This window comes from Antennarius striatus, chromosome 9, assembly GCF_040054535.1.
Source record: "Antennarius striatus isolate MH-2024 chromosome 9, ASM4005453v1, whole genome shotgun sequence".
Taxonomy (NCBI): Eukaryota; Metazoa; Chordata; class Actinopteri; order Lophiiformes; family Antennariidae; genus Antennarius; species Antennarius striatus.
Window position 1 is genome coordinate 6798387 of NC_090784.1, and position 72089 is coordinate 6870475.

Sequence of the window (72089 nt, forward strand, 5' to 3'; positions counted from 1 at the left end):
ACCAAGTAAAATCAGAAATTATAAGCTCTCTCTACAAGATTGAAGTCATATAACCTGTGCCACGTGCAGAAGAGGACCTATGTCTCACTTCTGCAGGCCCTGTTACTTCTTTCATTTGCAGGTTCCAATTTGGGGGGGAAGTACAATGAAGGTCGATTGCCTACTCACTTTCAGTATAGATCTTTCACAACTGATGTGTTGGAAAAACAAGCGGTCTTGCCAATGCTAAAATGCTGTGGTGAGTGCATTGGTAGAACATGACTATGACAATTTATATACCAGTGTAGATCTCTGGTGGTAGCCATTGTTCTGTGTAGTGTAATGCTGTCTCAGTTTACATGATTACATTAAACTGAAAAAGACCGTATCAACTTCTCACAAGCCTTTCCCTGTAATTTCTTAAAAATATAGTGGTACCTCTACTTACGTATGTCTCTACATACAAAATTTTCTACTTACGAAACGCATCAACAGGAAAATATTGCCTCCAGTTACGAAAGAAATTTCTAGTTACGAAAGGTAAAAATACAGTATGGGCTGCTACTCGCAGCTCCTAAAGGTTTCTGAACGCAACATTCATATAGCTGCTCTGCCATTGGCTATTACCTAGCATCCTGGCATCCCATTGGCTAAGAGGGACCTCTGTGTGTAGCTAGATAGGTGTCTATGCAACGTCCTCGTCATTCGGCCCTCGACTCATGACGTGTTCTGATAGTGTTGCGTAAATATATTAACTTTTAGAGTATTTACTATGGACATCAAGAAAGTGACGGAGCAAAGAGGAAAAGAAAAGACGAAGAAAAGAGGTTTTTTTGTCCGTACAAACAAAGCAAGAGATCATAGGAAAGCATGAAAAAGGGATGCCTTTTGTTGATCTCATCAAAGAATATGGCCGTAATGCATCTACAATCGCCACGTTATTAAAACAAAAGGAAGTTTAAAGAATTTAAGGCAATGTGTGGGTGGTTGGAGAAGTTCAAAAGGAGGACTGGAGTTCACTGTGTTGCTCGGCATGGGGAGGCAAGAGCGCATGAACCAAAGAGGGCAAAAAACAATGAGCACAGCAGTCAAAAGGTAAATGACCATCATTTTTATTATTTACTCTATTCTTTGTTTTTTACATTTTGCACAACTCTCATTTATTGTGTGATAATCTAATTGTAACATGTAATTGTTACGTGTTGATGCATTTTTATGCTTTATAAAACATTTATGTCTGAATTTTGGGGGGCTTGGAATGGATTAGGGCATTTGCATGGAAAACGCATCTCTTCTTATGTAATTTTCTACTTACGAAATTTCTTCCAGAACCAATTAATTTTGTAAGTAGAGGTACCACTGTATTTGCACACAGTTAATGTATACCTCCCAAGCCTACCAACTCTCCTGAGAATGCAGATCATTTACTGCCACAAAGGGAAAGAAGATCATCAAAGCCTATGAGCTAGTTCAACCGGAGCTGCACTGTAACAAACACTGCATGTACATGTGATGCCTCATTCAAGCATCACTTCAGGATCCACTTGTGGGCACTGGATACAAGGGTTGAAAGGGTTTCTTCCCCAATATCTAAATACAAACACGTTTTTGGGGACTAATGAAGTTAGGTTGAAGTTAGCGTAGACACTAAACTCAACATGACATTCTAACGTGTGTTGCTTGACTCAACCGTCATTGATTTTCCAGGGGGATGAATACCTTTTATACATTTGATTTAGTCACCTGATAACTGGAAGGTCAGAGTATAAGGATCTCCAGTTGTTGCAGTGGGCTTTTATGGTGGATTCACCTAAACAGCCTTCCCAAAGGACCACAATAGGTCAAGCATCTTGTCCCTAGTTAGTATCATCAGACACCCCATTAGCAGACTGGGGAATGGTGCATGAGCCCAGAAAATCTGGAGCTACTGGAGGGCCAACTTGTCTTCCCAGCATGAAAAAATCCAGTGATGACAGTTCATATTGCCCTACCAAGAATTTTGAGGTACCTTTGGGGCCACCGTTTCTTGCTGAGAAAAGACAGGATGGTGACAATGGTAGTAGCAGGTAAGGACACCTGACATCTACACTATGATTAAGATATGCTGACCACCTTGGCAGTGCTCAGGGGGTGAGCTGATGTCTTCGACTGCCAGCTCACACACCAAGAGTTTTGGCCCACGCGGAACTCGAGTTGGTGACTTCCGGTCCCCAGTCCAAGACTTGGGGGACTGAGCTACTGCCACCCCAATATCATTTGTGGCCTGTACTGGGATTGGACCTTGGTGTTATTAGCACCATGCTCTAACCAACTGAGCTAACTGGCCAGTCTACCTGCATGAGGATCCTGAGATCCACAGTGTGTACCTGGTGTTAGGGTTCATTACAACAGCAGTGATATTTTCATTAAGATCCCGCATCAGTCCTGTAATATTACTGGACAGGTGATCTACGGGTTCATAGAGCCTCGTCAATGTCTTTCATGGATAAAGCATGTCCAGAAAAGGTACTGACGGTCCATACTGTACATCACAAACATGTCTAATTGTGGTTACTGTGGAAACGGCAGGGATTAGGGTTGTGATGAGGGAGGGTCTTCTCCAACAGGACTGGTCATATACATAATTCATGAAATGACACAGGCAAAGGAGGGGGAGACGTAGTTGATGGTTGATGAGCACTTTCCAAAGCAGACACAAATAGCATTAAAGATAATTTACATTATGATGTTTTTATTTAATTTTTTGAATACATGTGAAAAAGCCTTAAGAAAATTTAGTATGAATACTTTGTACTTTATGGAATTTAATGATTTTGGTAAAAGGAAAGTTAACAAATCAAAATGCTAGCCCAATTAATACTTTTGATTTCTTGACAATAGCGGGGGTTAAATGGGCTTTAACAGCACTGAGGTTGAAATCACATCAAACACAAAGAGTCATTTCAACAAGTCAGTCTTGTTTCACTCAAAGAATGCTTATAACTGAGATTTAACATGCATATCTGTGAAGCGTGAATGGTCTTATGCATGTGTGAATGTGACTCAGACTCTAGGAGTCCACATTACTGAATTTGAATGCACTTGTATATGTATATGTTGCATCTCAGTGGACACGACAAATGTGTTGTCACCGTCTGTGTGTTACACCAAGATGCTGCCTTCCGCCTCTCGTGGAAAACACACACACACCCTGCCACCTCTTCACCCTCGCTCTCCTCTTCCTGCCCCACACCTGCATAATAACCCCCGCTCTGTCTTCCCTGCCAGAGCGCCCATGTCCAAACCAAACACAACAGATCAACAACTCGGCATGCAGATCGTGTCACAGGATAAATTATGCGCAGCATGTCAGCTTCATACGTGGGCTCTTGGCTGGCTGTCCGTGACATGTGTCACGGTGCCCCTGCATCTCCGCAGTGCAACGATAATGACGCCATGCCGGGTTGGCCTCCGACGCACCCCACCCCACGTCTTCGCCTGCCCTCAACCACACCAACTCTTCCACCCCTTCACCCACTCATCATGTTCCGATGAGACAGCGTGTCACCTCCGAGTGGGGGATGGGAAAGTATTAGGTTTTAGGGGATGAAGATGGACACGTGGTCTGGTCTAATACCAGGTTGTGATGGAATGACTGAGGCTTGACCCGTATGGAACTGAAGTTCTTCAGTCATCATATGAACAAACGTGCCAATATTTCTGCTGAAAAACGATGAATAATTGCAAATAACGCTCTTCCAAAATCTTTCAAAATGGAAAAATTGTATATTGATGATGATAATAATAATAATAATAATAATAATAATAATAATAATAATAATAATAATAATAATAATAATAATAATAATAATAATAATAATAATAATAATAATATTGTCCATTCAGTCATGCATGACATCAAACCACATGCCAAAGGCCAGCATCAGCTCTGTTTATAATTCCAACCCTTTTACGTACTCAACATGACATTTGAGACCTTTTTCAAAACCATTTACTGGTCTCTCCTTCAGCTCCCCTCCATCCCCACCCTGCCCATAACCCCCAAATATATACCTTCTATTCCTGCTCAAGATGGTGCATTTTTTATTTATGCTCTCCCTTATTCTTTTTTTTTTTTTTTTTTTGTAGTCTTTGTATGCAAATCCTGTCTGACTTGTCTGAATTATGTGTGTCTGTCCGGGAGCCTCTGTGATTCGGAGTGACTGAGGATTGCACACACGGTGATTGCATCCACTGGGCCTACTCTGAGCCTTGCATAAGTAATTGAGATGTCAGTATGTGTTCTCATATTCCCACAACAAAACTGTAGGAAAACATGCACTGTTGAAGGTCATTTGAATAATTCCTTAATGGAAGGGAGGCCTTGTTTTTCGGGATGCATGAAAAAGCAAATGTCAATGATCAAAATCAAGCAGCATCATATCTCATGGAGGCAGCACTGATTCCTGGAGCACTTCACCCTCTATTTCCTTCTTGTTCTCTCCAAAAAGACAGATAAGGGATAAGTGTCTTTGTGCATATCAAACACAACACCAGCCACTATTTCTCAAGGGTCTGTTTGAAACACAAATTGGTTTTGAGGCATTTTCTGTGTTGACCTCTTTGATTTGAAATATGGAATGACAGGAACATGGTAGTTCTGACATTCCAAAAAAAGCCCCTGAGAGGTCAATCATACATATACAAACAGGATCATGGGAAATGTGTCATTAATCTTTCATGTCTGAATTATTATTGGAGCAATAGACATGTCCCCAGGTGATCAGGAAAATGGATTTGCTGTTCCACAGAGAAGGTGTGCTGGGGAAAAACATGAAATACAGCACAAATGTCTTTACTGGTCATCGTGTGAGATTAATAACTTAAAGAAAGGAATAGAGAAATATTGTAGTGTATTGTAACAATAGAATGGACAGGGATCACAGCTTGTTTTATAAAACTGCATCCCTCATCCACCAAGATGGAGGAAACATTTCATCCCTTGTATGCTTTGTGTTTTTGTCCAGACTTGTGATGGATGAAGGGCCTGGTGACACACACCTGCAGTTCTGATCCGCAACCATATCATAACGAAAGGCTTGGCAGACTGAGATGATCTCCTACATCCGTTAGTCGGCTGCAGTCAAACACCATCATTTTCCAAAGACAACTCTGTCACATCAAACCACCCACTGCAAAATAAACCCACCTTGATGAAAGATGACCGCATGTCCATAGAAAACATACCAATACAGGGCTGCTGACACCAACCCGAGCACTGCATTCTCAGTTGCGGTGGCTGTGACTGTTTGTCACACACAATGATGTAGTGTGACAGTAAGTGTCTAAAGTATTCAATCTTCTAAACCTTTTTCGCCTTCTTTTTCAAGTCTATATGAATAAATAAGAGAAAAATAAGATGCCTCACCAGTTTACCTGCCCGACTAACACATCATTTATAAATCTGTCTACTTTATTAATCTTTAAAACAGTGGGTTAGATCTTTTATCTGCTGCACCTGATCCCTAAAGGTGCTATAAATTCTTGTTTTTGATCAAATAACCACAAATAGAAATAAGGCACTAAAGACTGGGTTTTATAAATATCCTCAAATTGTTTTTAGTTGCAAGAGAAGTAGTTTATTGTGTGCATTCCACCCACCCCACAGTAAACATGACCTGTTTCTTTAATGTACAGAAGGCTTTTTGGTTTTTGTGTGTATGGATAGTAGAACTCTCACAGTTATTGCACATTTTGCTGTATGAGACTGAACAACGTAATTGAATGGAGTCCACAAACTGACTTAAACCAACATAAAAATAGACTGAAGCAGGTATCTTGTGCAAAACGTGTGTACTGACAACTACTTTCTCACTGCAATTTCCACAATGAGGCATTTTATCAGGATCCAAACAGATTTCTCCCACTTCAGTTTTTTGAACCAGCATAAAGGCTCTCAGTCGTCATTCCTTTGTTTGTTGATTCTCTGTCAGACATTGTTTGTTTGGTTTGAGGTATTTTGGAAGGGAATTAAACCATACATCTGAGTCCTGTACAAAGTTAGAGTTTATAGGCAGCAGACACATGCCAGAATCCACAGTAGCAGCTTTCTCATTGTTTCATGAGTGACAATGATCTTCATGTTACTATGATCTATAAAGATGTAGAAAGACAGACTGGTACGGCAAACATTTCAGGTGAAACACATTGATGTATTAGAGGTGAATTTTTGGTTACGATCAGAAACATTAGAATCTCCCTGAACTTAATTTCTCTGACTCTAAATCTTGAAATCATTGTTAATAACAGATGATAAAAATATTTATAGTAAACTTAGTGTACCGAACAGAATTGGCACACAGTGCCATGCAGATGAAGTATATCCCTATTCTATCTGGGCGCAGGCAGGTGTGAGTTATGCAAGTTAATACTCCTTCCTTGTGTTGCCACCAGCCCTGTTAATTTTGCTATTCCATTTTTGCTCTCTGTCTACACCTATCCCTGTCTGCTGTACATAATGGTCCCGGCCCTGAGAGGAAGCAGGCATTTACTAACACAAAACCTTGAGGAAATCCCTACCAATCCTCAGGGCTCACGTTTAGCAGCGCCCAAAACACAAAGGCTATGCAAATCGACCCAGCCTGCGTTTATCTATCCTCGGTTTCCGTTTGCACCACGGGAACCAGCATTGTGTCGTGCGCTGCGATTATCGCATGTAATTTACATAGAATACGCACAGGAAACAGTGCACTGATCTCTAACAAAGCAGGAAAGAGTCTCTATCGGCTCAGCAGCTATCTGACGGAACAGCAAAATTACAGGTTTAGCTGTGGGGTATTAAACCTACAAGGTGTTTTTTATTTCTAGTGCAGAGGGAACACTATCTCCTCCAAATGTTGCTTGTTTATCTGTCTTGTTTGTTTTATAACCTAACTCTGGCAGCCCCTTTCCAAGGAAGCTGCATCTTCAGTCGGGCTAATCTGCCCTCTGCCTGTGTTTCCATTGTCACTGAATCCGTGTATCAGCACAGCAAGGTGCAGGGAGATCGAGGAGGTGTGTAATTGCACAAAGGCACTCATGCTAATATAGCTAGGAAGGTGTGTGTGAGACTGACTCAGCCAACATAAGACATGCTGTAAGTGTGAGTCAATGGAATTCATAACATTGCAGCATGGCATCAACCATACAATGGATGGCACTGTAAGTACTCTGTCAGAAACCTGAGGGACATGAGGGCAAGAAGAGAGATCGGATTCCAGATGCAGACACTTTACCTGCAAGCTAACTTTCACCGTACGTTTGGTTAGGCTGGGCTAGTGTGGGAGGTAGAGGTCAAGAAGAGGTCATTATGTCCCATTAAACACTTCATGCTCTCACTTAAGCTAAATGTTGTTAAAGCTGTGTATGGTACAATTTGAAAGACAAATAGCTAACCCTAACAAAAAAGACTGAAGGACACAGATGATGCAGAATCTGCTGAACCAGTCCCCAAGTCATCTGTTGAACTCTTTAACACAACCATGCAAACATTCATGTAAGAGTCAAAGTCAAAGAATTGGAAAGTGCATTGGAGAGGGAAATATTTCTATTTTTTTGACAATGGTGAGTTTAAAGCATGGTATGTTGGCCACATGGTGGATAGAATCCAGCTCCAATGAATGTCAACCTAAGTTCACCTATTGACGAGTCTGAAATTTCAAATTGGGCTATAATGGAGCCTCACTCAAGGAACACAGTCATGGCCCTTAATCATCTCATACACATCACAAGCATTGTGATCATTTTAAATTAAAAGAGAGAAAGAAAATATGCAGCATATTTTCTTATTAGAATTTATTTGACTTTAAAGCGGAAGCGTGGTTCTCATTTATCATTTGGATGGTTGTCATAGCTATTGGTTTGTTCAGTGTGGAGCGAGCAGAACAGACAGCCATCTGATTTTGTTCCAAGAAGACAGGAAAAAGTACACTGCTGTCATTAATATAACACTGATTCTTTGAGAACGGATCCTCCGAAGGCCAGTCACAAGTCTAGCATGAGTTTCTTACGATACAATAAGAACCCTTACAGGGTTATCGTCCACGTCATCTTTATCATTTTAATAATCTTCAGCAGTATGATGTGGCTCAGTCATCAGTTACAAGTATGACACTAGTTTCTTCTTAACAGTTTGAAAACATAAAGGAAGGCCTGTGGAACAACACAAAATACATGCAACACAGACATTTTCACTCACCTTGGCAATACAAAAAAAATATATAACCAAAGAAAAGAAATCCTCTTACACTGGTTCAGGATTTGATTTTGATTTGATTGCTTTAATTGGCCGCAAAGCAAATGCTACAGAGTTAAGTTTTATACATACTGAGTTTAGTGCACCACCACGACAAATGAACACACAACCACAAATGTATGACTGTTAACAACTGCTTTGGGGTTTATTTTACAATTGAGAAATAAATGAAACAAACTAATAGGTGCTAAAAAAATTTCTTTTACAATATTGTTGATAAAACATTGAAATGTATAGTCATTGTGCATCGCTTAATTATTTTCCACACCATTTCATGCATCAAATTGGATGCAAGTATAATTAAAATCATTTCTGTAAACCAAGCCAAAGAAGCTAAATTTGTATTTTCTTTAAAAAAGGACATTTTGTAGCTCTACAGCATATATCTATGTACACCATCTGTTTTTATTTTTTTATCATGTTTGTATATAAAAATGACAATATAAAAGTTAGAGAATGCACACACCTTAAGATACAAAGAATGTTGAGCCTTTTCAAATGCTAAGATATGTCTTATGGAGTACTGACATGTCACTGGTAATCATTTACATGTAGTGGACTGCTCTCTTTACAGTTGAATAAAGCGACACAGTTAAGAAAGAGAAAGTTGTAACAAACCATACAACTGGAAAATTGCTATAAGGTGATACTTCACAACAAGGAACAGTTGAGCAAACTTGCATACTGACGGCCATTCATTTTCACTGATTGACTCGTAACCAGAAGCAGCATTTCAGTTTCCAAATGTTCACATGATCTTTTTTTACACTGACAGATTTATGAGCAGGCCATTCATCATCAAAAACATTGCAGTGACTGGAACCCAAAAAGGAGGGGGAGGAAAGATAAACCTTGATCATGGAAAATCATCATCTGATTTTGACAAATGCAAGATATTTCAAAACATGTTCTCTTTACAAATTCAAAATTCACTGTCTAAGGTGCTTCTTCAGTCTTTCATTCTTTTGGTGTATACATTAAATTTCCACCTTCTTCATATCAAGTATTATACAGTTTTCTCTTCCACCAATGCTTTAACCTCTCAACACTTTTACCTTTGAAGCAGTAGTTGTATTTTTGCCATGAAAAGATTAAAATCTTGTGTTTAACCTTGATTCACTAAAATACATGCACAGATCAGACAAATAGCATATAAATATTTTACAAAATAAGTGTAAAAAAGCTTGGCAAAACAAAAACAAATCAACATGAAAAGATATGGTCCAGTCAGGCAGTTATCACAACAAAAAAAAAATTATAAGACCGATTTTTTCTGGTGGCTCAGTTAGGCCCAGTGCAGTAACTGTGAACAATGTCATTTTAGTGCAATGAAATTCTAATCAGTTCCACAACTGTCAGTCTCTACCCCCAGCTTCAGACCCCACTTAAACTTTCTCCATCTTGTCTAGCTTCTCAAGTTTCTCCAAAGCAGTGACAAACACCAGGTGGTCCTCTGGAGACTTACCATGGGTCTTGCTGAGGTGCAGTTTGACTGCGTGTTTGCTGACGAATGTCCGATTGCAAAGTCTGCACTGGTACACAGAGCCTGTGTCGTCCTCTGGTGTGGTCAAGGCTGACAGGGGGCTGCCGTATGCCATTTTGTCTGTGATCACCTTTGAGGCAGCCTGCTGCTCCCGTAGGTGCTCAGCTGACAGTTTAGACAGGTCCTTCAAGCTGAAGCCCAGGTGAGACTCCAGGTGGCTGATGTAGGAGGAGGGAGTCCTGAACTGGGAGGCACAGTCACCACAGAGGAACACGGGCTGGCATGAGTCCATGTTCTTGAGAAACTTGGTGCCCCCAGTCCGTCTCAACTGGTACTTGACATTGGCCAGCCAGTGGGATATGGTAGTCATGGAGAGGCCTGTGAATTTACAAATGTGGACCCGTTCCTGGGGGCCCAAGTCAGTCATAGCATAGCGACCTTCTGAGGTCTCCCTCAGGCTGGAGACAAACTGTGCCTGGAGGATGAGAAGGTGCTGGGGATTCCAGTTGGATTGCCTCCCTTTCCTCTTTTGGACTGGTGAGAGGTCCTCTAGGGGATCCTCATATGCGCTACCATCAGCGTCTGACTTCTCTGAGATAGAGGAGGGAGTTGAAGATTTGGGCGTAAGTCTTCCAGTGAGGTTCTTTACCATATCAGAAATGTCCATCAGGGCATTCTCTCTCAGAGGAGAAGAGACTGAGTCAGGGAGGGATATGAGTGGTTTGTTACCATTTACACTACTGTTGGTCAAGAGCACTCTACTGCTGTTGTTATTGTTGCTGTTAGTGTTGGATTTGTGTTTGCTCAGGTCTATAGGCTGATCATTGTTTTCATACAATTGATAGTGGTTAATAGACTCAGCTGACTTGACCTGAGGAGCTGGGTTGAAAGTTGGCTTATCCATCATACTGTTGCTGATTTTGTACAACATGGATAGTGGGTCTGCAGCTGGGCTCACTGGTTTGGAGGCCTTGCCCAAGTGAGTATTCATGATTGACTGGAGTGCGCTGAGAGGATTGATGAAAGGACTTTCTGGTGAGTGATCGGTTATGATGCCAAGACTGTTACCATTAGTTACCGGGGATTGGCATGTCTCAGAGGCATTCTTTGAATGGTTGTTGTGGCCATCTACTAGGCTCTCTTTTGGCTCCTTCTTACAGATGAACTCTGAATCTACACTGCCCGGGCTGCTACTTCTTTTTCCGGAAGGTTTATCAACAGAAAGGTCATTGGGAGAAGCCAATTGTTCTTTGTGCTCTCTCAGTGCAGGGGAGGGGGATTTTACTAATGATGAGGCCCGGCACCGTTCTACACTCACCATCTTTTCCTCTTTTTCTTTCTTCACAGTGGCAGCTTTCCCTGTCACTTTTTCCACAAGCTCTTCCATGGCAGTGACATTGCTCCTGAGAGGGGTTGGGGAGGAAGGGCTCTGAGGTGAGTGGATGACTGAGTTGGGGTCATTCATTAGGCCACGTAGTCCACTATTAAATATTGGCTGCATCTGGACACTCTGGACCATTGGGGGTAGAACAGTACTGGAGCTCTTCATGGCACCATGCAACTGGTAGGCTGCATGAATGCTAGGGTAGCCACCCCATGTGGGTGTTCCTGTCTGGGCCTTGCTGATGGCACTGGATACTGTATTCTCAAGGGATTTAAGAATATCCAAACCCCCCTTTGGAGTCTCCTCCAAGTCTTCTTCTCTAAGGTACTTATATGATGTGATGTCAGTCTCAGATTTTTCACCTGAGTCATCTTTTTCCTCTTTTATTTTTTTCTCTGGTTGATCACCACTTTCCACCTTTTCATCCTCACATCCCTCCCTCTTTTCTTCTGAGCCAGAGGACAGAGCAGGGGACACAGGCTGGGACTTAATACTAGTGGGAACCGGGAGTCTGGTGGTGGTTGGTGGCAGTGGAATAGACTGAATCTTCTCTTCCACCACTGGATCAAAAACCAACTGTTTGCCCTTCTTAGATGCTGAATTTGTAACCTTCAAAAAATGACCTGTAACCATCATGTGGGCAGTCAACTGTTGCAGTGTGTCATGAGAGCTTCCACACTCCATGCATTTCAGAATCTGAGCTTTACGGGCCTCAAATTGCCATGTGTAGCTGGCACCATTCTGATAGCCATAACGGTTGTTTGGCGTAACATAAGGGTTTGCCGCAGATTTTGCATCTTTGCCAGCATCCCCAAGGGATACATTGCCACCACCACTACCAGCATGGACCGAGTCTGGGGAGCATGGGGAGAGTATAGCATCTTGAATAGCTCGTTTTTTAGCTGAACTGGGCACCAGTTTAGTGGCCAAGGCTGGCACTGGTTCTTTGAGAGGCACTTTCTGGTAATGCTTGGTCTTGATCATGTGAACACTGAGATCTTGCAGTGACTCAAACGAGTGGCCACAGTACATGCACTTCAACACCTTCTGTGCATCCTCTTTCCCCTCCATTTCCATCAGAGAGCGTTTGCGTGGTTTTGACCAGCGTTTTCCCTGCTCCTCCTCTTTTTCCTTGTTGTCATCTCGATAGTGGCCAGTCTCATTCATGTGAACTGTTAAACCCACCAGTGTGTCATAAGCAGCACTGCAGTCCTTGCAGCGAAATTTGCTTGCACCTGTGAAAACAGAGCCGTACAGCTTGTTGTTCTGTCGGTAGAGCTGCACTGTGCTGAAAAGGCTGGGCTCTGGCAAAAGGTGGTAGGGGGTCTGCTGGAGAGTTTTAGCAAGTGCTGCCTGGTGCCAGTCATATGCCACACCGCTACCATTACTGGCTCCACCACTGTTGCTCCCACTGCTACTGGTTGCACTGTGACTGCTAACAGAGGACGCTGCTGTTCCATTAGTATTACCACTTGCGGTGCCTGTGTGGTTAACAGTGGTGCTAGAGCTCCTGCCATTATGGTGATTAGTGGACATGTTAACCACACTGCTCTTGCTTATGTTCGTTGTAGATAAAGAAGCAGTTGACGCAGGCTCCGGAGTCGTGAGGGCACTGTTGACACTGCCAGCTGCAGCAGGCTTAGATTTCATGATGTCCATTGTGATGCTGGACCAAGAGGCATCTGAGATGAGATTTGCATAGACGGCTTTCATCTGTGCCAGGCTGTCCTGGAAAGAGAGGCCATTGTTAGGGCGGAAGGGCAAAGCTGTGCCTTCCCTATCCTGACCATCCCTGGAAGAGTTGCTCTTGAAGTCTGGAAGTCGGTCACTAGCATCACTGAGTGGAGATCCATATCCAGCATCAGGGTTCGTGCCATTGCTCAGTGGAGAGTCTCTGTAACTAGTCGTCTGGCCTCCATCTGCATCGTCGTCTTCTTCATTGCACAGGAATTCATTGTCCTGGCCATCTAATGAGAGGCCGTCATCCTGCAGGTGCTCTTCCTCATCTTGAGCGGCTGCCTTAAGCTCATCCTCGGGCATGTATGCTGGAGAGAAAGACAGCAAGTGAGAAAAGACAAAAAGAGGAGGATACAAGAGAGGAGAAAGAGGTCAGCTCAGCAAAATTAAATATTTACAGCACACTAACAGGCCGACTGACAAAATAACATGCAATGAATACTCAATGATGAAAACTGGAGGCCTTTATTTGCATCCCCATGTAAGTGTGTGTATGTGCCTCTATGCATGCATAAATGCCTATATGCGTGTATGCTCACAATTGTGCGTATTTTACACACATGTGGCTCTGGAGGCCAGCAGTGAAAAAGCCTCCAAGGGAAAAATAAATCACTGAGCCTCTGACAGTTGTCCTGCCTCGTGTTCCGTTGGAAATGACTGGCCATTTAGCCTTGTTAGCCAGTTGCATGTTTGCATGGTCTTTTTTTTTTTTCACTTTCTTTTGTAAACTTTGCTGCCATCCAGTTCAGCTCCCCACATACTCAGGTAATGCAACTGACTGGAGAGGAAAAGAAACAAAATATTGATGTAGAGAGATAGTGGCATTTCTTAAAAACTTTGATGAGCCGAAGATCATTTTCATTTGAGCTGATGGCAGGAACTGGCTAAACTGATATTTGTGATGCAGAATGCAGAATGCAACAATGATTGTTGGAACAGAGACTTTATACATAAAAATACTAAAAGAGAGGAAAGCAAAAAAAAAAAAAGATCAGAAATTAAGGCACAAGGAGAAATAAACAAGACTGAGACGGAACAGGTTCACAGGTAAAACGTGTAAAGTCATCAAAGATAGGTTAGACCGTGTGTGTGTGTGTGTGTGTGTGTGTGTGTGTGTGTGTGTGTGTGTGTGTGTGTGTGTGCGTGCGTGCGTGCGTGCTACAAAAGACAATGCAAGAATCAATAAGTAGGATAGACAGGAGGTGGTTGGTGGGGAACAAGTGAATGAAAAGAAGATGCAGAAAAAAGAGAGTGAGCAGAGGAAGGGTGTGTAAGAGAAGAGAGGGGGGGGGTGAGGTAAGCAGGGAGACAGGAAAGACGGCCCCCTAGCTTCTTCCTTTATCTCCTTCCTGCATGGTGAGATGTGTGTCCTAGATGCCAGTATCAGTCTCTCCTGATGAAACAGATGTGCTGTCAGCTTCAAACGGCACGCTAACCTGTCATATCATAATCTAAGTGGACATAATACCTGATATATATACACTGGCACCATTTACTGCTGCCTGAGAGGAGATGGGTGGAGGAGGTGGGGGAGGTGAGCAGCTGCACCGTCGACTGTGACTGTGTGATGATCAGCGTGTGTGTGCATGCGAGCGCCTCAGTGAGTGTGAAGGCGTTTGTCCGCATGCTCACCTTCCCATGCCTGTGCACTTTACGCACCCTTAAACTCGTATACCTTTGCTCTCACAGTGCAAACCTGAACCCTTCGTCTATAATATTGCCTATAAGTCTGAGTTTGCTGTGTGCTACTGATACACCCTTCTCCAAATGAGCAACATACTCCCCTAACGCTTGACAGGATTTCAGGGAAATGAGAGCACTACAGGAGAACCTGGCTGCGCTTCAATCCCACTGACAGACTGAGACCGAGACAGTTTCTAAAACTCCTGAAAATCCCTAACACAGCAGATTAGCATTATGTGCTGTACTCTCTATAACACATCTGCAGAGTGTCTTCTGTTACTGTGCCTTCCCCCTCACTAACCTGTTTCTAGAAGAGGATGCTATCAATACATATCAACCATTTAATATACAAAGCATCTTGCAGAGCGACTATCCATTCTTCACAAGCCCACACAAACAGTGCAAACACACAATAAAAATTACCTATGTGAGTCACTATCATCGGCAGCCGGAAAAAAAAAAAAGATAAACCCCAATAATTGGTAGTGCTTAACACATTCAAACACACACACACACACACATACACACACATACACACACGGAATGGAGGACTGAGAAGCAGCAGATCAGAAATATCCTTGGGTGTATGACAAAACGCAAACTGCAGCAGGGAGGGGCTTGGAACAATGAACAGGTCGCCAGGGAACCCTTTGACGATCCCTGTCAATCAATGCCTGTCCTGCCATGTTGTCATGGAAACAACAAAGAGGGAGACATCAAAAGCACACAGACAAAAGACTGGCAGAGACAGACATCCGTAAAAATCACAGGCAGAAAGTGGACAGTTTTGCCAACCATAAATGTACAATAGCTCTAATGAAAGGCAGCTTAAGCTACTCTGAAATAAATGATCTCCCCATCTGTTTTGAGATGCCACATCTATTCTGACAGGATGTTAAATTTCAAGCCTGAGAAAGAAGCCATATTAACAGCTAATAGCCGCTACATTAAGCTGCCTCTCTTGTCCTGCCTGGACGCACATATGCGGAACAACACCAGCAGATAGGGGCGGGCTTGCGAAGGGGCAGGGCTGGCGTGCCGTCCCTGGCGGTTTGGTTTACTGAGTGGGTGATGGCTGTGAGCAGGGCCATCTGCACAGGCGCCAAAGCGCCTGTCACTTTTGCTCGGGGACGTACCGCCATCAAGGAGACAGGCGGCAGCGTGGCCAGGATAGCACTGCAGACTCACTGTCAGAAGCAGCAGCGATCAAGCCCACCACCAGCCATGCCAGATCACAAGCAATACGTACAGAGGAAGCAGGAATTAGCGTCTCAGTGTATGATCTGAAGTCACTATACCTGCATATACGGAAACCGCACTGTGAATAAAACGTGTCCCATATCTGCCAACATCACAAATGGCTTGTAATAGCCTCTTGTTACCATTAGCAGTTGATATCAATGGTATCATTGATATCAAATAAGTGTCTTTTGCTCAAACCAAAAGACACTTATTTGATTCAAGATAAGAGCTGAAGTGTTTTGTTCTGATCCACTTTATTTATTATAATTCTTACTTACTGTACATGAGAGTTCCTGAAACACCACACCAACTCAAGTATCCATGAAGCACACTTGATTCGGATAAGATTAGAGAATGCTGTGTGGTATTATGGATTAGTAAACTGTGATCAAGGTTTGTGTGTTAAACACCAGTTCTCCAGATCAGACCTGAGTTGAGTGTGTGTGTGTGTGTGTGTGTGTGTGTGTGTGTGTGTGTGTGTGTGTGTGTGTGTGTGTGTGTGTGTGTGTGTGTGTGTGTGTGTGTGTGTGTGTGTGTGTGTGTGTGTGTGTGTTGCTCTCTATCACACAAAACACAGTTTGATGTTATGTTGCTCTGCGGTGAACGCCCTCCATCCTGTCTCAACGCTGGGCCTCACCATGAGACATGATTGACCTAAGCACAGATCATCTCTAACACATTCTCCCTCACATACAACTTGACTGTATTTGTGACTTGATTGTTCTAAATGATACTCAAGAGAATTATGACCAGCACAGGCGTCATCGTTTTGGCAAGAAGTAAAGCCAAAATATATCCATCCTCTTCAAAACTTTGCTATTTTTCTCTGCCCTGCCCATTTTTGACTTCTCCCTTTTCTTTGCTGAGAGTATGCTGGTTGTTAAATCAATAAAACTCTCTGTCAGGCTTGCAGAGCTTCACCATTTGGCCGCTGTCAAAGCCAAACAAACCAGATAAGAAAGGCAGGAAGGCGATGAAACAAGAGGAGAACGAGAGAGGAAAAAGAAGGGGATGAAACCAGTCAGCCTCCTCTCGCCATCACCTCCACCACCAGCCCCATTTCTCCAACACCCCTCTTTCTATTTATTTACACACATTTCGTTATTTATTTGATGTGAGTTTGGGAAGAGGGGGCAATCACGACAGTCATTTGCGGCACTAATGTCCAATCACGGGCCCCTTCACTCATTTGATTTAGGCAGTGCAGGAGAGGGTTGGAGGCAGAAAATGCTGGGGAGGTAGGTGGCGGATGGCGGGGGGGAGGCAGAGGCCGTTTAGGCTGGATCCTAATAGGAAACTGGCAGTCTTATTCCTTCCCAAGATTCTGTTTGTCACCCGGCTCTCCATTACGTGCCTCTCAACCCTGATGGCTTTGGACAGGAGCTGATCAAAAACCCATCGCTTGACCTACACGCCGTGGCAGAACGAGACTTACACCCTGCTCGGCGAGAGGAGGAGAGCGGGGGGGGGGGGAGAAAGGGAGACAAGATAGAAGTAAAGGAGGAGGGGTGTATGTTAGTGTATGTGCTGAGAGGGAAGAGAGCGCAGCGGTGAGGAGGGAGGGATGACGAGGGAGGAGGGGGTGATAGCTCTCGGACCGGGACAAGAGGGCTGTAAATAAAATGACATTATTATTTCCTCTGTCCCGTCATGTAGAAAAGCCAATTATGGTAATGCTGCTGCCGGCGTGTCAGAGGGAATGCTGGGATGTGCTTCCCGTGAAGCGGCTAACATGAGAGCAATGCCCTGATCAGGAACACAGGCCTCAGTTTGACAGGAGACTGTACAGATATGGGGAAGAAGAAGAGAGGGAGGGAGAAACCAGAGAGAGAAAGAGATATGAGGGGAACAACAAAGCTGCAGCTGGGCCTTGTTTTCTGAACTGATAAACATTGAGCTATCTGCAGGAGAATTTTTTTTTTTCGATCCTCCCATTACAGCTGACAAAATGTCAGGTTTAAGGGGGCACAGTTTGCTCTCAAAATTTATATTATACATATAATATTTCACTCTGACTGTTATAGTCAGATATCTACACCATTTGAGTTGCACTGTGATGTGGGAATTTGAATTTTATTTTGTGAAAAATCAACAGGCAACAAAAGACGACCCCTGAGGAAAGATGTTCTTTTTTTATGTGCGTGAGATGAAAATGATTGAGGAGCGCCAACCTGAGACAAAAAGATCGCGCTGAAAAGTTCAGGAGTTTGTGAATTATACACCGTCGCACCTCAAAAATGTGACAAGATAAATTATGCAAAGATGGCAATGAAAGAGCCGGATATTGAGGTTGAAGGCGATCATTTACTTTGGAAGCTAATTCCTTCTCATCTCAGACTTCTCCCGCGATCCCGTTGTTCAAATTCTCCCTACGATTGATAAGTGGGCTCTCCTTCAAAATAATTCCTTACCTACCTTTCTCTTCACACTCCCACTCCATCACTCCCTCTTTCCCTTTTTCTCCCACCCTCCTCCCCCACTTTCCACTCTTTCTCTCATGCCCACATAGGCCCCTCCCAAGCGGAATAATGGGAGCATATGGCCCAGGCAGCACCTACAGGGCCTTAAATAACTGCTGCAGCATTCCAGCCCGCTGTACCAATTTATCTCCCTGCCCGCTCTCCACCCCGTTTCAAAACACTTCTAACCTGAGTTGAGCTCAGCAGACAGTGGCGGATGGGACATGTTGTTCCTCAGACACATAGCCACATAATGGGCTGATGCAGAAAGTAGTGTGAATGTGAATAAGTGCTGTGCAAACAGGATTAGCAGTGAAATTCTGTATTATTGGCAGATATTCAGTGAGCGGATAAATGCAAACACTTCACGTCATTTTGATTTACAGTCGACCTCACATGAAGTCACACACTGATCTCTGAAACAGCACTCTGTTGTGTAGGTCTGCCTACAGGCATATTCTCCTGCAACTTGGGATTTGCTAGGCTCCATGGCACACTGGCGTTGTGCCCGGAGTTTCCCCCGCCTCACGCCCTAAGACAGCTGGGATAGGCTCCAGCTCCCCGTGACCCGCTACGACAACATAAAGCGGTTCAAAAGATGAATGAACTTGGGATTGTATCTTAACAACTGATCATGAAGACCTGGGAAAAAATATTCATGGCCTCTGAAGGACCGTCACCAGGTTCCATACTTTTAAAACCTACAGCTGCTCCATCAACATTTTGGTGAAGATGGCATCTACTTCCTGTAAGCAGCTCTGGATGAAAGCATCAGCCAAATACCAAAATGTGCACACTATAGATTGGCTATTCAGCTGACTGGAATATTGTTGAGTAAAAGGAAGGAGGGGTCAGAGGTCAGGTGGGTACACAGTGCTGGGTTTGTACAGGTCACACTGTCATGTAAAAATGCCAATATGTCCCACAGATATCCTTCTGTCTGACCTCCACAGAATGATGTATGGATTGATGGGAGGTTTGTTTTGCATATGATTGTGTACAGTCAGGTGTAAGATCCACACTGGCATACACACACAAGCACACACACACACACATAAGCATGTGTGTAGTTGAGAGGGAGTGAGTGTTAAAGGTGCGGTTGTTTTATTTATAGAGCAAGCGCTATTTATACCGAACTAAAAGATCAGTTCAGAGAAGCAGCTTGTGGGCCAATGCCAAGATCCTTCTCCATTACTGAGCATGTGAACACACACACACACACACACACACACACACACACACACACACACACACACACACACACACACACACACACACACGCACACACACACACACACACACACATACACAATGAAGCTGAGGTTGGAACTATCATCTCAGCTTTTTAGATGCATGTACAACAGGATATTTACAGTATATCCAGGCGTGTGTTTGCTGGTGGAGGGGCGTGTGACTGACTGAGTGTTCCTCATGGAGTACAGGAGGCTTTAACATTCTGGTGGATCAATACAGTGAACCAGCGCCAATCGATTGCAATTCATCTGGCTTTTTTTTTTTTTTTTCAATTTCATTCTCACCCACTCACACTCCACAATGAGCTGCTGCTGCTGCTGCTGTCTAGGTAGGCAACACATAAATAAACATACACACATATATACATACACGTGAACACATAAATACAATAACGTATACACACACCTGAGTGGCTGAAACGATTGCACCCTTCATGCAAACGCGGGTTCAATAAACCCGTATAGAATTTATTTATTTTTATTGAGCATATCAGCCCATCCTGGTCTTCTCTGCATAACAAGGCCTGTATAATTAAACCATAAATTTCAGCGCGCTCCTTTAATTACCACAGACAATGTCAGGAGGCTGCAGAGTAAACAAATGGCTTTGAAGTGAGCAAGAAAAAAAAAAATGCTTCGACACAGCAATGGAGAAGCTGTTCATTTTGGTGGGGATGTTGTTGCACTTGAAAAGGATGAAAGGTTTCAGAGGAGTGTGTGAGCATTGGGAGTACAGAATGTTTTTTTTTTTTTTCCCCTCCTGCCTTTTCTAAGAATGCTTTAGAGAGATGCAGGTTTGCCGTGGAGTGACGAGAGGAATAATCAGTGTATCGCTGCGAGCTCGACGATGTGCAAATATGTATATTTGGATAAGCGTGACATGCTTGCGACAACTAACAAAGTGCGTCAGGAAGCGAGTGTGTTTAAGCATTTGTTTTTCCTGAACAAATACGAGGCGCAGGAGAGACGTTTTTGTGATTCACTTTGGAGCCAGGGGTTCCTGTCCCTCTTGACCATGACACCTACAGATTACTGTGTCTTACACGGTATAGGCTGTATGCATATGTGTGTGTGTGTGTGTTTGTGTGTGTGTGCGTGTGTGCAAGCTTTAGGTCAATGTCAACACACAGGCCTGCTTCCCAGCAGCTTAGCTAATTACACAAGAGCCCTGAAGGCCATTTAGAACAGGTTAGCTAATTAACAAACATTCTGATTGCAGATTAACTGAGAGGTGTTCCTAATCTTCACCCCTAAATGCAATGACAAATGCTAACTGGTGCTAATTAGGCCAGTTTGGAGAACCCAGAGTGGAGATTGTGTTTGCTGTTCGTGTTGCTCACGTGCACGTATGGCTGCCATCCAACGGCTTCTGTCAGACCTGACATCAGTTTAAGCAAATACAGCATCACAGGAAGTACCGACTACTGCTGCTGCTAACAGTTTCATCATCGCACTGTTCAGACTGCTTACAACTGCAACAGCCCGAGTGTATTTTCTTTAATTATATTTTTAATTAGATTTTAAAACAAGATCCTTGACAGTGTTAGAATTTTTCACATTATTATCATCACTGTTGTTAGGAAACACAACTGGGTTCTTTTGTTTTCAAGTTTTAGCAGTTTTGTTTGTTCATTTTTAGTTTACACTCCTTCTTATGGTGACCTAATTATAGTGTCCTCTCAGAATTACATTACATCATCAGCAAAGGCATTCACCCATCCTACTGTCTGAGCTCACAGTTAACTGTAATTATAAGTGTACACTTTGAAAAGTCCTTTTCATACGATGACTGAACGCAGCATTAAGACCATAACGTTTGCAGTGTGTGTGTGTGCATGTGTGTGTGTGTGTGTGTGTGTGTGTGTGTGTGTGTGCGCGTGTGTTGTCTTTGTGTGTCTGCTCCGACATGAATGGGTTGCTCGGATCATGAAACCTGAAACGGCTGCGACACAATGGTGACGTGGATTACAACGACAAAATGAAGAGAATCAGGCCCCTCAGAAGGGATCTGAACCAGCACCCATCTGTGTGACAAAAACCTGCCAACAGAAAATAGGACCCCCCCCCACCCCCCACCCCCCCCCCACACACACACAATCAACTATCCACTAGAACTACACCCCAAGGCCCTTCTTCTTCCAACTTCAATCTGCCTGGATAAATTTATCATGCAGCTCCTCTGTCTACAACACATGCACACGTATACACACACACACACACACACACACACACACACACACACACACACACACACACACACACACACACACACACAACACACCCACTCATATTCCACCTGGCCACCCTCAACCTCTGACCCCACCCTCACCTAAGTCTTACTCCCTCCCATAATCCTTCCCTCCATCCAGTGGCTTCTTCGCTTCCTACCATCTTCTGCACCACCTGCGCTTTTAAATCCCCACATCAGAATAGAACGCTTCACCAGAACACACACATTTACACAAACACACAAAAAAAGCCCCTCACCCAAATCCCAGGAAACATGCACAAACATACAGTACACAAGTATGTACAAACACACACATGGACTGTCCCTGACAAGACAACAGCCAGCAGCAGCTGCTTCCATCTCCTAGCAACGGCCAGCCTGATAGATGACCCACCAATGGATAATTACCGTAAATCACCAGAGCTCACACACTAAAGGAGAGAGAGGGGAGAGAGAGCTTGAGAAAGAAGAGGGGGGGGGGGCGGGTTTGAAGGGATCAGAAATAGAGGGCTGGGACTGGTCATGTGTGCTCTAATGCACCTTGATGAGCTCAGATTCATCTTCCTTTAAAAGAACACAAACAACGCACAAATGCAGACTCTGGGTTTCAAGGCACGCTTACATAAGCATAAATCACACACTACGGCACATAAAATAAACCTGCGCACATATCATAAAAACACACATGCAGTACTGTGTATTCTTTAAGTGTTTAACACACAAGAAGACCCAGACAGACAGACAGACAGACAGACAGACACACACACACACACACACACACACACACACACTACAGGCATTGTCGCTGTAATCTGACACCACAGGCACCGCCTTCCTGTAGAGGAGCATTTGTCTGTCACAGATTCACAGCGGTACCAATCACTACGCACCTAAACGGGGAAACTCAGCCCAAACTGCTACCAGACAAAATACTGAAGCTGGCTGCACATAAAAGTTCCCCTGTACGTGCCCCTCTTTCCTAAAGGATCGGTAATAGCTTGACTCTTAACTTTACGGTGACATTGATGAAACTCGTCTGTGTGCAGTCGTTCCTGACTGGCGTGCGGCCTGTATTCCACACATTTTAAATTTAGCAAATTGACAAACTACCTCCAGAAGTTTGAAATAATTGCACTTTGGATAAAGTACACTCCACATTATCACCAGATCTTTGCTATGCACACGCAGCTGCTCCACTTACTTCCCCTTCATTTTCTGCTCTCCCAGACATGCAATCTGTCCTTCTCTTTCCCGTCTTTCTTCCCTCGCTCCCTCCCTCCCTCCCTCTTGCCTGCTTCCCTCCCTGTGCAAGTCCTGGCCGCTGCAGACATTTGATCTGGCTGCCTTGTGATAGATTGACAGGTAATGAGGAGGTTGAAGGGGCGTTGGAGACAGGAGCAGGTGTTCAGCACAGTCTTTTTGGCCAGCACTAAGCTGCCATGTCCTTCACTGCTGCACCGCACCACTTCGCTTCCTCCCTCCCTCAGTCATTCTTTCCCTCTTTCTTCCCTTCCTTCTTTTCAACCCCCCCTTCCTCTTCCAGAAAGAAGAGGACTATGCAATCCATCATGCAGTGACACATTCGGACATAGACTGTCTTTATATGGGGAAAAAACACATGGGCCATGGAAATAAATAAAGAAACCAACAGTGAGTCCCATGCCGGCTCAGGAAAGTAAACCTTAGGCTGATCAGTCAAACTGTGTCGAGGAGAGGATGAGACTGATTTAGAGCATCCTGTGTAAAAGAGAGTAATCGGGTCCCTTTAGATGTTCCTACTGATTTTTACTAAGCTAAAAGTTGGACTGTCAGTTCAGAAAAACCCTCCCCAAACATCAATCACTTCCAAAAGTCTCTAAGAAGTCAATCTAATGACATGTTTTTAGATTTAGCAGCTCTACAAGGCAGGGAATGTTGGTTTCACTGTGCAATTTACACGCTCAAGTCAGTGAGTAAATCCTCCCACACTACAAAGAGGAGAATTTTCTGGTCAGCCACCTGAAACAAAGACATTACTAATGCATTTATATTCGCCCACTGTAGTCAGGCAGGAATCACTACATCATACCAGAGGTGGGCAGTCTCCTCTGGACACACTCCAACAGAATCCAGTACAAGCAAACATACTGTACAGTGTAGACCAGTCTGATGCTACACCTATCTGAGTCACAATGCACTTTGACCTGCTTCGGTACTGCTGACACAGCAAAGCACCGCTGGGTATCGTACCTCACAAACTACAGGAGAGGAAGCAGCAGAGAGAAGGATCATGAGTAGGAAGAGTGGAATTCAGAGGCCAAGGAGAAATAAGAATGTGCTGTATAAAAGGTTCAGAAAGCATATATGAATGTTTCAGAAGGTGCCCTAAGAACCATTCACTTTGGTTGTTGTTGGAGGAGGTGACAGGTCACATGACCCGTGAACCCAACTGCTTTCTAGCTGGAAGACTTTCTTTACTCAGATTCCAGTGGGACATGTTGCAGAAAGGCTTCGCAGACGCCACAGCTTGGAAAAACACCTTAAATGCATCGAGGGTGGAGCTTCTGTTGCTGTCATAGGAACCGGCGGACAGAGACAGAGGGGGAAAAACAAGGCTTGAACCTATAAATCCACCCCTCCAGTTTATTACCCAACATTAAAGGACATGTAACCCTCCTAAATCAGCAGGCGGAGAGGAGACAGCAAGGCTAAAACAGGGAGCATTTGCATGTTCTCAACATTCCTGAGATGTGAACAAACCACTCGACCACCTTAGTCCGCTCGTGTCGATAAAATAGTTCAACAACGTGAGATCGCACACGACGGGTGTCATCAACTTACTGTTACCATGGGCCGTCCTGTAGTAATGACTTTGGATGTTAATATAAATTTACATATCCAGATATCCAGATTTAATTTCTTTTAATCATTTTCCTACAAATGGATTTAAATGCAACTCCGGGTCAGACGTCCGATCAGCTTCCTCTTTCATTTGCGGGCTGCAAAAACAGCTTCAGCTGGACAGCCTCACAGACAGTTTAATTATTTAAAAATAACACTAGATAAGAGTGTGTAGAATTAAAGAGTGAGCCACCAAGCTTAAAATTAGCCTTTCCCGATTGTCACCCTAGTCAAAGAGAACCTGTTCACTGAAAAAAAAAAATGTCATTGACGTGCAATCACATTCAAACACACACGCCTGTCAGTTTATAACTCTCCTACTCCCTTTCACGCACACACACACACACACACACACACACACACACACACACACACACACACACACACACAGACCAAACATTGGCCACCACACAAATAGACACCCACACATACACACTTTTTAAGCCCTCGCCTGGCATCAGCTGTCACCCAACCTGTCTTGGAGAACTAAGCAGAGACAGACGCTGTCAACTTAGAGTGCCTCAAATGCCCACATCCAGCCAGGCAGAGGAGAAATCAAGCCTGTCTCCCAGTATAATTTGCGCTAATCCTTCATAGGAGATAGTAAAGTCTATGGCATATCTGCCTAATAGCATCAGTCACCGGCAGGTTCTAATCTCATATTTAGACCCATTTCCATCACAGGCTGACGACAAAAGCACCAGCACAAAGTGTGATTACCTTCCTATTTTTTTTACATTTCTGCATGAGTTGACTCCTGATAATGGTGGTGGTGGGGGGAGTGAAAACTTTGAGGTTCTTGTCTTAGTGGAGGAAGAAGGAGATCATTTCAGGCAAATACTGCAGATAGGTAGACAGAGGAGTAAAACCGAAGTAAAGTAGCAAACTGTATAAGGAGAGAAAAAGTGGAGGTAAAGAGAGTGAAAACCTTTCAGTTTGCACACATTCGCGTTCCCATCCACACATCCTCATGCACACGCACCCTTAGACACTCTTATACACACTCCTTTTCAAAGCGTTTACAACCTGTGGTGTTTGTCCTGCTCTGCTGGCTGCTTTACCACGTGCATTTGAATGCCGACTGGAGTGCATCCCTCTCTTTCAGGCAGCATCATAAAAGACGAAACACACAATGAGGGGTCTTTTCAGCCGAGTGGAGCTGCCTGGGGGTAGGGGAGCACCTCCAAAACCGCCACAGCACTTCAACTCTCGGGGCACAATGAGGCGCTGAGCCTTGTTGAATAATAAGAGATTATTCATAAAGATGACAAACAGAACAGAAACAAACTGTACAAAGTGTAGGGATTAAAAGTCCTTTAGTTGCAGCTTTCCCTCTGCAGAGTGTGTGTTGTCTGTAGCTTTTCTTACATGGCGATCGCGCAATAGTGCTGCAACGAAGACCCTTCCCTTTGTCGCCTTTGTTTTTTTACACCCAGCAAAACGACAGAAGCATAACACAGTCCAGTGAGAGATTTCAGATAGCGTAGACCTCATTCATATGGAAGACATATTTCCCTCACGTTACTGTCAGGATGGGATGATAGAGTAGCATCCAAGTCATGGGTGGAGTCCAACTTGCAATATAGGGTGGCTTTCCCAGACGATCAAGAAGGACTTTGGGCCACACTTTAAGGTAAGACATCATATGTGTGCTGAATTTAATCAATATTACACAGAAACAGGATGTCTGATGGGCCGAGGAGTTCATAACAGTAGGACATCCAGGGTGAAGAGACAGCAAGACATTTCACCTCAGCCTGCAAGCTGCCGTGTCCAGTGGGTCTGGATTGTTGCCGCTCATCGTTTCAGCTTCAATAAGTTGAGATGAAGTGACATGATTTGGATTTGGTACGGTCTTAACCTCTACATGACTCACAGCCCAGTACACAGCAGCATGACATGAAGCCAGCATTTGGGTTTCCCACCCTGCACATCATGTGGGAGTAAAATGGCCGTCGTATGAAAAAGGTCTATGATGGCGCTTTAAAAAGAAGATTAACAAGTAGTGATCAGCATCATTGTAGGGTGTAATGTTGTAGGTATTGGTTGAGCAGCTCTTTCTAATCATTGGAAGAATAATAATGATTTGTTGCCCCTGTTGTGGTCAATCTCATGCTGGACTCCATGTGGAGCTCCTGGACTTCCTTGTCTACACAATTTGCAAGTGTTTTTGGTTGCCTTTATTTCTCTTTGAGCTATCTGCCAACTGCTACTAACTACTTGTTAAAACTCCTGTGTAACAGCTGAACACAGAGCACGTCAGCAAAACGTTACAACCCTGTCACTTCCAGCCGCCTCTCTGGCTCACCGCTTCCATCGATTCTGCGTTAGTACCAAGCAGAACAATGAGTGCCCATTCCACCTTTTATAAAGAACGGAGAGTTACAATAAAGGCACAAATGTCCCAAATTCAACGGGATGTGTAAAAGGGGCTTGTGTGTGTGAGAGAGTGTGTACAGCGATGGTCTGGCAAAGGGTGGGAGACAAAAAGAAGGGGAGGTGGTGCAAGGATCCAAATGAAGCTGTAAATCAGAGTCCGATGAGAACAGACTTTGAAGGAGGATCACAACACTGGAGATCAATGCAGACAGCCACACGCACACACACTCACACACACACACACACACACACACGCACACACACACACACACACACACACACAAACACACAGGAAAGATAAAGACAAGAAACAAGAAACCCTCAGACACAAACACATGCCAGAATTCCCAACTGAGGATGACTTATGGAGGTAGGGGGCGAGTACATCAGCATAAGTATACACAATCATTTGTGCACACACTAAGCGACACACACTTTCATCTACAATCTATTAAACTTCTGTGCTGTCCCCCCCAGAACCACACCCGTAGGCTCCGAGTCCCACCTTGCTGTTTAATCGCACTCATCTGAATAATATGGGCTGTGATGAATGGAGCCATAACGCTGATATCCACAATCAATCTCTGCTTTAAAGGCACATCCATCTGTACGTTGACCTCCTGGTGGGGGTGTGTGGGAGGTGGGTGTGGTGGTGTGGTGGTGGTGGTGGGGAGAGGGCTCGTGGGTGCTGATTGAAGTAAGCATGGGGGGGGGGTACTAAGTGAGGTCTGTCAGCTCACTTCTGGCTGCACAAATAAATGAGGCTCATGAAGACAAATGAAAAGGGCCAGTCTCCCCATTGCCCACCATCCTGACACACACACACACACACACACACACACACACACACACACACACACACACACACACACACACACACACACACACACACACACACACACACACACACAGAACAGAGGAGTAGCAGAATGATAAAGAAGAGAGGTGAAGCATAGATCGTTTTTTGTGGCTCATAGTTACTTCCTTCATTATCAACACTGAAAGTATTAAAAACACGTGAACATTTAGCATCCATATGAGCAGAGAAGTTTGTAGAAAAGAAATCGAAATCGCCAAGACGACCGTCTTCTCGTGAAGAAAAAACAAAAACAAAGATATCACAGCGGACTGGAACTCAGCCTTAAACTAGTTGCCATGCTTGTGTGTAGAGAGAAGGGAGGTGGGAAGTGTTTAGTGGACTGGGGGGTGGGGGGGGGCTTGAAAGCATGAACTATCCATGACCTGTTAGAGGGGTCACCCCTCAGTGACACCACCACTGAATATTCTTCTTAATGATGTTACTTTTAACCCCCGCAGACAAAGCAAGGAAACATTATACTGTCAGGAGGGCTCCCCCATCACTTCTTTTTTGTCTCTTTTCCCCCTCTCTCACTCACTCCCTTTCTGCTCACCACCTTGTGCCGCCCCGAGTCAAAATTTTAATAATTGAACAGAAAATTCACCCAAAGTTTTCCAGCTTTACTTCAGGCTCTCTGATCTGCCTGGCCCTGGATGATTTTTGCACCGACTGCTGGGAGTAGAAATATTCTCTGTTTGGTCTGGTATTAGAAAGCAAAAGTGAGCGAACAGACGCCGCTTTCAAAGGCAACACATGTTTGCAAAATGTTCTGCACTTGAAATCTCAAGTATTTGTTGAGAATAAAATGTCCTTCTGCGTGAATTTTCATCAGTGCTAACATGCAGAAATGGCCTCACATCTAATGTTGTTAGTCAGCCAATCAGGTTAACTTAACCATAATTCATTCGCTCGTGTTAACATATCCACCCTGATTCACTCTCAAACACTCAAACGAAGAACACATTGGAATAAAGACTTTGCTCAGAAACGAGAACAGCATGGCCTTCTTAGCTGCAACAAACAAGTAAAGAGGCAGACCACTGTGGCTCTTAAAGTCTAATGTGACCAAGGTGGAGGACGGGATACCCACCCAGGTGAGATAGTTTATTGATTCTGGAAGTGGCCGGGATGGATTTAACCCGAGCGGAGGCTGATGGTGGGGGTATAGACCTGGGTTTGAGATGAAAGGTGAGCTGATGATGGATGAGAGGAAGCTGGAAATGGAGTACACGTGGTGATGTAAGACATTAGCGCAGAAAGTTGTACATAGGCCTGCCACGACTGGACTGACACAGCCTGCTATTGTAACTGACATGTCTGTTACAACAGGCGCTCCTACGTACAAGCTGTTCTGCAACGTAATGCGCTCTTAAACGGGCCCCGATTGTTCAGTGCCGTGACCCCACAGACCTCCGACTGGGGCCCTGGCGCACAAGGAAAGCTGTAATCTCTCTGTCAAACAAGTCCTCAGTAGCAGGTATAAAGTGTGTGTGTGTGCGTGTGTGTGTGTGTGTGTGTGTGTGTGTGTGTGTGTGTGTGTGTGTGTGTGTGTGTGTGTGTGTGTGTGTGTGTGTGTGTGTGTGTGTGTGTGTGTGTGTGTCTGTAAATGTTTCCAGGCTGCGGGGATATGACATGAATTTAAAAAATGACAGTTAAATAAGTAAAGAATGATAGAGGCAGAGTGCTAGCAGCAATCTTTGAATAGGTCTACAATAAGAAAGATTAAAATTAAAACGATCCAGATCAGCAGCAAGACACACACACACACACACACACACGCACACAATTCACTAATGCGAGTAACGATGTTAAGATGCAGCTAGAGTTGTGGAATATTATCATAGCATTTGCAATAATGATATAATATAACCCGTATGATTTTAAATATACAGTACGTCCTCGTTCCTTGTGGTTAATGCGTTCCAGGAACAACACGCAATTAACGAATTCCGCGAAATAGCAATGAACTACTTATCTTATTATTTACGGTAATTTAAACATTTATTTACCATCCCCATACTGATATTAAACCACCTTCTATCTGTATTACCTTCTCCCACACTCTTATCAACTGTTAAAAGCACTTTTGTGTCTCACGTAAGTCTGGGACTCACGGAACAGAGCACACTTCCGGATGCCGTCAGCCAATAGAATGCGCGTACGGTATCACGTGACTGGCGACCAAAAATTTGCCATGAGGTGAAGTCGCAAGCGTTGATGCACGAATGCGCAGGGGTGCACTGTAATTAAAATATTTCTTTGATAATTGTGATAATGACAATGATCCAACCTGTTAACACGATAACGTTACACTGTAACCACACAGATGTGGTTTGGCAGTAAAATAATAGGTTTTTTGACTAGAACTCATGACTAGAACGACAACGAAGTCGACAATGCAATAAACTTATGTCACATCTTGAAGTAGAAGAACTTGGCCTTGAGATCAGCCTAAAGAAATCTTGCGAGGAACACTAAGTTTGTCACTAAATATGAGGTCTAAACAAAAAGTATTTCTTCCATCGTCTAGAAAAAATTCACCAGAGAAATACTGTCAAGTTATTTAATCCTGACCCCTCATGACCCCATAAGGAGTCATACTGACACCAAAAATGTAAAACTACATAATATTAGAATATTATCGGTACCGGGTAATATAACTTGAATGGCTTTAATCAAATTCTGTGTTAGTTATTGAAGGGTTGATTCGAAGGGCTATTACTAGAATATTCTCTTATTGTGATTTATTCTGAGACCCTCTCAGGTGGGTTACCTCTGGTTTTAAGGGATGACAAGTGTCTGTTCTTGGTGGGGCAGTTGCGCACACGCACACACACACACACACACACACACACACACACACACACACACACACACACACACACACACACACACACACAGTGTGTGTGAGTGCACAGAGAAGGCAGACAACATTACAGGGCCCTTTTTTGGCACCAGGCAAAGTGAGTTGGGAGGGTGGAGGTGGTCGAGGGGGCAGAGAGGAGAGAAAACGAGGAGGAGAGTGAACAGCGGGGGCGGGCTGAGGGAGAAGAGATGTGGGGGGGGGGGGGGGGAAGGAGGAAGGGTTGAGCGTTGGAATGAACTCTCTCAGGCTTTGTGGTGCACGTTTCCCAAGGCCCCCGCCTGGCCCCTTTGATAAATGACACATGTCATTCTGTCAGCTTGTGACACTGCAGCTGGGAGGCCCTGTGATGTATGGCTCTGCTGAAAAAGGAAATCAACTTTTTTCCCTTCTCCCCCCCCCCTTCTCTTCCCTTCTTTCTCCCTCCCTCCTTCCCTTCGACCCAGGCTGAGTGCATGGCCTTTTTATATGAGGATTTAGGTTTCCTCTGGTTCAGTAAGTCCCCCCCCCCGTCCCCTCCCCCCTTACAGCAAAAAGACAGACATGCATGCGGTCAGGTTGAGTTTGGTTTGGTCTCCCTTGTACACACACCGGCAGTGACGCTGCTATTATGAATAACTACAAAGCCGTAAGCTAAAGAAAAGGAGGCAAAGCCACATGGATCCAGGATTTATGGCTAAGAGCTGAGGAAGTAAACAAAGTACGCACTTTTTAGTAGGGAAGGGGAGGAGGGGTGCAGGTGGAAAAGGAGAGGGAGGGTAAGATTCCGGCTGGGCAGGATGGCTGGTGTCTCCCACTGGGTCATCTGTCATCCATGTGTCTGACTGGAGGACGAGCACACACAACTCTGGAAACATTGCGTATACACACACACTCCCACAGGAACTGGGATGAACTAAGAAAACTATGCCACATGCGCACACACACACACACACACACACACACACTGCACACATTCTGTACAGTAGAGATGCAGACAGACATATATTCACACTCAAAAAGAAGGAAAATCAGAGACAATACTCACACTATCATTCTTCAAATAGAGGGAAAAACAAAAATAAAGACACAATGAGATTTTATTTCACAGGGCCAATGAGCGAATAAGCTGCTCTCATAAGGCCTGCCCTAACCCTCCCTTCCTAGCAGATTAGCCTATCACAGCATCCCATTGACCTCTCCACTCCATGCGCCACCCACGCAACGAGTGAACCAGCATAAAGTACACCAATCGCTTTCTTTCCCTTTTTTTTTTCCTTCTGCATGCGCTCTATCGCTCCCTCTAATCATATCCTGCTTCTTTTACTTCCTCCTCACTCTCCCTCTCTTCTTTTTTTTTTTTTGCCCTCTCTCTTGCTCCCTTTACACTCCTCCTCCCTCTCGTTTCTCTCTCAACGGCTGACCTGTTATCAGCACTCTGGAGATTTAACAGCCCTCCTCCCCCTCCAAGAAAAACTAAACACACACACACACACACACAGCCAAACGTGAGTCAGGCATGACGGAGGGACGTTTCCCAGTGTCGCCTCTCAATCTTCCTCGCAAACATGCGATTCAGCCGCCGTTGCAAAGACAAGGAACCTCGATTTGGAATCGAGCGAAACGTCCAGACATCCTCACCGTGTCTGAAACGTTAGGATGAGGTAGAGACATGTGGGGACCAAATCACAGGAATGAGGATAAAGATTCCGGGCCATTCAGCCGGGCTGCACACACATTAATGAGTAAGAGTTCACTATGTGTTGCTATGGGGACCAGGGCTACTTTGACTAAAGGAGAGCAAAAAGAGCGAGAGACACAGAGAGACAAGGGAAGAAAAAAGGAAACAGAATTGAGAGGAGGAAGTTGGAGAAAACACAGGGGACAAAGGAGGAAAAGGAGAGGGTCAAACATTTTCATGCAAATGCTTCTCAGTGTTTACCAATATTTATCTTTCATGAGCAACTCGACACTGTTGTCTAAGGTTAGCTCTTTAAACTGCACGGAATAATAATGACATTCCATTTTGATTGGATTTAACAGCAAGATGTTTGTATTTATTACAGCACCATTACTCTCAGTTTTTTGAATTTCAAAAATTTGGTCTTGTGTAATTCTCTTTCACAGAGGATTTTTTTTTTTTTGCCATTCAAATTATTTAAATGAAAAGAATTAGAAAGAACCCTCCATCGTGTTCAACTTCCAGATGAGACACATCGACAGAAGAGGAACAGACAGAAACAGGCATCCAGTGATCGTCCGGTCTGCAGTCGTCCGGAGTTCATGACCTGACTACGACCCCTTCAGATGTGCACTCCAGCCAAAGAGGGTGTGTGTGTGTGTGTGTGTGTGTGTGTGTGTGTGTGTGTGTGTGTGTGTGTGTGTGTGTGTGTGTGTGTGTGTGTGTGCTCAAGGGGGGAGGGGGGTGCAAGGTATCATTAGGACTGAATGATATGTGTTTGTCATGTCTGATGGCAGCAGAGCAGCTACACAAGAGGAGCCACATTGTTTTTATATATACCAGAAGGCCGTTACAATACTGTACCAACAACAGCAGCGGTGCAACAAATGTGTTAATGTGTGAGTGTGTCTGTGTGTGTGTGTGTGTGTGTGTGTGTGTGTGTGTGTGTGTGTGTGTGTGTGTGTGTGTGTGTGTGTGTGTGTGTGTGTGTGGTTAAAGGAGGAGGGTGAACCACCACTGGTATGAACCCCCTGTTAACAAGCTGCCTCTGACCCACAGGATGTTGCTATACACATGTATACAACACACACACATTGGAAACACACTGAGAGTTAATTCCTTCCATCCAGGAAGTTAATTCCTGCTACTAGTGCCGACGTAAATACTGTTGCCGTTTTAGAATTTTTATTTTAGTTTAAACTGTTATTTGCTTTTTGCTTTTTTATTTTTCTGTTTTGATCAAATCTGGAGGACAGAAAGACGGAGACCCCAGGAAAGGAAGGTGCTAATAGGACAAGAGGAGCAGTGTGTGGAGGAAGGATCCTTGGGAGTGTGTTGTTTCGTGTGTGTGTGTGTGTGTGTGTGTGTTTGTGTAAGAAGGCGGCTGCGTTGGCCTCCAAGGTCAGCGCGTGAACAACACACTCACAAGTCAGGAGTGGAGGAAGGCTGGAGAACCTGTAACCACCCGATCTTATCCGAGCACCCGCCTCAATTAATCACCGGAATTGTTACTCCATGGTAATACCAAAAAACAATCTCCATGATCACACGCACAAACAAAATTTCAAATTGCTATCATCCATCTCACCTGCCCCCATTAAAAAGCAGAAGGAAAAGTGGGGGTGGGGGAGATGGCCCATTCATTGGCCTCTAAAGCCCTGGTCAGTGAGATGATGGTGAAAAATTAACAGCAGGCAGCCAAACAAGTGAAGGCGCCACGGTGAGGGGGATCAATGCGCGGCGTCCACGGCGGGAGCGGCTATGTAAAACACTCGCCTTAAGTCAGCCACATCCGGTTAATATTTAATCCCTCCATCCATCTCCACAAAGAGCATTTCCCTTTTAGCTTTGGCTGCAGTTTACTTTGATTACATACAACCGTTTGGGGTGCATCGGGTGGGGCGAGGCGAGAATGATAAGAGAGGATGGCGGGGTGATTTGCATGGGGATGGAAAATATTCTCAGGTTTTGATAATCGCTCCGAGCCGTCTGGAGCCGTGTGCGAGACGATGGAGGAGAGGAGCTAGGCCCGGAGAAAAAAAAGAATTAAATAAAGAGAGAAAGTAGGAGACAGGTTGGGGCATTTAAAAAAAAAAAAAAAAAGTTTAAAAAAAAAAAGGTGATGCAGAATGAAGCTCAGAAAAACAAATTTCACTCCGAGGGGTTTGCCTTATTTAAAACAAGAGATATGCAAATAAAGCAGGAGTAGAAAAATAACACTGATATTATCTTCCTTGGTTATTTTCTGCGGCAAATGATTTCGAGGAAGGAAATCCAAAACTGTAACTCCCAAGTGAACATGCAAATCCATCTGTGTATTCATGGGGAGCCTTCTGCGCTCGTGTTGCTTTTTTTGCGTTGCTGTTTTTTGCTTCCTCCTTCCACCGACTGAAGCTTTCTCATGTTTATTCGGCGCCGGCACCGAAAACTGCATTTTTTACACAACCCCGGTAATAACCACTGTACATAGCGTCAACTCCACGACACACAAACAGATAATCACTTTAAAATTCATACAACATATATACATGTTAGGGTAAATTATATTCACCTTGAATGGAAATAACGGCATGTCATGCTAAACCTTACTCCTTACTGCATTAATCACACACGCTGTCACCTCTCTGGTCCACATCTATGACATATCATCCTTCATACTTCATTAAAACAATTAAATGGAAATTAAACTGCATGCCAGCACGCTGATTTAAAATGAGAAAATATGACAAATGGAGACACACATTCTTAAATTTCCATTTTTTAAATTTATTTATTTTTTTCTACTGTGCAGTCAGAACCCTACCGTTCCAAAAATGTGGTTGTCAGCCAGCGGGTTTTACTGGAAGAGAGCGTTTGAGATGAGCAATGGCAACTGTTCATTTTCTCACTCATTGACCTCAACACCACACTTAACAACGCAGGAGAGCAGCGGGTTCTGCATTAGCCGACAGGGTGAGCAGCAGAGGATGATGGGAACCCAGATGTGGGTTAGTCTGCAGCCGAGGTTAACACATAGCACACTGACTACATGTGTATCCACACACACACACACACACACACACACACACACACACACACACACACACACACACACACACACAGAGCAGGGGTGTGGAGAAGGACCCTTAACACACACCACCGCCTGCTTTAAGAGGTCGTAACCATCTGACAGAGGTACTCAATCTGAGGTTAAATCATAGTTTGTGACTGTGTATGTCATCAATGCTTAGTTATACAGCGGGATTAAACCATGGTTTGACGTTTGACACATCACCAGGACCGAACACCATCCACACACACACACACACACACACACATACACACACAGCGCTTCAGCGCCGAGTCGCTGACCAGAAGCTTCTGCCGCTGGCTGCTGGGTAACGGGGAGAGAGGAGGCCGGGGCTGTGACAACACTGACAAGGGTAAAGTGTTATTTTGCTCGCATGCCGACAGCTGGACAAGGGGGGGTGGGAGGGTTGGACCGGGGTAGTTGTAGGAATGGAAGGGGCCTCGAGCCGGGAGGGGCGTTTGGCCGGCCGAGCAGTAATTCTTAATTGACACCTGTCAGGATAATGGCGGCAGTCACAGCTGTTGCGGCAGAATTTGTTCATTGTCCCGTTCATCTGTCAGCTTTAATACCCGTCCTAAAAGCTGCCCCCCCCCCCACACACACACACACACACCAGAATCACACAACAGCATCACACTACACCTCACCTTGCAATCCATCCACCCACACAAAGCCCAGCCCACTAACACCACCTTCTTTGATGCTGTCGTCTGACTTGACAATAACGCCGTCATCGACTCCTCCTCCCTGCTTTCTCAATTCCAATCAATTATTGGAATGATAGTGAATCTAACCTCTAAACATAAAATATGCTGAGATGACTGGATTTGGCAAAAGAAAAAAAAAGCATCTCCAAAAAAAAAAAAAAAAGAAATCAAGGATGCAAACTTGAAGACTGTCACTGCTCCCTCGCTTCTCTGTTCCAGTTGTTTTCTTTCTTGTATGACCTCCACCTAATTTTTTCTGATGAGATGCAACCAACAGCCAGAAAAAAAGAGGAAAAAATGTTTCTCACTCACCCCCCCCCCATTTCTTTCTCTCTTCCCCACACTCATCTCTCTTTTCTCTTTTCTTTTGAGTGGCAAATAACTTTCATTTATCCCAAAAAAGAGATGAATAGACATAAAAAAAAAAAAAAAAAAAAAAAAACACGCTGGAGAGGGAAATCGAGACCGAAATAAAGGGGGGAAGAGGTACGTGAAAGAGACGAGGGAAAGAGGGGGAGATGGAGAGGTATGGAGGAGGAGGCGGAGTACGCTTTTAGGAGGATGTGGGGTGTCCCCGGATAGGGCTTTTTGGTCTTGTGTAGTGGGCCCATCTTGTTTGTCTTGTTTGTTTGTTGCCATCAAAGAGCTGCTCCTCACTCTCCTCGCTAACTGATGTAATGAGTGGGTAAGCTACATGGGCTTTTTTTTTTGTGTGTTTTTTTCCGCTGCGCTGAGGAATTCAAATACTTATTAGACAAAATATTCTGTAATTGCTCATCTTTTATTGATAGAAGTAACATGTTAAATTTGGCTCCGGCAGACTCCCCATAGCCTCCCGAGGAGGCGCTGCACTGATCAAGAGAGCAAATTTACCCTCAGCAAATGTATCGCTTTACTTAAGAAAATTTGAGATGTCAATTCTGGTGCCTTAAATGTTGCACGACTACCTCTCTTGAAAACTTCCCCTCTAATCTTTCTCATGTCTTTCGTTATGTGCTGCAGAAAAAAAAAAGAAAAAAAAAAAAACCCCAACTAAACACAACATACAATTTTTCATTAATGAGCTGTTAAAAACCTTACATCCACACTGCGGAGCCCGAACAAAATGCAATTACTCAGCACAACACGAGTATTACATAGTAATTAAGCACACTTAACAAAGAACTGATAACAGCATCGGCACACTGTTTATCAAAGCTCTGGATCGCCTTTAAATACGGAGTTAAGAAATGATGCTGCGCTGAAAAATTAGAACAAATATTCTTTATTTGGGGGAAATTGTTTTTCTATGGCAGTCAGGAGTAAGACTGCTTGTCAGCGCGGTCCCAGAGGGCTCCTTCTATCTGTCTCAGACTTGATTTTCTCAGACTGAATTTTTTTTTTTTTTTCTTTTTTGGATCCCATGACTTGCTGCTGTTTTTATGTGCTGCAAGGCAGGCAACAAAGCACATCTGGCTGCTTTAATGATATGATTTCCCATCATACTAAGCCACCTCCATTATGACCTCCCACAGAGACACGCTGGCTGCACTTAAGCATTAGGTGGAGGTGTGTATGTGTGTGTTTCTGTCTGTCTGAGTTTATAGTTGACAGTGTGCATGTGTGTGTGTGTCTAAAGTGTAACAAGAGCAACACACTGCTAGTGATAGTAGCAGCGTGCCCCGAGGGCAGCTTTTGTTAAGAATGCCCCAAAAAAAAGAGTCAAAGAGAAAGAATGGAAAAGAGATAGAGGGGTGTTTTTTCTGCGATGGTGTGAAACATATCCTTATCTATAGAAACAGGAAAAGCTTAACACGTGCTCTTAAAACCTCACCAATAATTTCCATTTGATCACATTAGTTGTTAACAAATAATAAATACCAAAAGAAATCGTGTTGATCTTGGAATTCGGAAAGAGGAATTTTGTGGGTATGATGCCTGGGCAAAGGGATTGCATTTGCAAGGATTATAAACTAATGCATGGAAGTAAGAAACTAATACCACCCACCTACCCACATGCACACACAAACACACACACACACACACACACACTAACAGAGGGGCATTTGTGGTGACTGGAGGCATTAGAAGAGCGAGCTGAGCGTGATTGACCTTTGACTACCTTAAATCCCTGATGGAAATTTAACTAATAGTTTCAGAGGGTGGCCAAGGAGCAAAAGTAGCAATCGACGAGGTCGATCGATGCCACCTGGTAACGACACAACTGTTCCAATTAGTGTAACCTCTAGCCGAGTCTGACCGACAAACACGCACGCTAAAGGGTATGACCAAGAAATACAGCACACAACAGAAGAGGGGAAATAAAAACCGGCTGCTGAGGATCAATACGTGTGCCTGTTGTGTCCGTTATCCCTCCTTCTGATTGGAGGGAGTGAGCAGATATGACAGTCAGACGTGACAAATGTGTGGAGCTGCTGGTAAAGGTTGTTTTGGTGCTCCTGTAGAGGAACAGACAGGAGATCTGAAGGCAGGACGACCGAGGTGTCGTGATTATCTCTGCACCTTCAAGTTATTCATTCCAGGAAAACTAACGCGGGTCAGCGCAAAGCTCCAAACACACACACACACACACACACACACACGCACACACACTCTTCACCTCTGCCTCTCTTCTCCTCTATCTCACACACAGACATGCAATGAGTTTTTGGAATAAATTCTAACATAAACTTTTCATTACTCAGAAGCTGTGGTTGCCTTTTGGGCATCCGAATATATAAGCTACTCCGACTTTTAGGCCAAAGACACAAGTTCATTAACTCAAAATCAACTTTTTCTTTTTTTTTTTCTTCTAATTCTCAGTAAGGAGAATCTGGCAACATTAAAAGTAAAAATAACCACCTAGAGGCTTTAACCGGCTTGCACTGCTCAGGACGCTAGTTTAGACGGAAGGGTAGGGGGCAAATAAATCTCAGTATGCTGATTATTTTGAGGGGAGAATATCACATAACAGCATCGTCAACTAAGAGCACAAAGGTCGCTGTGTAATCTTAGCTACCCCGGGCATGCAAAATCATTAATCCCTGGGCACTGTGATTCTACTGCTCGGAATAAACTGCAGGCCTTCAGCGAGGCGGCGGCAGCAGCTCTGGGTTGGGAGGACGCTCAGCCAAAAGTGCTGGAGAACATGTTATGATGTGGTGGTGATTTACTAGCGGTGCTGCAACAAATGCAAGGGTGAGAAAAAAAAAATGTAAGCGAGTGTCTGTATTTCAAAAACGGTACCCGGGATTACCCCGGAGTGCTGATATATCATGTGGCTGGAACGTGGCCTGAGCTGTGTCATTCATGTAAAAAATACATAAATCTGTTGCAACAGTTGGCAAATTTCCCTCCCTCACATTCCAGGAAATTTTTAACAAGAATACACCGCTACCTCGACGCAAAAATTAAGCTTCGTAGCTAAGGGTTAAAAAACGAAGACGACAGGAAGACGACAGAAAATAAAAAAAAGCGAACGGATGGAAAAGGTTGTAGCCTGGCCTGGCTTATTACAAGGTTATAAGCGCGGAGATGGTGGCGGGGGTGGAGGGGCTTACTGAGGTCATTAACTGGCATTGTCTACTGACGTGATTAGTCAGGTAGCAAAGTCCATTTGTCACCTGCGCAGGCAAATTGAGTTGGTGCTGCACTAGGGGCTATGGGGACTGTATAATATCAACTTGATTACATCAAGGCAGCTGCGGACTTGACACCTTACTGAATTTGTCAGCATTAATCGTTAGGGCCTGTCACAAATCCATCAGCTCCACAGATAATTAGGGCTCTCTCTAATGAAGCCATGGGGAAGCAACCTTACCTCTGCTACCACCACCACCACCACCCCCCCACAATGCATGCACACACACGCACACACACACACACATACACAAACACTGTCTTTCTCATAATTAACCATCGTTCTCATATAAATAAGTCTGACTACCTTTCTTCTCGTCCTCCTCTAATACTACCTAAGCCGTCCGTGGATGAAATACAGCATCACCTCATCAGGACTTTAAATTGGGCCCCCTCCTCACCCATCCTCCTCTACTTTAAAATGAGTGTTTAAGTAATGAGGTGAGGCTACAAGTGTAAGATCACAGACAGGAACACACAGATGTTAATGATAATATGGGTACTAAGAAGACAAACATATGTTCTTAAATATTTCTTTCCATCTTAGAATTTGTAAAAACTGTATTTAATAACTATTTTTTTTAAAAACTAAATGCGATGGGAGCTATAACTTTGAGCCGTAAACATATACACCTTGTGTAAGGGCAATTTTTTCGTGGGTTTTAAAGCTCAAAAGTCAAAATAATACCATAGAAAATCATGAAAGAAAATGTGTTTAAGAAATTATTTCACAAAATTAAAAATAGCTAATTTTGAATGTAATCCTAAAATCTGACGTAAAAATTACTTAATTTTTTTTTTTAAATGTTTATTTTGGAGATGATAAAGAAGATAAAAAATTTAGCAGTTGTTACAAAACCTAGAGAGACCTTTATTTGTAAGCTACCAATATTACACCACACATTATAAAAATAATGAGTATAAAATTTATATTTCCATTTCCATATATTTCCATATTTTAAAACAATTCTGACTGGAATAAAAATTCGTAAGACAAATGTTATTCTCCAGAATAAATTTCAAAGTGGCCAAATTTAAAAAAAAAAAATTCTCACACAAGTATTCAATAGTAGTTTGAATTGTTTGCGCTCTGATTTTTATGTAAAGTCCCACCATGAGCAATTTCCTCTCTGAGCAACAGCACAGAGAGGAAGCCACAGGTCAGCACCAGCTCCCAGTGGAGCACCAGGCTAGCCTAGCGTTCATGTGTGTGTGTGTGTGTGTGTGTGTGTGTGTGTGTGTGTGTGTGTGCGCGTGCTATGTGTTGCTACTAGGAGTGTGGAGGGCGTTATCTGACTGTTGTGCTCATGAAAGAATGAAAAACATCCCGCCTGCCAAGTTGTGATTGACAATTATAACCCATGATGTTCATGGCACCCACTGGACAGTGTAATGGGTCAATGATGTGTGTGTGTGTGTGTGTGTGTGTGTGTGTGTGTGTGTGTGTGTGTGTGTGTGTGTGTGTGTGTGTGTGTGTGTGTGTGTGTGGTGTAAGATAGGATGGAGGAAGTGGTCACAGCGTTGTCATGTCTTCATTCTTCTATCTACATGCAGTAACTAAATGAGAGTCCTCCGGCTCCCACCATGACCAAACTTTTGCCAGTGGGCAAATTTAGCAAAACAACAATCCAAAATTCTCTCTCCTTCAAACATGCACACACACACACACACACACACACACACACACACACACACACACACACACACACACACACACACACACACACAGAATCTGAATGTGGGTCACAAACCATGCAAAAAAAAAGTGTTTTGCTACAAAACCAAAGGAGACAGAGGGAAGTCGACAGCGAGCACCAGTTGAATGTTCTCCGTCCTACACTCCCTCTCATCCTCCTCCTCATCCTCACCACCAGCTCCCCGCTTTCAACGATAAAACCTGCTGAGTTCAAAGTCTTCATCGGCTGGCCCTCCCGCTCGACCCGCTTTGCACCTCATATTTCAAAATCTCTTTAAAATTCTGTAACTGTCTTTTGTTCACTCCAGTTGTTAATGCCTAACTTCAAAGGCTCACCCTCATTAGCACAGAGGTAGAAACCCCTGTCACTCATTTACATTTGTTTAAAGGCTGCAGGCAGACAAGAGAAAAAAGGGGGAGTCCAAATCCAAACCACTAGAAGTCAACCTTGTCGGTCCTCAGCCAGGTCCTGGTTTTATGTCACATTGCAAAAATAATACTCCCCCAAAGCAGTGGATATTGATTTCATTACCGGACTGAATCTTCCTGGGAATGTGGGGTGAATTTAGATGTAAAAAAAGAAATAAATAAAGCAATACATTTTGTCCATAAGGAAATGGTAGGAGGGGATCAAACATGATTTAAAGCAATGTTTGGGCTGATGCACCCTCTGACACCGCTCCACATCCACACTGCCCTTTCATCTACTTTTACTGTATTCCTTTCAAATCAAATCAGAGTGAATTCACACCATAATTTAAAACTTTTTTTTTTTTTTTGTGCTTTTCATTCCAGGCTTACACAACAGGAGGTTTGTGTGTGTGTGTGTGTGTTTCAGTGACTAAACCTACCAGAAGCAAGCCTGTCTTCATGGAGGGGTTTATTGACGTTTATCAGGGATGAATGGATCAAAGACTGCCACATGACGGGCGATCAATCACGCATCAAATCAAGGATGGCAATCCTCTAATAAAATAGAAAGAAAGGAAAAAACCGGCTCTCACCAGTTTTCTCCCCCTTCTCTCTCAGTCAATTATTCATCATTACTCACTCTTGAACCTCAAAAGCTCCCTTTTTATCCCTACAACACGCCATTTAGTTTATCTTACCATTCTTAAGAGAACTTTTCTGGCAAAAAAAAATAATAATTATAAAATAAAATAAATCTCGGCGCGTCTTGCGCATTCATGGATGCATTTTTTTTTTTAAACCACAGCTGTGGGTCAGGGGTTGAGTTGCGCACCGTGTTACTAACGCAACAAATATAATTTTACAGAGTTATAAAATTGATATCAGCATGCAGCGCGATATAAGAGTGTGTTGAAGACGGAGACGTTTTCATTTTGGTCTTGTAAAATGAAATCAGTTGTCTGTTCTGGTTAGAAACTCGTTATGGAGGGGGGCGGCTTATACCTGCTGATCGCCGCGGCTCTTGCTGCTTTCTCCTCGGCATAGTGACCGTCACTTTCCACGGTGCTTCTCATGCAGGAATTACAAAACAAATCAAGTCTTAGTAGTTTTGGAAAATCATCCCGTTTCTCGGGGGAAGGTGCTCTGGGGGGGGGGGGTCTCTTCTTTTTCAGACTGGCAGCTCTTTTTTGGACTTGATCGCTTGATCGGCTTCGACGAGAGGCAGAACGATTACGAAGGGATTCGGCCAGCTCCTGACACCCCCACGTCCATCAAACATCATCTTCCGTCATTTCTCTCATTTCAGGTGTGAAATGAATCAACAGCAGCAAAAGAAAGCACCTTGAAAACCAAGTTTTCAGTTCACTCCCCCTTGGAAATTTAAAAAAAAAAAAAAAAAAAGTCCCCCCTGATCTCCAGTGCTGTTTGGAGGGGCACGATACTTTGCTGCGTCTTTAACTCACGCCAGACCTGGGAAATAAATAAACTCTGACTGTAACCAAGTAAATAAGTCCCGTGTGAGAGCAACCACACAGCTCTGGATGTATCCTTATGTTTCCCTCATCGCTTCTTTTGCCAGAGAGCTGAAACAGAGAAAGGGAGAGGGGGTGGGTGGGTGGGGGGGGGAACAGACAGGCGTTAGATGGGTTAATGTCAGTCCCGTCACCAGCGCGCCACCTCAGCCCGGATCCAGCCTCACCAGTCCGGCGGACACTTTTCCCTCCCCCTCATTTCTCCCCTTCCTCTTTCTCAAATTAAATTCCCCATTTCTTTTTTCATTCTTTTTTTTTTTTACTTACGTTTCAAGAGTGGTGTAAATAATTTCCAGCGCTCATCTCATCGCATCATGGACAGACTCGGCTGTTTTGATGCGGTGGAGAGAGGATATCACTTGAGAGAGAGAAGTGGTGGTGGTGGTGGTGGTGGTGGGGGGGGGCAAACAAGACGCAGGCGCATCCAAGCTTCGCCAACAAGCAGATCAGATCGATACGGACTAAAATATTTGTCTCTTTACAAAGACGGAAAAGAGGGAGGAAAACTCCCAAAGACTGATCCGAGGTCTTCCCAAAAAGAGGAGAGAGAGAGAAAAAACGTGTGAACGCGGTGGATCCAGGAGCTGTTTCAGACAGTCTCAACTGATAGACAGACGCATCGAGTGGCTTTTCCTGCTACATTTTTACTCCTCCCCTCTCCACAAGCGTCACCCCTGACAGAGGAGCCTACCTGTCAATCTTTTTAATTGTCTTGTCCCCCCCCACCCTCTCTCTCTCTCTCTCTCTCTTTCTCTCTCTCTCTCCCTCTCTTTTTCACAAAAACATCCCAAACCAGCGACAAGAGAACGACACGATTTCTGAACTTTATATCAACAACAACAAAAAACTTAGATAAACATTTATGTCGAACAATAGCGCGTTTTTACATCAACAATGAGGCAGATACAAGTTGGTCGACACGTTTGGATTTAAAATCCCGTCACTGACACCACCGGGGTCCGATTCCCTCTGGGGCGGGACAGAGGTCCGTGTCCCATGTGTCCAAATGAACGCGTTCGGGATGGTTCCGGAATGGAATCGCTGCTTCCAGCGCATGACAAACACCCCCCCCCCCTCCCTCCCTGCCTTCCCTTGACAACATATGATTACACTGTTACGTGGGCGACACACTTTAAACAAATCGCCGGTGCACGCTTTTGGTTACAGGTGTAACATGAGCACACACACACACACACACACACACACACAAAACGTTTCTCCAAAAAAAAAAAAAAAAAAAAGCGCATCCAAAATAAAACGCGCGAATTAACGCGTCGTTTTACGCGACACTCTATAAATCCTTATCCTGCTTGGAAAATGTTTGTATGAAAAATATCAATCTGTGTTGTTGGAGGGGGGGTTTGTTGTTGTTGTTTTTTTCTTCCGTGGGATGAAATCGGTTTTGGATACGTGAGAACGACGTGGATTGATTTGTTTCACCTCACTCGGAAGTGAGTGTTTGTGTCCGGGAAGGGGAGGGACTCCCGAACAGTCTGGGGCGCTGCTTGTGCTGCTTACCAGGCTGTACCAGTGCAACGTTCTAATCCCGAATACTCGAATCCCTGCTCGTGGTTTAGTTTAAGTAGCAAACAGACCTTCTTGCAAGACGGCGGGGCTTTTATTTCCACCAACAATCGCGTTTTTACGCGTCTCGGCCCCCGGCCTGCATTGGCCGCGCATTTTGCAGCTTGAAGGCTGTCGTGTGAGCTCATGGCAGCCAGGCTCCTCTCTTGACACGACCGAAACGTCAACTTGAACTTTGGCACATTTGCTGAGCCATGTCCAGCCTGTTACTGGTGACAAAGTGCAGGGGAGCGATATCTCTAATCGGCCGGGGGCGAAGAGGCACCGACGCGCTTCCAGGAGTTCTCCAGACTGCGCGTCGCTCCATCATAGATCTGTCCTACTCCACGCACTTCATGGATTTTAAAGGATCATCCATACCGAGCTCTATGAAAAAGCTGGTGGTGAACCGGCTGAGTCCTAATTTCAGAGAGGCCGTCTCGGTGCAGACCGTTGCGGTTCCCACACCGGGAGACGCGGACCTGCTCGTCAGGAATCGGTAAGTTGGTCTTTTTTGAAAAGGTGGGCAGAAACAGACACCCGAACGCGTTACTAGTCTATTTTACGGATGATTATTATCTATCGATCATTCATTATTGCAGAGAAGTTGGATGAAAGGCTCGGCTTACCTCGTATCACCCTTGTCCGGCACCTGCGATCATCATCATCATCACAAGATGGCAAAAATATGAGGAATAAGCGCTGTACTGTAATTCCAAGTTCCGCCCTCCCTGCATTTGTCCATCAATCCATCTCGGCATCTCTCTCTCTCTCTCTCTCTCTCTCTCTCTCTCTCTCTCTCTCCCTCTCTCTCTGTCCTCCTGTCTCTACGTCACCAAACTGCAAACACAAAGTCGTGGAGGGGGGGCTCAGACTGGCATCCAGAGATGGAGATGATGGAGGAGACGCAGCGGTAGATGGCGCGGGGATTGTGTTCTCATCATGTGTGTCATTCAGTTTGTAGAGAAGAGGAAACCCTCCTGAAGTCCTTAACTCAGTGTTTGTCGTGTTTGTGACATTAAACCCTTTTTTTTTTTTTAACAGATAAAGTGGGAAAGACTTTAAATTAGAAAATTAGAATTATTTCATTTTAGATTTCCAGGCAGAAGTAGTGTTTAATCCTCATTTAGATTTATAAAGGTACAAACTGTGTGGGTAACAGATCTGATTTTAATTCTTAATTAACACTGCACAAATGCACCTCAGGTTTTATTGTACTTTTTACTGGCAGTAAAATAAACAGTATAAGTCCATCAGGCTGAGTGGGAACGGAGTTGCGTGGCCTCACCGGACGGTAAGTTATGTGTGGAGACAGGGGATATTTTAACTAATAGCAGGAATTGATATTTATTGATATTTACTTGTACAACATTGCATAAAAACAGTGTAATACTCAAGAAATATCCGGAAGAAAATGAGGAATTTCAAATGATCCACATTGGAATTATCTGTAAGGAAGAAACGAAACATTTTCAGGTTGTAGATTTTTCTGTAAGTCCTAAAAGAAACGCGTAAATCCTGGAGCTTCGCTCCACCTGCCTGAGTCCACCTCCATGTAGGCACAGAGACATGACCTGCACTCCGACAGATGGCAACAAATTGTGTGATGATTTTTTTTTAAAAAATTTTTACCTGGACCGTCCGGTGTGGTCGGTCCAAATTCTCTTTTAATGTCTGAGAAGAACAGAATACGCAGATCATGTCCAAAAATAAATGTATAATTTCCCTATAAATCAAAAGAGGCCGTAAAATCTAAACCTCTCATAAAGTGTTTGTTATTATCATATGTATCACAGTATTATATTCCGATGCTTATGGGGGTGGGTAAACACTTTACAGGAAGGATTACTAGATTCGTATGTATTTTTAAAGACTTTTTTTTTTATGTCTCTTATTTAATTTGTTCACACAAACATCTCTGTATTTTTTTGTTATGCATGAGACCGATTCCATAGATGTAGGGAAAGGAATTTTTTTTTTTTGGTATTGTCATTGTGACCCACCTCTAAACCTCAGAATCATTATCTAACAGCTCAAAGTACATGCGTGATGTGCCCAGTAATGAGGCACAGCATGCATACTGCCGTTAACAGTAGTAAATGATTTATTTATACGTTCCTTTGTCACATATTTGCTTCCAGCGTGTTCGCAAAGTAAGATGAAAACTGCCATCTTTGTGTTGAGGCGAAAAGCAGCGATCTAATATTTGAGAGGTGCAGCTTGTTGTGGGGGTGTCTCTGAAGACGATGAGTCGTGACATCATGCGTTGTGTTATGCGATACAAACTTTTCCCTGTCAGTGAAGGCAACGTTCTCTTCCACAGGAACAGAATCATCCCCCAAATGAGATAAAATGTTTCTGCCCTGTGCACACACACACACACACACACACACACACACACACACACACACACACACACACACACACAGTCTTGACCTCCCAACAAGAATTCAGGAAACACACACGTCTGTATATTAATGTGAAGTCTCACAAACGTCTCGCGTGTCGTCTGCAATCTTTGTTTCTCTGTGTGTTTCAGTTTTGTGGGGATCAACGCCTCTGACATCAACTACTCTGCAGGCCGTTACGACCCTTCGGTGAAGCCCCCCTTTGACATCGGTTTCGAGGGTATCGGCGAGGTCGTTGGGCTCGGCCTCAGCGCCAGCTCCCGCTACACCGTTGGGGACACGGTGGCCTACTTCAGCGGCGGTGCGTTTGCAGAGTACACAGTGGTGAAAACCAAGGAAAGCGTTCCGGTCCCGGCCGTGAAGCCGGAGTTCCTCACCCTCCTGGTCAGCGGAGCCACGGCCTACATCGCCCTGAAACGCCTGGGCGACCTGGCCGAAGGTGAGACGGTCCTGGTCACGGCAGCTGCGGGGGGAACCGGACAGTTTGCCGTGCAGTTTGCCAAACGTGCCGGTTGTCACGTGATCGGGACGTGTTCGACAAACGAGAAAGCTGTTTTCCTGAAGTCGATCGGCTGCGACAGAGCAATCAACTACACCGTGGAAGATCTTGCAAAGACACTGAGGAAAGAGTACCCACGAGGCGTAGACGTGGTCTACGAGTCGGTCGGGGGCAGCGTATTAGAAACGGCGGTGAATAATTTGGCCCAGAAGGGTCGACTGATCGTGATCGGCTTCATCTCGGGGTACCAGACGGCATCGGGAATCCCGCCCTTCAAAGGGGCGACCCTCCCGGTGAAGCTGCTCCAGAGGTCGGCCAGCATTCGCGGGTTCTTCCTGCCACACTTCACCAGTGACTCCAGGGAGGCTCTGAGCAGCATGATGCGGATGTTTGCAGAGGGGAAGCTGGTGTGTGAGGTTGACGGTGGCGATTTGTCACCGGAAGGAAGATTTGTGGGCGTGGAGTCCGTCTTCAGAGCTGTGGACTACATGTATTCTGGAAAGAACCTGGGCAAGGTGGTGGTGGATGTGGCTCCGCCCTCTGTTAGCTCTAGTAAGCTGTGAGTTTGGTTATGCATCCGTTAAAAAAAAAAAAAAAAAAAAAAAAGCATACAGGTACTTGAATGATTGCTAAGATAAATCAGAAAATGATTTTATTTTTATAAGCTTGAATAATTTTCAATACAAATCAGTTTTATTTTTCTAAAATTATTGGTTAAGAAAATTAAAGCCACACAGCAGTTTCATGAATAAACAATAATCAACTTGATTTTGTGCTGTATTTGTTTTATAAACTATTACTATAATAATAATAATAATTATGAATAATATTATTATAGTGATACAAAGTCTGTCAAACATCTTAATGTAAATTTCTTGTACTTAACCAGTCAGATTTATCGGCTCTCTAATTTCAAGAGAGAAATATTTTTCTCGCTGTTTCTTAATTTTGCTCGTCCGCCCTTTGGCAGCACCTCTGAAATAATTTTAGACCTGCTGCCATGATGTGTTTGCTTTTAGCTCACATGCATTCATCTGTCATAAACATTGTGTGATACATTTTTTTGGGTAATATTAGTTTGCGTGTGTGTGTGTGTGTGTGTGTGTGTGTGTTGCTTTGGATGTGTTTGATATTTGTTGCCGACACACACAGTGCTCTCAGAATACATTTTTTATTCACAGCCTAGAAGCTGCACATAATAAAAAAAATATTTGTCCGGCTAACAAACAGTTGGACTACCAAATATATTATTTCAAAGCATGTGAGTGAATCACTTGATGTGTTGAGGAATGACCTTTGACCTTACATCCTTTTCTGCATATATTTTAGCATGGAAACAGCACAAAATATTAAGAATTAGAAAGTTGAGTCACATGGCAGTTCCATCATTGACGTACAAGGAGAAGATTTGACACAGGCGATAAGATGAAACTGGATAAACACTTTATTATATTTTCAAAAAGGTCCGGGACCTCAGTCTGAGGACGACCACAGTGGGGGAAGCGCGGTGAGGTCATTAACAGGAGTTGGTGACGTTATTAAGCAACAAGAATACAATCCAGCCCTTGAGGCTTATACTAGCTGACGTGATAACCATTGATTTAAATCTCACTGAACTGTAGACAACATGTATTGACTGTGTCCCAACTAGTCTGTCATCCAAACCCATTCCACCTTCTTTTCTCACTGTGAAACACGACTAGAGAAAGTATTGCATCACATCAGTCTCATGGTGTTTAGATCTGCTCCCCCATGAGATTACGCGAGATTACAAGAGGCGGTGCAGCGTTCCTTTGACAAGATACTCTTAATATCCGTAGCCTTTATTTTCAAATTTTCTCGGGTGAGATAAGAAGGAGCATCTGAGAAGTTTCTCCTCATTCCAGTGTTTTCATCTGATTTAGAAATCCTTTTGGATGTTAAAAGTCCCGTAGATCAGCTCCAAACAAACACCTGTTCCTACCTGGCAGGGAGGGCTGTACTGGTCATGCACAGGGAAAATGTTATTTCCTCATCCAGGTGGCCGCTCAAAATATAACCCAGTGTGAAATACTTTACAGGTGTGACCCCAGCGTGAAAAGTCACTACCTTTAACAGACGGTTCAGGAAATCAGAAACACACAAGACCGAGGCTGTTTAGGATTTATAGTGAAGGAAGGCAGGACTAAACTGATTAGTTTTTGGCAAAGACAGCGTTTGCTTTCAGATTAAGTTACGGTGATTAACAGCTTACGACCTCTAAGGTCTTTCACATACACTTGTGTGTTTTCTTAAGTGGTAGTTATCCAAATACATTGAAGCTGTTGTGATGAGCACAAATGGAAAATAATGAATCATTGTTAATTACTATCTGAACACAGCAACAGGAAAATGTTTTTTTTTTTTTTTTTTTTAATTTCATCTGGTCATTTGTGTTCCTCACAATTATTACTTTCTCACTAAATTTCCATTCAGATTTTTTATCCCATTTATGTCCTGTAAAAATCTGATATTAACTAGTGTAAATGATCAGTGATGTTTTGATTTGTCATTAGAACAGTCTAATTCACCTAATTATCACCTAATTAATCTGACCAACAGAATCATAATAGTGCCGTTCCATCCGTAACACCACGGTTTGGTCAGGCGTTATGACGCTAAAGCAAGCTCCAGCATGTCGGCCACACATAAGGTGAGAGACGTGATAATGCACGTGGATTTTTGGATAAATTTCAAAATGCTTCGATGCCGTGTGCCTCCATGTTGCACATCAAGGCGCTTGCCAGCATTAGCATCTCTTCAATTATCAGGAGAGGCCTCGTCTCGGCATCCTCGAGGGCCTACCTGTACCTCCGCTGATTAGTGAGCAGTCACAGCCCCAATTAGAGAACACAGGAACCTGGAGAGACAACACTCTTTATTTAATTGGATTGCAGTCGCAGGCTGCTAACTGGTGACGTATTGAACTGTGGAGCAGAAACACGATATTAAAGATAGAGGAACTTCAGGAGAATTGACAGACCTTTATGGAATGCTGAAACTTCTGTCTGAAACCTTCACTGTTCATGACAAAGGTGTGGATTTGAGTCACATGACTCGGACAAATCTCCAGTATTTCTGTTTGCTTGTCATTTATGTGTTTCTCCTCTGTGTGTGTGTCTGTGTGTGTGTGTGTGTGTGTGTGTGTGTGTGTGTGTGTGTGTGTGTGTGTGTGTGTGTGTGTGTGTGTGTGTGTGTGTGTGTGTGTGTGTGTGTGTGTGTGTGTGTGTGTGGACAGGGACATGGAGTTTGTGATGCATTCAGGTGCACAGTGTTAAATATGAAATATACCACACTTTGCATGTTAATTTGAAACACCTAATAAATAAATGCAGTACTCATGCAGGTCAGAAACCTCCAACATATTAGCTTCAGTCTTCATTCAACTTTTCATTTTGTACAAATGACTGGTTTGAGGTTTCTTGTTTAATTTACATTACATTTGGTGAGGAGCACATGCTGACTTGTATACGATTAAGTTCGATAGGACTTGAGACTTAGGACTGACCTCAGGATTTGACTCAGGTCTTTAACGCAAGACTGACTTCACCCCACCTTCCCTGAGAGGCTGTTGACACTCCGTCACATTTAGATCCACGGTGGATGTAAACTATTCATTTTTTCATTCATTCATCTTCAGTACCGGCTTCTTCCACGGTATCGGGTCGCAGTGTTATTGGAACCTATCCAGGAGCGTGAGGCAGGGTACACCCCAGGTGCAACGCCAATTGACCACAGGGATATAAACTAGAATGATTTAAATGAAGAGCATGGCTTGTCAAATAGATTGAACATATAGGATGAATGTGATGGTTTACATTTATATTTTCATCGCCCTGAGTGAATTATCCTTTTTTTTTTTTTCAGAAAAATGTTGATAACTCTGTCCCTGAAAGAGAAAGCTCCGCAAAAAAGAAATAACATTTCTATGCAAAAGAAAAACAAACTCACAATAACACCTGATCATTTCAACACACCAGACTTGTGCTGCTAATGTTGCTAACAGTCCAAAACTAAACTGCTACAGCTGACCTTATCTTGTGATGCTGTTTCACCCTGTTGTATCACTTAATTATAGGCCTGACCTGTCAGCTACACAAATAGCCAATAACACACAATTTTATTTAATAATTTTAATAATAATAATTTCATTTTAACATTTTTTAAAGGTCTTTTTCCCACTAAACCCTCTTTTCTACAGTCTCTCCTCTTGGAATGTGGCACAAAACAAAGACATCACCTTCATAGTGTGGGATGCTCCTCTACCTCCAGGCACCTAAGAGACACTGGCTGGCTGCTTGGTGCTTCCAGGATCCAGACAGTCCAGTTTCTTTCTCTGTAAGTCAGTCAGACCACCTCAACTCCCCAACTCCCCAAGCCGCCGTCATTCCTACCTCCGCCTAATTACCAAACCTAAAACCCCACTCAACTAATTAGCCACAGCAGACCCAGGAACTGTGAGTAAAGGTAAAGAGATGGCTTCATTCAGGAGGGTGTGTGTGCGTGTGTGTGTGTGTTACAGAGAGGGAGAGGGAAAGAAAGAGACAAGAAGAAAGAAAGGCAAACGGAGTGTTCAAGCCTCCTTTTGCCAGCACATCTCTTTAGCCAATTAAAGTCATTTATTAAACTCTTTACGAAACCTGAGTTGTGCATGACAGAATGATACGACGGTGTGTTTGTTTGTGGCTGTGCATGTGTATCAGGGTTTGTTGATGTGCACAGGGGGCTGCAGGCGCTCTCCCCCTCTCTCACACGTCCACATGCGTCTCAGTATGGCTGGCAATCTGTCGGCTTTTCTGTCCATCAGCGGCGCGAGAGCTCAGTGGGACATAAATTACAATATGCAGCAGAACCACTTGTGTAAGTCTCAACGAAGGGGAGGAATAACTGTCTTAATCAAGTCCCCCTGATTAATTGTAATAAAGGTGTCATCCGTAAATGTGTCCTCCTGATTGAGTAATTCGGGGCTGGAGACAGTAAGCACATCCCCGGTGATTGGGGGGCTTGGACAGAGTCGGGGGAGAAGGTGTGTGGAGGACACGCCGAGACACAAATAGCTCCTGGGCACACTGGCAGCCTTCGCGCAACTGACAGTTATGAAATACAATTATCAGTGTGATCTGCTTAAGAATTCATCAGCGGCTTCACCGGCCAGTAAAGACGTTCACAGAGAGTCAGAAAGAGACGGGGAGGGAAGAGGGAGGACGCAGAGGAGAGAAGGCCTCGCTGATTAAATGAGATTCTTATTTTGCCCAGCAGATTGTTTGAATTATTTGACACTGCTGTGAGAAAATTGTTCTCTGTTTGTTTCCTCCGTTACAATCACCTGTGAAGAACACCGTAGAGCTTGGCTGAGCTTTAATTATTTTTTACCCACCCATTATGAGCCGATTCAGAGACTTCTGTTGAACAAAAAGGTTGGATTGAGAAGTTGAAACGTTAGAAATATGATTGAGCGCTGACAAACCTTTTTTACTCCAGGTCTACTTATCATTGATTGAAGCAAATCAATCGACTAAAATATGAGAATATCCCAGGTTTGCTGACCATCCCTCATCTCCAGGTTCACCTCTCTGCTCCACATCTTCCTCTCCTACAGGTCAGTCATAATAAAACCAGCCTGTTTTTTAAGAGTCATAAATCATTCTTCAACTGATTGAACAGGAAACATGAGAGATCCAAATCACTGTGACCAATCACTAATACATAACACACTTTATTCAACCTCACTGCACAACTGTATAGTGAATAAACACCAACTAATATTTATATTTGACAGATAAAATCACATCAGCGCTCACCAAATCTCTATGAAGCCCTTTGGGTCCTTGCTCTGGCCCCTGGAGGGGACTGGGGGCCCCTCACTAAGCCTGTTCAGATGTAGATATATATATTCAGGTGAAAGGCAAGGGCGCTACTCACCACCTCAGGATTAATGACAACATCATCGCTGCTGCCTGCTGACCAGACCCATATTTCCATTGGCTGGATAAAGAGGAGAGAGACGGCAGTGGAGGGAGGGGGGGCTGAGCATCCGGCCAGCAGGATGACAGACAGGTTCTCAGTCCAGCTCCCCCAGGTCCCCCCTGTCCTCATTCTTTACTGGCCTGAGCTGGCTAGCGAGGTAGCGTCTCTGCGGCCAAGGACACAGAGGTGTCAGCGAAGCGTCTGGGTAACATCGTTCATCAGGCCGCATCGGTAATGGGTAGCTCTCTGTGACAGTGGTCATCAGGACACAAAAGCAAAAGGGCCCATAAACATCATATGACAGATGGCTGGGAGGACAGCGCCGGACAGGGAGGGAGGGATGGAGAGCGAGAGATAAAGTGAGATAGAGACAGAGAAGGAAGAGAGATCTCAGGCTGGATCAGTGGCTCTGGTGAAAGTTTTCAGGCCCCGGATGGTTTATGAATACCCACGTTCAATGTCAGCTGGATATCACAGGGGAAAGTAGTTTGCAAATGATGTCCAGTCAGTCTCCCAGTAAATCAGCTGACATGCTGAGATGAAGGTAAAATATTTTGTTCTATTACTGCAGTTAAAGCCTACGTAACCCTGGCTCTTTAGCTCCAGATAAATAAACTTATGTTCATTAAGATGAAAGCATGAACATGACAAATTGTTTCTCCAAGTCACATTTGGGTAATTTTTCTCCACATTTTGCCTCCATCTTCATGACATCCTTGGTCAATTAATTTGGTGAAACCATTTAACCTCCAAAATAAACTAAAACTGAACGGCTGGAATGAAAGAGGTGTTTGCTTAAAAGCCAAAAAAAAAAAAAGAGAGAAGAAAGCGTTGCTTGTAAAGACAGGATTAGAGATTGTTGATAACAGTTTTGAGCCTGCAGCGCTAAACTGTCAGACGATTTCATCAAAAAGGGTGTTTTGGCATAATTCTGACTTTGAAGAGTTTGACAGATGAGCATGACATGTTGGATTAGTTGGCCTGAGGTGGATGTGTTGTTTTTAATTAGATTACAGTCTAAGCAATCTTGGGTAGGGTGAAACTTAAGAAATAATTATGGAGGTGATATCAATGACAGAATGCGAGAAACAGGCTGTGTGAAAATGTGGCAAGGTGAGGGTGCTGACGGCTGTCATAGACGTGACTGCAGGGTCTTGGTGTGGGTCCCCAAAGGTAAGACAAGTGTTGTGTTAGAAACACCTTTGTCACCTCAGGATGTATATTTCACGTATGTTTACAGAGAAATCAGGCCCCAAATGTGTGGAATCAGCTTCCAAACAAAGGAAACGCAGCTACCCGGCCCTCTTAAGTGACGCCTCAGGCTGTGCTGCGTCTTTCTTTGTTTTCTGGAAACAGCCTTGCCCGTCCATTAATCGTCATCCATCCATCCTGTGCACCTGTATATAAAAGGGAAATTAGAATATCCATCACTTGAGCGCAACGTCAGTGTGATTGATGGGTTAGTCACTGGATCCCCTCCGTTTCCTACCCAACTCTGTGTTTCAGGAGTGAGAAGTGAACATTATCGAGCACCATGATCAGATTTAGTCCACACATTTCCATCTAGTATAGCATTTTGAGTGGATGATACACAATCCCTACGAAGAGGCAGCCGGCAGAAGGTTTATGGAAATCTAATATCATGAGGCTTTTTTGGTTTGTTAGACTTGTTATTCATGGAGTGGGCTGGTGACACTTTTGATGTAACAATATAAGACAATGTAACGAGGCAGGATCTCATTTTGTTGAAGTGTTTCTGTCAAACTATGGTCTGAAGGATGATTGGGAAAATCTGTGCAAACAGGTTTTGAGTGGGGTGTGCTAAGACTAAAATACCAACTGTTCTCAGAGAAAAGCCTTTGGTAAATAACAGGAAACGTCCTCTGAGAAGGCGATAGGCATGCCAGAGAGAGTCTGAGGAACGCTTGCCTTTTAAACTTAGTATTAAACAAAAGGCATAAATAGAGTCAGAGCAAACAGACCGAGAATTCAAATGTAGCATCAGACCAAAGTGGGCTTCCATCAACACAACTTTGGGCAGTGGTGTGATTGCAAAAATGCTCAATGACAAATTTAATTTGTGTTAGAAAACAATATTTTATGTAATTGTTTGTTCTTGAAATGAACTGAACTGTCAATCAAAGATAGTGGTGTTGAAACAAAGATCTTTCAAGTTCATGTCTTTGTCCATCCCTCTACGTGTGTGTGTGTGTGTGTGTGTGTGTGTGTGTGTGTGTGTGTGTGTGTGTGTGTGTGTGTGTGTGTGTGTGTGTGTGTGCGCGCGCGAGCTTTGACGAGGTGGAGACAGGAGCCCTAACGCTGCAGGATGGAGAAAGGTGAACAGGAAACAGAAGGTGCCCATGGAGGAGGTATATGACATCTGTCAGGATCCGGGGTGGGCGGGGGGATTCAATGCCCCCCTCTGCCGGGCGAGGGTCACCCATCGCACTCCAGTTTCTGAAGTTGTCACGACATCATGACACTTCCTTGGCAAATTGTGGCTGCAGCCTCGGACATTCAAGACACACATGTATTTTTGAGTAAATTTATCTGAGGGGAGCGGGGGGGTTGGGGGGCATTTTGTTTGTTCTTTCTCTGTGCAAAAATGTCAGCGTCCTTCTCGTTGTTGTTGTTTTTTTTTTTTCTTTGCCTCTCTTCAGGGTCCTGGATGGAGGAAGGTCAGCTGACACGCCAAGGTCGACAAACAAACAAACAAACAGAAGGAATTAAACAGAGAAAAGCCGAGCAGATGAAACATGCCGGTGTGTTTTTTATCCATGATGGCATGGAGCAGCCATTACTCTCCGTTGTGTCCTCTGCCCCCCATTGATGCAACAACACTGCCCCGGCAGGGCTGTCATTGTCACGTCACCTCATGCCTCTGTTTAGCTACACGGACGACAAGAGCCACTTCACACCGGGATGGGTTTCCTAGTCCTCAAGTAACTGTGTTCCCTAAACGCTGTTTGACTGAATTTTATAGGAATCATTCTCCTTCAGCCATCCTGACTTTAAATTAAGTTGTATTGTTGTTTTTAAGGAGAGAACACGTAAAGAGAAGACACAAACACAAGAATTAATCACCATAGTCTGACTCCTGACATCTGAGTCACGTCTGATTTCTTTTACTTTTGTACATGAACTGACATTTAAGTCATCACAACTTTCTCTTTAGGGTGATAAAGTTTGGTTACTGAATAAAAATACTCAAATTTTATATTTTTTGTCTATTTCATCTTCTCTTTAGACCAAGTGTTAGGATTTTGGTCTGATTCTTGGAATAATGTTAGAGGATTGAATATACAGAAAGAAAAACTGAAGTACTGATGTAAGCTATCAGTCTAACACCATCCAAAAACAGATGGAAATTTATTTATTTATTTATTTGTTTGTTTGTTTGTTATTTTATTCATTTTGATCATAAGTCTTTAATTCTGGTAAATGGACAACATCTAACCTGTGTGTGGTTTTTATCTATCTGAAGTGACAACCTTTGCTTTTGATGACTTTTTTTCATTTAAAGACTTCCAATTTTTACTCATTAATTGTTTGGGTTGAATGAAACTGTTGACATCCAATTATAACTACCTGAGGATGATGACCTTCGTTTTATTTTATCTAGGCTTCATCCTCAGTGGCTAACAGATCACCATCTTTCATGATGATTTGAATGCGTTTGGCTCAGACTGCTGCAGGTGAAGCCCGGACCTCACAGATCTGTATGCAGAGTGCGCCTTTTAAAAAAGCATGTTTCCTTTGTTTATTCTTTGCGTTGTCTTTTCCTTTCTGTGAATTCTGACACTGGAGATGACAGGTGTCTGTGGGGTGGAGGGGGGAGGAGGAAACGCTGGTAAGAAAACAATCTTTGACTGCTTGTAGGTGAAGGCAGACTCCTCTAGGCAAGGCGGCCTTCAGCGTTTAGCTAGGGGCGCAGTATCAAAATCACAGCCACCGCTGTACCCCTAAGGCGCTAATCTCAACCAGTTACCGTCAAGTGCTGCTTCTTCTTTATATAATCCTTCATCCCCCTCCCTTCCCTCTGCTCTCTCCATTTCCACCATTTCTCCACTGATCCAGACCCAATCCTCAGAGGTGAGAGGATAAATGACAATTTGAGAACATGGAGAAGCCACGCATCTTGAATCCACCATTGTTTCTTTGCATACCACAGTTTAAAGCAAAATCCAATATGTAGCGCTTTCGCAGAACAGTCTGCTGCAATTGTAATATAATAATTAGCAGAGCTTCTGTGCTCATCTGTACCACGCTAGGCATCTCGCCATATGCTGGAGAGACCTCTGCAGTCTTTCAGCCGGCTCGATGGAAAAGGGTTGTTGTTTGATCACTGGATGACTGCTAATTTAATAAGTGTTAACTATGGAGCAGCTTAGCAAGGGACGGAGGGAAAAATGAAGGACAATGTAAGAGTAAAAAACATCAAGACTAACTGATGACATGTTCAACTGTGCGCGTAATATGAGGCTTAGTTAAATACGCACATGCTGTTTGTCGATTATTTAAAACCCCGGGAAATGAAGTCCAGGTAATCTCATACATTGTAAATAATGTTCCTTTTCACGGCTGTTTGTTTAAAACATCAGAATGAGACTGACTTTCACATCCAGCCAAAGACTGTCAGGAAGCATTCTTTGCTGAGGTGTAAAGAAAAGGAATTAACCTGAGAGATCGTCCGTGATTAGATATGGCAATGATTGAAAATACACAAAATTGTCAAGGTCTTCTTGCAAAGCTCTTATTCCTACATTTTGCTCTCTAATCCAGCCTGTAATTCAATCACGATATTGATCTTGATGGCTATTCTGTTAAAGCAAGTGCCTCAACTGCTTAAATGTAAAAGTAGCATGGCATTAAGATTTAAACATTTTAAATGAATTCAAGATGTTGAATTAAAATCAGGAATATATTTCTCAGCTCATTTTGATGCAATTAAAGTTAAGATTTCTTACCCGTGTAACAAATACATGCTGAGAAACTTTATGAGAGCTGCTTAGTCTACTCTTACAGTCACTGGAGGTCCCACTTTGTTAAACCAACTGAGTGTAACTGAGGTATCAGTAAAAGTTCAGCTGCTGCAGACTGAAGCAGAGATGTTTGACAGCAGCTTGTAAAGACCAAGCCGACCATACAGATCCAGAAACAGTGGCCTCAGGCATTCCTGCATTGGCCTTGCTCGCGGGATGGAACAGCTTGATGCTATTTACACACACACAAAGACAAAAAGTCTTGATGGAGACTCCAGGTGAAGGCTGGTGTATGTCTGTCTTGTCTTATGACGGAGTGGGCTGGAGACGGAGGTGGGGGGAACAGATTGGAGGGACGGAGGGGAAGAGGGGAAATGGAGGGATTAGATGAAACCTTTCAGTGCGTGTCATCATCTCTGACATTCTGTAGGGCTTGACCTTAACAGAGCAGCATCGTGTCAGAGACAGGGTCTCATCACCGCCAGGGAATACACTCACACACACACACACACACACACACACACACACACACACACACACACACACACACACACACACACACACACACACACACACACACACACACACACACACACACACACACACACACACACACACACACACACACACACACAACAGCCTTGACATCTACAAGCAACATACATTCTCATTTAAACACATATAAAGGTGGGAAAATTTACAAGTAAGTGGCTAAAACTCCCCCGGATATCTGCCTCTACTTATGTGTTAATGTATATATTATTTACATGATGCCAGTAGATTGATCACATATTTGCTGATTAGCACAAGATATAAAAAAAAAAACTTGTAAAGCATTTCACTAATGTGTTGTCTTGTCAGAATCTAACCCAGCTAACTGGTGTTCACAAGTTCTTACAAATAAAGCAGTAGAGTAAACGTGAGATCACACAGACTGATGCGTAATGCTCATTAGGTAATATTTGGTGACTGGTCCGTCTGCAGCATCGGCACAATATGGAGGCATGTTTGTGTATTTAGAAGAAGAAGATCTGATTTTTAAAATCACATCTATTCATAAAAGTGAAAATACTAGATAGCCACGTTGACACAAAATAGAAAAGAGATTCATGCAAACAGGAACTCACATTTCAAAAACAAGTAATAAAATATGTAGGAACATAAGCAAAATATACGTGAATTAAACCAGCCACTGATTGAATACAAGTTCTTCATTCAACATGAGAACATAAGACACCCTTGACATGTAAAAGTGTGTAAATCATTCATAGCTCTGGAATAGTTCAAATCTTCAAATTTAAAAGCTGCCACTTTCTTTGATTCGATCTATTGTACCCAGCACCGTAGATTAATTTCCTGATACTAAAATTTTCACTGAACAGATTAAAAACATTCGTTAGAAGAGTGAAGAGCACTGCAAGTCTCCCACACTCACTGAAAGCATGAAAGACTGTTTCACGAAGGGGACAGAAGGGACACTGGCTGGACACAGCAGGGTTAAAAACAGATAAAAGCATTGGAACCGATGGCACCATATAAAATTCTCCACCGGAAGTCGGCTGTTTTTTGTATAGAAGTCTCCACTGTGGGTCAGGTCAATTTCCCGTCATCCTGTTGGCCCAGGTAGTGGGTGCTCTGTCACACAGGCTTTTCTTGTGGATTACTTTTACACATTGTTTGTACAGTATTTTTTTGTTGGCCATGTGCAGGCTGATTTGTCGTTCATCTCCGAGGAGAGGACCCTCCAGTTCTCTAAACAAGGGACTGATGTGGACCTCAGGGAAAGGATCTTTGCTGTCCGGCACAGTCCCTGTACTATAGTCCAGGAGGGGGCTTCTCTCCTTCCCGGAGAGTCTTTGCCTCCACAGTTGTAGCATCCTCTGAGCCACCCTGGTGGACTGGATGTTCAGCAGGGAGCTCACAGCCTGGGCATCCGCCAACCCTGGCCCGGCGTTGTCAACTAGCTGATGGAGGGTCATGGTCCTGGTTCTGCAAAGCACTGCAGACAGACCAGGTGTGGCTCCACTGCAGACCTCCAGCCTGGCTCCATGCACTAGTGGTTCCTTCAGTAAACAGAACAGATAGTCAGAGCTTGTTCCTGGGCTACTTTTAAATAGGGCCCATGACTTAAAAACACCATGATAAAACGGAGGCAAACCATTTTACTTTAATTTAACTGTAATCTGAATGTGGCTGTTCTACTAGCCAGGTGGATGAGGCCCTGTCTCCCCTCCTCCTTGAGGCACCCAATGCAGCCCATCCCAGAAAAAGTTAACAAGTTTGGTCTGGACTTGGGCTAGAAACTCTGATGGAGGGTCCATACAGGCCAAGCGGTGCCACAGCTGCGAGGCCACCATGTTATTTATCACTAAAACTCAACTTCTGTACGACATTCTGGGGAGCAACCATTTCCATTTTTTAAGTTTCCCTTCTATTTTTTCAATGACACCCTCCCAGTTCTTCCTGGTTGTTGTCTCATTTCCCACGTACACACCGAGATATTTGAGACCATCAGTCTTCAAACACATGTTTTGAGGAAGAACCGGGAGGTTGCCATCCCACTCACCAATTTTGGTCCAGTTTACTTTGGTAACAGCTAAAACATTGAATGAGTTTGTTAAACCCACCAAAACCTCAACATCCTTTGGTTTTTGATAAGAACAACAACATCATCAGTTTAGGCAGATAAAAGAATGCTCTCTCTAACACCAGGTAAAATCAAACCGTCGATGCATCTGCAGATTTTACAGAGGAGGGGTTCCAGAGAGAGTGCATAGAGCATCCCAGACAGAGCACAGCCCTGCCAGATGCCCCGGTGCACCCTGAAGGGGGCACACAAACTGCTGTTAAACTTCAGTATACTCACAGCGTCACTGTACAACACCAGGATCTTGGCAATAAAATCGGTGCTGAACCCAAACTTCTCCATAGTTTTCCAGAGGAAGCTGTGCTCAACACGGTCAAATGCCTTTTCCTGATCTAATGAAACGAGACCAGCATTTATACCCAATGATCTGGAAACCTCCAAAACATCTCAAATTAGATAGACATTATCTGCCATGGACCTGCTGGGCACACAGTAGGTTTGATCCCAGTGGATGACCTGCTCCATAGCTTCTCTCTTCCTGGTAGCCAAAGCCTTGGACAGAATCTTGTAATCGGTGCAGAGCAGTGACACAGGGCGCCAGTTCTTGATGTCCTGCAGATTGCCCTTTTTTAGGCAGGAGGGCAACGACTGCCCTCCGGCAGGACAGTGGCAAAGAGCCTGAGGCCAGCCTATCGTTAAACACTTCTGGCATATCACGTGCTAGAATGTCCCAGAAGGCTTACAAAATTCAACTGTCAGACCATCAATGCCCAGAGATCGTCGTCCCTGCATGTTCTGCAGGGCAGTGTGGAGCTCCTCTAACTCCAGTGGCCGGCCGAGTTGTGAATTTGTCTCCGCGGAGACCTGAGGTAGCTCTGCACAGAACTCCCCTAACAGTGGCTGGTTTTCTCGGTATTCACTGTCATACAAAGATCAATAAAAACTCACAGCTCGCCTTCTGATCTGTCCGGGCTCTGTCAGCTCCTGTCCTGTGTCAGACAGCAGGGAGTGGATCATGTTGGTCTGTCCATGCTTCTTCTCCAGGCCGAAGAAGAAGCTAGAGGGAGCATACATCTCGGTGATGTTTTGCACCCTGGATCGGACCAGTGCACCCAGTACTTTAGTATCCAACAGGTCGGCTAAAGCCATCCTTTTGGACTTGAGGATTTCAGTACACCTCTGATTTCCTGTGGAAGCGCTTGTCTCCAACTCCATGATCTCAGCCTCCAGGTCTTTCATAGACCAGCAGGTGTCACGTGTGATGTTCAGAGTATACTGTTGGCACAGGACTTTTATCTCTGTTTTGCCATAGTCCCATCACTGCCTAAGAGAGGTAAAATCAGCTTTTCTAAGTCTAAAAGTGCTCCAAAAATAACTTAAAATCTCTCTAAAGCCTCTGTCTAAAGCTAAAGTTGAATTAGAAGGCCAGTATGCACTCCTAGGTAAAATATTTCTCATCACAACGCTACATAAAACCAGAGAATGATCAGTAAAAGCAGCTGGCATTATATTACAGTCTTTAAAAACATTGAAATGGTGTTTAAAACAGTAAAAACAATCCAGCCTGGCTAAAGACACCCTACCTTCTGTCAGGTGGGACCAAGTGTACTGTCGGCAGTCTGGATGCATCCTCCTCCACACATCCACTAGGCCATGAGAAGAGACCAGCCATTTCAGAGTGTGTTGAAGAAAAGAAGAAGAAGAAGAAGAAGAAGAAGAAGAAGATTTTTTTATTTTTTTTATTTTTGCAAAAACACTTTAATCTCATTCAAACATTTTGCAGTTTTACATTAGATGAAAGCATTTAAGTGCCTCAGAAGATCTTTTCCAAACAAACTTCAATCACATTTAACATTTAGAACATTTAGAACATTTAGAACATTTAACAATTTTTCATTAGATGAAATTTCAAAAACACTAAACACTCAAAAACATTAAACACCAAGAAACAAAGGGAAATACAATATAAAGATTAGTGCATTATAACAGGAAGTTCGCAAAAGTGAGGTGGTCATCAACTAAAGTGCATAGGACATTTTTGTGACACCAGATGTTCCTAAAGTTATTCAGGTCTTTTGTCATTCTATAGAAACCAAATTCTAGTTTTAAGCGACATCTGATGTTACAGCAAAAAACAGTAGCTGCTTCTTGAACGGTATTGTTTTCAATTTTCCTCTTCCTGGTCACATAAATTGCACGTTTTGCCTCCCCAGAAATAAAATTTAAAAGCTGCCATTTTCTCTGATTCGATCTATTGTACCCAGCACCGTAGATGAATTTCCTGATACTAAAGTTTTCATTGAACAAGTTAAAAACATTCGTTAGAAGAGTGAAGAGCACTGCAAGTCTCCCACACTCACTGAAAGTATGAAAGACTGTTTCACGAAGGGGACAGAAGGGACACTGACTGGACACCGCAGGGGCAAAAACAGAGACAAAAGCATTGGAACCGACGGCACCATGCAAAATCCTCCACTGGAGGTCGGCTGTTTTTTTCTTGAGGGGAGGTTTGTACAGAAGTCTCCACTGTGGGTCAGGTCCATTTCCCGTCATCTTGTTGGCCCAGGTAGTAGGTGCTCTGTTACACAGGTTTTTCTTGTTGATCACTTTTACACATTGTTTGTACAGTATTTTTGTGTTGGCCGTGTGCAGGCTGATCTGTCGTTCATCTCCGAGGAGAGGACCCTCCAGTTCTCCAAACAGGGGACTGATGTGGACCTCTGGGAAAGAAGAAGAAGAAGAAGATTTTTTTTTGATTTTTGCAAAAACACTTTAATTCCATTCAAACATTTTGCAGTTTTACATTAGATGAAAGCATTTAAGTGCCTCAGAAGATCTTTTCCAAACAAACTTCAATCACATTTAACATTTAGAACATTTAGAACATTTAGAACATTTAGAACATTTTACAATTTTTCATTAGATGAAATTTCAAAAACACTAAACACTCAAAAACATTAAACAGCAAGAAACAAAGGGAAATACAATATAAAGATTAATGCATTATAACAGGAAGTTTGCAAAAGTGAGGTGGTCATCAACTAAAGTGCATAGGACATTTTTGTAACACCAGATGTTCCTAAAGTTATTCAGGTCTTTTGTCAATTTATAGAAACCAAATTCTAGTTTTAAGCGAAATCTGATGTTACAGCAAAAAACAGTAGCTGCTTCTTGAACGGTATTGTTTTCAATTCTCCTCTTCCTGGTCACATAAATTGCAAGTTTTGCCTCGAAGAAGAAGAAGAAGGAGAAACCTACTTCATTTATCCTCGTGTTGAAGTTATTTTTACACACACACACACACACACACACACACACACACACACACACACACACACACACACACACACACACACACACACACACACACACACACACACACACACACACACACACACACACACACACAAACACACACACACACACACACACACACACACACACACACAAGGTGGCCTGTAGACATGCAAACAGGGAGACGGTGATGGTAGAGCGGTGGGCAGCTACATTGTGTTGCGCTCCAAAGAACAACTTGTAAGGGGATGGTGTCCTACTCAAGGGCACCTCGACAGTGCTCAGGAGTTGAACTGGCACCCCTCCACTGCCAGTTCAGCTCACAATCCAAACTTTTTGGTCAAAGTGGGTCTCGAACAAGCCACCCTCCGGTTCTTAGCCCAGGACCCTTGATGGTCTGATCTACTGCCACCCCTCATGTCACCCCTGGTGGTTCAAGGCATTCACTATACAGTACCAGTAAATGGTTACGTGTTAAGACTGCATATAAAACTCAACAGGACAAACAGAGACTCCAGCTTTTATCTGCACACCAATAATAGAAGAAGGAAACGACTGCAGCTAACAAACACTACTGCTTCTGTGCTTGCTTGCTGGAGAGGAATTAAGTTAAAGCCAGCAAATAAAACATGAAATGTGTCATAGGTCCCATCGTTCTGTCCTGTTCACAGAAGACAGTGTTGTAACGATGCCTTGACCAGGAATTAGACTTTATCTCCCACACCTTCTCATTGGGCAGTCTCCATATTCTGAGACACATTTAGATTTGGCCATGGGGCTGCTATTATAAAAATATGGTTGACCTTTTAAGACCAGAAGTGTTTTAGAGCAGGATTATTCCTCAGCAATGCTGTTTAGACAGTCTGCTCCTTTCAGTCTTATTAACATATGCCACTCTCTTTAAATGCTCTCCGCCACTTTATTAAAAAATTTAAGTACAACAGTATAATTTTTATTATGGCCATAAAGGAAGCGCGAGATCACATCATTTTATTCATGAAGAGTGAACTTTCAGAGAGAACTGCACTGGGTTACATAATTAATATACACTCTATCTATCTATCTATCTATCTATCTATCTATCTATCTATCTATCTATCTATCTATCTATCTATCTATCTATCTATCTATCTATCTATCTATCTATCTATCTATCTATCTATCTATCTATCTATCTATCTATCTATCTATCTATCTATCTATGTAGTTTTTTATTGCCCTCTCTAAAGAAGTTTGTAGATATTTTGATAATATTTTCCTGTCTTGATGAAATAACAGGGTGGAAACACATTTTGTTGTCTGTATTATTCAGTGAGGGAGCTGCTAGGAGTTTGCAGAAGTAGTGCAGAGCATTGGTAGCAGTGTGTCTCTGACCCCATCATGTTATCTGTTCTAATGATGCTCAGGCCTCCATCAAAGTAGGGACCCCCCATTGCTCTCGGGGGCCCCTGGGCTCAGGCACAGTTGCTCTGGTTTGGTTTTCTCCCTTCACTCCTTGAGGCTCAGCACAGTAATGAGAAACAGAATTAAAGAAAAGCAACACAAAACAACAAAACCCCCTCCATCTTAGACTGACATCCAGTCTGTGCTCAGTCAGCTTGCTCTTTTTCTCCTTCTGTGTATCAAAAACAAAGATTGTTTTAATGGAGCAGTTCAAACACACTGGGCAGCTTTTGTTCAATCCAACATTTTTCTCTTCCCGTGCATGCTTTCACACATGTACAGAAACACACACACACACACACACACACACACACACACACACACACACACACACACACACACACACACACACACACACACACACACACACACACACACACACACACACACACACACACACGGAGGATTAGTGTGAACTGTGCACATGTATGGATTGATATGTTACAGCTTACTGGACCGATGCAAGACAGAGGGAAAAAGTATTGATTCTTTGCCGATATGGTTGCGTGTTGATCCTCAAGCCACATTCATTTTCATCACTCCGATCCAGGGGGGAAAAAAGCAGAAAAATGTCACACTTGTTTTGCCAGTCGCCATGACAACCAGGATTGTCTAAGTCAGAGGAGGTCAGAACGCTGATGAGAGGCGAATCTGTGTTCAGTGAACACACCGAACATCATTTACAAAATGTCCTTCACTCTCTGCCTGTGACGTCACCGGCATCCGTCAATCACCTCTGCTTTTTCTCCTCCTCCGCAGGTGCTGTCACTATTTTTACCTCAACCATTTTCCAGTTTGGTCCAGTTTAACATCCCAGAACAACCTTTGGTAGATCTTTTGAATGAAGCTCTTCTGCTCCTGTGGAACCACCCAGTAGTCACCAGAAAATCGCTACCGAGGTTCCTTTGATGAATGAAGCTGAAATACATCACTCGTATTCTTTCTCTCTTTCCTCAGTTTGTTGCAGCTTCTGGGCAACTTACATCTTCCATCTCTCATTCTTCTTGATGGTTTAGAGTTTAGTCCAGGATTTGTTGTCACTGTGTTTATGGATTTTAATAATATTTTTTTGACTCCTATCCATGTTGCCGGTTGCTGAGAGTATCTGAGTTCCAGGAAGGCTTGAGAAGACTGAAGGGTGACAGTTGTCTGCTGTTATAACTTGTCTTATGAAACCTCAGTGGCTGTGTTCACATGTGCGGGGGAAGACAAATGTTCTTTATTCTTTATGTATTACGTATAATAATCATTTTAATGAATGTACAAGTGCAAATTGACTCAAATGCTAAAACGTCCTTATTTATTTTTTGTGGTGACATTATGAGTTTATGTGTTTAGCAATATTAGCCTTTCATTTCCAGAAAAATCTAACATGAAATGACTTCATGTTGCACATCTGCATTTTTATTTACCATTTTAAAGCTGTCTTTACACAACCTTTTTATTTATTCAAACCATGCCTTTGCCTGTCTTTGCTAAAACTGAGATCTGTATGTCGTTGTTGCCAAATTTAGAAAGCAGTATATAGAATTATGGTAAATGTTGCCATGGATACAAAATATGTTTCTGTATTTCTATTAATATCACCGAAATTTAAAAAAATGAAAAAATGTTCACTGTTATAATAGAAAAAATTCCTGTATATAAACATATTTGAGGGTTTTTAAATATTGTGAATCATATATGGATGTTGACATCATTGTCAGATGCAGTTGTAGTGAGTTTAAATGAACAGTCTCAGTTTCAGTAGAAAGTTACTCTATTTCATAATTTGCTGTTACCAACCAGCTAATTAATTACCAGAATTATGTTGAATGTTAACTTTCATAAACCTGACAAAAAACGTAAAGCCTATAAAGTTTAACTAGAATCCGTTTTTTGGAACACAGTATTGGGGTTTAGTATTTACATAACACACATCTTACACTGCAGTTGATCAGCCATGAATGAAACCTGACAGAAAAAAAACCACACAGATCTGATCTATCTGTGTTCACTGATAAAGATGACCAACTGTTCAAATTAATGCAAAGTGGGGAGTCTTGCACCAGGCTACCATGAACAAAGATAGGAACAGAAGTAGCTTTCACTAAATGTCATTTAGATTTTCACAATGTCATGAAATTGCCAACATATGAAATTAAAATTATTTGTAGCACAGTAGAATTAGTGGTTTAAAATCTGCAACAGAGCTCAGCCAAAAACAAATGCAAGGGTTATCATTTATTCTCAACTGATTTTGTTCATATTTTATTCTGTCTGAAAAAAAAATCTATAAAGATATCTTCATTGTATTTTCAGATTATGTTTTCATTAGTATTATGTCCAGGTTTCAATGTCAGGTTATCTGTGCTAGTGTTACTTTTTGATTTTTAAGTGACATATTTTGAAAAGGTCGCTTTGTGTGTTTGTACACATATAGTTTGGTACCTGGAGTGCTTTCCAACCACAGATTGAGAAATCTTGTAATACAATGATTTTTGTGTATACTTCCTGTGACCGAAACCACTTCATTCTTGAAGCCATTTAGATTTAGTGCCCATAAAAATTATAGTTCTATTTTCCAGATGCCAGCCTGACACCTGAGTTTCTCCACCCAAGGCTTGAGAAACAGCTGCGTGAACTTTGAGCTGTAGCCACTGGCTGTCAGAAAGGCCAGAGGACATTGCGTTGAAACCCCTCTGCTGTTGCCTGGAAACGTTGCACATTAAACACTGACGGCACCAGAACTCAGCAGACAAACCTTTGATGGAAACCTGTCATTTGGAGCCATAAAAAGCACAACCAATGTCAGCACAATGCAGGACTTTCTAAAAGAGGGATCCATACCAACAACCCATGCTAAAGCTGCAGGAGAGGATGAAGCTTTCTACGCTGGCTATACTCTTAAAGAAATATTTGTAATTTGAACTGCATGTCAAATAGGAGATGAACCATAAATCACAAAGACCTAGTCAGCAAAGTTAGCATGTTGTGCTGATACTCTATTAGCTCAGTAAAATGACTGACTCTGAGCAACAACGATAAAACATTGTGAATTCATTTGCAGACAAAGTTAAGGTCAAAGCAGGAGAAGGGTGAGAGGATGCTGTGTTGCTTGATGCCTCTGCCAGATATGTCACTAACATTACATTACATTACACAACCACTGGGAATGGTATTAAATTACAACTAAATGTACTACAGTATAATAATAAAATACAATAATATTTATAATATTAGTGTTTTTAGTTTATATAAATGTAATATGTCTAGTTTTTTTTTAATGTATCCCTTCATACTGAAGTGTTTTTCTCACCCCTACAATACATCTCCATAACAAATAACTGAAGCACGACTTCCTCATGGAAGGTACACCCCACAACTATTTCAGTATTTTGATATTCCTTCGCTATAACCCTAATCCTAAACCTAACCCTAACCTTAGCCCTAACACTAAAACTCTTACTGTATATCAAGATTTATATTGTTGTGTATTGTTAGACTCTGTTGAGTCTCATCTTTTACATGACAAATCGTTTGTATTGTTAAGATGAAGAAACTTACATCACCAGTCACGGCCTACTTGTCATGCATAGTTACTGTGGTCAAGCTCTGTTCTTAGTAACTGTTTGTCAGATTATGTTTCACTTTGGTACTGATAGTTTTCATAGTCAATCACGTATCTCAATACTGGTGGATGTGTTACACGTACATGTTAATATACATATTAATCTACATGCTTAACGATTAACATGCCCTTACACAGTAATGTCAGAGGGTGTGTCAGCTACTTGCAGTACAGGAGTGCTCTGGCTCATGGTATCACATTAAAATGTATTAAAATGTAACATGTCATTGCATACCTTACATGACACAAATATCTACAGTTACTGCGAGGACAACATGACCAACATTAAATAAATTCCAATGTTATTAATGAACATTCCATGAAGACAGGAGTGAGCTAGGTTCCAATTCATCTCAGCTATTCTCTGCCTGAAGGTCTGATGGCTGATGGACGCTTTGGGTCGGTGGACGTGTCCGTTCTCTGACTGCTGGATGGAGCTGGAGCTGGAACAGGGAGATTTTTCTGTGAGGACTTCTGTCCAAATAGTAATCCAGCAAACAATCAACGCCTGAAGCGCAAAAGAGAAATAGAATAAAATAGAATAAAAACAAAAAATATGTTTTCAAATATTAGTCTCCATTATGAAACTGCACCAGTGTACTTGTATGTGTAACCTGTTGAGAGTAGACCATTGATTTCATCTTGTTTTCCTCTGTTGAACATTTTCCATGTCCACTCAGCAAACAATGAAAACGTTTTACTTAATGTTTTACATAATATCCATGAGTTTCCCACAATAATAATAATTAAAAGCTCAGGTCACCTGTTGAGGCTCATGCTGCAAAGTAGTCTCTCCAACGGCTGCTAAAACCAAACAGAAAGAATATCTACATTTAAAGTTTCATTTCTTTTATATTTCTCTTTATGTCAATATGGCAACTGCTTTAAAAGTAATTTTATTTTGAACTACGGTATCAGTTTACCACTGCTTGTGTTTGCTGACAGGACATCTAAACGTTTTCTTGTCGGTTGACCTTTTGTCAGACTCCTTATGGATGGGTTCAGATGGTTTTTTTTCTCTTCTTTTGCAGTGTCTCATCATTGTCACTGATCTTTTTCCACCTCTCCTTTGTTGCTTACATTTCAGCAGGTATTATTGGATGATCCATTCAAACCACAGTCCAGCCTTGCTTAGTTAGCTTTTTTGATAAATCCTTGGTTAGATTGTAGACATTCCTGTTCATCTGGATGTTTTGTGGCTGAAAGAGTGATCAAATGTTGTCTAATGTTTGAATAAATGTTTTCCAAGCTCCAAATGACCTAAAAAATGCGTACTTGTAAATAATGCCCAAATGCTTACAATCACCATGGCATGCAAGCTAACAATCTAAAGAGCTATCACAAGGCATGAGTTGTTTACTTTTGAACTCTTATACTATTAGTTTTTTGCATTCTCTTTGCACCCAATCACATTTTGTATTTTGTATTCTCAGTGACCTACAATTATCCACCACACTACTCATTGGTCCTCCTTTGATTACAGATAATTCATGTTTTAATAGTAGTCTCTGTATGTTTATGGGTGAGAAGCTGTTTGTTTTCCTGACTTTGTTAACTTAAAGTTCAGTTTGTGAAAAGAATCCTGTTTTGTCAGCCCAGTGGTGATATAAGATAATGACATACAGAATGGATCCTGTGTTTAAGTTACCCAGTTATTTTTGCTTTCTGATGATAAGTAAACTAGAGAGCACTCAAGCATCTCATGCTGTTGCTAATGTCATTGCCATTAAAACATTGACATTTTCTCTTTTATGTAATTATCTGTAATTTGTAATAAAAATACATTTCAATATGAAACTTCCATTATGAGAAACACCCCCCAACAAACACACGCATGCACGCACGCACGCACACACGCACACACACACACACACACACACACACACACACATCAGATCAGTATATCTACCCAGGGTTTGAGCACTACCTACGCAAACTCCCTCTGTACCTTTAAAGCACGTCAGATTGAAGTAATGATAAAATCTGAGGTAATTATTACATATAATATAAAGTTGTTGATGTAGTTGCTACATTAATTGAATGTTGTAAGATGAAGTTAATCTCAAATAAATGACATCAGAGGATACGTATTGATGTCTGCAGAGTCTCTGATTACTTCATTCATTAAGAAGGGTCTTTCATCTCTACATTTAGCTACATTAGCATGTTGTGCTATGTGGAAATGTGCCTGAAGTTATTTAAGTCCATAGCTGGTTAACAGACTCGTGTTGCAATGTGAATGTGGTATTTTTATAGTAGCTTTTATATGAAAGCCATTAACTGCCTCCTCTTTTGTCTGACTGGTGTATGCGTTTAAGGCT

The 72089-nt window shown here is 43.1% G+C and overlaps 2 protein-coding genes across 3 annotated transcripts; one reads left to right on the plus strand and one right to left on the minus strand.

Moving 5' to 3' along the window:
• Window positions 1-8271: 8271 nt before the first annotated feature.
• Window positions 8272-43996, minus strand: LOC137601456 (teashirt homolog 1-like). Of its 2 annotated transcripts, XM_068323647.1 has the most exons (3): window positions 43665-43996; window positions 42868-43448; window positions 8272-13163 (listed from the first exon to the last, which is right to left on the minus strand). In XM_068323647.1, exons 2-3 carry the CDS (start codon window positions 42905-42907, stop codon window positions 9637-9639), a joined length of 3567 nt encoding a protein of 1188 aa, XP_068179748.1. In that variant the 5' UTR covers window positions 42908-43448; window positions 43665-43996; the 3' UTR covers window positions 8272-9636. The 2 variants fall into 2 exon arrangements, with proteins under 2 accessions (XP_068179748.1, XP_068179747.1); XM_068323646.1 differs by lacking the exons at window positions 42868-43448; window positions 43665-43996 and adding an exon at window positions 31412-31553.
• An 888-nt stretch (window positions 43997-44884) lies between these two features.
• LOC137601457 (prostaglandin reductase 3-like) lies at window positions 44885-49081 on the plus strand. The gene is made up of 2 exons (XM_068323648.1): window positions 44885-45459; window positions 47500-49081. Exons 1-2 carry the CDS (start codon window positions 45176-45178, stop codon window positions 48428-48430), a joined length of 1215 nt encoding a protein of 404 aa, XP_068179749.1. The 5' UTR covers window positions 44885-45175; the 3' UTR covers window positions 48431-49081.
• The last annotated feature ends 23008 nt before the right edge of the window (window positions 49082-72089 follow it).

Coding starts and splice junctions, on each gene's coding strand:
- LOC137601456 (XM_068323646.1), bottom strand. CDS start 31,508: ATGACCCAGTGGGAGACACCAGCCATCCTGCCCAGCCGGAATCTTACC. Junction 13,164..31,411: donor CTCCCCTTCCCTACTAAAAA/GTGCGTACTTTG, acceptor CTTTCTCTCCAG/CATACATGCCCGAGGATGAG.
- LOC137601457 (XM_068323648.1), top strand. CDS start 45,176: ATGTCCAGCCTGTTACTGGTGACAAAGTGCAGGGGAGCGATATCTCTA. Junction 45,460..47,499: donor GACCTGCTCGTCAGGAATCG/GTAAGTTGGTCT, acceptor TGTGTGTTTCAG/TTTTGTGGGGATCAACGCCT.